The 72,089-nt window shown below is 43.9% G+C and overlaps 1 protein-coding gene across 3 annotated transcripts; it reads right to left on the bottom strand.

Annotated features, from left to right (window-relative positions):
• Positions 1 to 15,175: 15,175 nt before the first annotated feature.
• On the bottom strand, positions 15,176 to 71,225 carry epha7 (eph receptor A7). Of its 3 annotated transcripts, none has more exons than XM_084699345.1 (17): positions 71,066 to 71,225; positions 69,405 to 69,469; positions 68,191 to 68,860; positions 54,605 to 54,760; positions 49,629 to 49,964; positions 28,889 to 29,013; positions 27,632 to 27,800; positions 26,878 to 26,986; positions 25,870 to 25,925; positions 23,869 to 23,994; positions 23,245 to 23,430; positions 22,751 to 22,812; positions 22,356 to 22,565; positions 21,916 to 22,131; positions 20,145 to 20,338; positions 19,271 to 19,426; positions 15,176 to 18,945 (listed from the first exon to the last, which is right to left on the bottom strand). In XM_084699345.1, the coding sequence occupies exons 1-17, from the start codon at positions 71,157 to 71,159 to the stop codon at positions 18,831 to 18,833; spliced, it is 3,045 nt and encodes a 1,014-aa protein (XP_084555471.1). In that variant the 5' UTR covers positions 71,160 to 71,225; the 3' UTR covers positions 15,176 to 18,830. The 3 variants fall into 3 exon arrangements, with proteins under 3 accessions (XP_084555471.1, XP_084555469.1, XP_084555470.1); XM_084699343.1 differs by having other exon boundaries at positions 21,916 to 22,065; XM_084699344.1 differs by lacking the exons at positions 15,176 to 18,945; positions 19,271 to 19,426; positions 20,145 to 20,338; positions 21,916 to 22,131 and having other exon boundaries at positions 22,163 to 22,565.
• Positions 71,226 to 72,089: the final 864 nt, after the last annotated feature.

Raw genomic sequence — 72,089 nt, 5'->3', positions numbered from 1 at the left:
CAAGATTGAACAGCAGAGACTCATAGTCCACAAAGAACAGTCACCGAGGACATGAGTCCATCCTAATTAAGATTAATGCTTCATGCTGTGGAACCATGCTTTGAAAAATATCAGGTCCCCAGGGATACGGACTAAATAACAGGCCTTGCAGCATTCAGGGATGACCCAAAAGTGTTATCGTACAACTGTCAGATGACAGTTTTAAAACAGGATCTTGGGACACCCTGTGCCAGAAATGATTGAGCATAGGAAGTGTTTGACCTGGGCCGCCCCACGCCCCAAGTCCCACCCCCACCACCCACGCCCCAAGTCCCACCCCCACCACCCACGCCCCAAGTCCCATCCCCACCACCCAAGTGGTAGTGGTCCAGAAAGCCTATCACGTCGCCTCCTCTCCAGTTGGCTTGGACCCAGGAGTTGGGCAACATAGGAGGATGTTCAGCAAAACAGTCATATGGCAACCGAGCAGCTGGCACAGACGAAGCATGGAAACAAACAGCAAAGAACAGCACAGCACGGCAGCGTGTCTCTTCATGCGTGTGATTTGGCCTGACTCTTGACCCTCTCACTCTTAAGCTCATTTGCACAGCTGGATCACTCTAGAGGACAGCAACACCAGTAGTGGAGTCAGCCAGGCCTGCGAGCCCATGACCTCCTGTGCTCCCCTCGGCCCCTCTGCCTCCCCTAACTCTTCTTCACGTTCACTCTTCGTCTCCACAGCAGACAGCTGTCCAACCAGTGCCCACGCTGCAGGAGGCGCGGGCTACACAAAGGTGAACATTTTCCGGAAGCTCCTGTGAAACGACGACAGAGCTGCTGGAGTTGTCATGACAATTAGGAGGATTGTGGCCCGTAGATGGACCAAGTTCAAATCCATGATGGTATAACACAGCCTTTTCCCGAAAATGTTTAGCACAAGTGAGGATTTTTTTTAATGATGTATTCTCCAAATAATGTATGGAAACTGTTGAGAGTATTATTTTCTGTTTATTTTGCCCTTGCTTCCAGATGAGCTGCCAAATGTAAGGAAGATTCTCTGCCGCACTTGCAAATAACCCTGGCAGGGGTGGTACCATAGGGGCTGTGGGACTAATAGATGGAGGAATACCCCCTCAGGAGGAGATTGGTACCCCCTCACTGCTCTCCCCATTGGGTACTGAAGGAGACAGCGGCAGAGCACCGCAGATCTGTCAAAAACCCAGTTGTGTATTAATTGTGATTCTGTCACACTAAAGTTAATTACAGCACCCAGTGTGAGGCTGCTTCCTGTTCTTCTCATTGCGTCAACTTTCATTTAATTTCACCAAACATTTAAATAGGCGCCACACTTGTTGTCTTTGCGGGTCTGGATCAATGTCATCCCACCAAACTGGTGCAGCAGGAAATCTTCTCCCCAGTCTTGTTCCAACCCAGTTGTGTATTGCATCACCACAAACTCAATTATTGGCCGTAATTACAAGGATCTTAGGGAGTTTGAGTGAAAGTCAAATTGCAAAAGCAACAAAATATGGATTAAATTGCTGGAGCTGTTGACAAGAGTCATTAAATTGTCATTCTGATTCAAGTGTTCGCAGTATTCCAACGCGGGCAGTTTAGCTTGAGCACTTTGCGTTTTTCTTTCCAGTTGTTTGCTGAAGGTCTTTGCGGTCAGGCTGAACAAATGGATTGGGGCCCTCTTTATCCACAGACCATGAGAAAACAGTCTGGGCAGACACAAGCCTCCTGGGTTTCTTGAACACAACGCAATTAACATATCACTTTGAGCAAGCAGGTGTCATTTACCAATGATACCAATGCAGTTATGATCCCACCAGAGATACCTCGGAGTAATGTGTTGAGACCAGAGGCCTCCCGAGGCCGTGCAATACTCTGTAAGCAAACAAAATGGAGACGCAGTAATAACATGTTCGATATGAAACTGGAGTCATTTCTATATAATGAAGGGAAATTGTGTCATCAGAAACATCTGAAATGGCCTTTCAGAGTAATGAAAAACAACCTTTTCCCCAAAGAAATGTTTGTGTTTTCCGAAAATAGGCATTTTTACAGGCTTTTTATTGAAACAGATTCAGGAGCGGAGAGCTAGAAAAAAAGCCCTCAAAGGTTCAGGGTGGAAACAATGATAATTAGGACAGTATGTTTTAATTGCGACGATATGAAACAAAAAGCCCAGCTTCCCTAGAGGTGCCGTAATCTGTTGGGACTTCTGCAGGAAACAAAAATAGATCATCGTCTGTTTGTAGGATCTGCTGACGGTATGGCCATTTTGAAATGACTCCTATCGTGAGAACCCCCCCCCCCTGATCAAGTTACTGTAAGAAACTCCAGATGCTTTACAGTGAACAGCCTCCCGTCTCTACACTATTCTGCTGCTTATTTGCACATTATACATGACTCTACTCACACGCTTAGCATTGTCAGCTTCATCATCACGTGGAAGTGTCGCAAACAAAACATGAGTCATTCTCTGGCTGGCGTCTTCGTCCAGCGGGATGTTCATCTTCGCGAGGGTCTCCTCCGCTTCTCACCATTTATTTTCCTGCAGAGTCGGTCTCTGTAGTAAGAGCCTTTAATGTGTGAGACACATGCAAGCGTTCCCACGAGAGCAGAATAATCTGATTTATATTCAGCCAGCGGGGTCATTATCGCATGTTAAGCACCCAAGGACTCGACTCTGCATATAGATACAAGCAGCGTGTCCTAGTATGGTATGTGCATAGGCCCTGCAGTGCCACAGTCCTGCTGCAGCCGTCCCTCTCTCCGTAGGACCAGAGGCAGAGCAGGAGGCAGCAGCATGACCCACTTTCAGAGCTGAGACACATCCGCAGAAGAAGAGTTAACTCCCTAACTGGCTCCGGAAGGGGGGGGGGGGGGGGGGCGAGCACCAGTCGACAAGTCTCCTTTTCCGCCACACACACTCTGCCAAAGCCACACACACACACCTACACACACACCTACACACTCCGTTCAACATGGAGGTGTCAGGAAGGATGACAGACTCTGCACCAGCCAGGCAGCGTGGTCCTTTGGGGTTCTGACGGGGCATCAGTGACACCGCTGTCACAGGTTCTCTCATCGGCGTTGAGCTAATCACTCAGTCTGTCCACTGGCCAGCAGCCTCCAGCTCCGCTCATCACATTAGCCATGCAAGGACTCCATCTGCATTCTTCACTCTCTCCTTTTTTGTTGGCTGAAGGGGGAGGGGAGGCATGGGGGGGCTGTTAGGCGTTAAAGAGCTTTGTTCACAAAATAAGAATTGTGATAATTAATGACACAACATGTTTCTCATTTAAAATCTAATCTAAAAGAGGTGGACACAAATGATTTGGCCTAATTGAAAAGCTAAAAGCAATAAAGCGGCACTCCACAACTTTAATGCGATTCTTGAATGGAGGGAAATTAAGAGAAGGGTATGGAGTCTGGAGATCTGCCCGCCAGGCCTCTGTTCATCCTGTTCTCAGCACTCCATCTTTATGGTCATCTGTGCATTGTGACATGGTTTATTCTGTGTTGGTGTGTGCAAACTTAATTGAACTGTGTCAAGTCATTTTCTGCTTTGTGTGCTTCTAAATAACCATCCCATAGATGTAATATTGTGCACCGCTCCTGTTCCCTCTAGGACAGCTAGATCAGAGAAAAATGTTGTTGGTGAGGAGTGAGGTTTGATTGTGGAACTAAGTTTACCCATTGAAAATGTGTAAATGGCCAAAAACATGAAGCTGTGGTTTTTGGTTGACTGCCAGATTAAACAGTTTAACAGTCTCAGTTTCTCAGGGAATTAAACGAGCGAACAGAAAAACAGGAAGAGACAAAACTGAAAATTCTGGCAAGCGGAACCCAAACCAAAATGAATGACTCCAGTTCACCTAAACAACAGGACAGAGTTTTAATCATCTTCAAACCTCTCGACAGAAGAAAACAAAAGGGCACCATTTCAATCTCTCCGAGAAGGCTTGAGACTCTGGAATATTGGCTGGTCTTTCTGCCCCTCACCAGTACACCTCCAGGACTCCATTGAAGCCTGGTAATGTGTCTCTCACAAAGGGGCTGTTCTCAGAGACATCCAGGCTGGGGATAAGAGAAATCTACAGGCTAATTATCTCAGACCTGGGCGGATTTGGAGGGCCTTCCAGGCACCTTCCCACTGGCCCTCTTTGGTTGGCTGGCCTGGGATTAGTGAATGAGGGAAGAGGTGAGGGTGGGGGCGAGTGGTTGGGAGGGCGAGGAGGGCCGGAGGGGTGGGGGGGACACACCCTCCTGTGGCGAGGCACCCTCAAGCAGGCCAGCCACACCAGGCCTCTTTATGTGGGCGTGAATGGAGACGCCGACCACAATGACCGCGGAAAACAGACGAAGCTGTGGGCGGAGGCTGTGGAGGTTCTTGTCGGTGGTCACCTATTATCCCGGCCTTTTGTCCAAAGACTGTGCACCGGGTGGGGAGAACGGGCGGCGTTTCGAAGCGTGAGGCCTGAGAAATGGGGGCCCTGCCATCGGAATCCAGCAGTGTGTTTGATGCTTTCACGGAGGTGACCCCTGTCCACCATGCTGGTATCCCTAAGCCGGTGGATGGAGGCTGGGTTGAGCTTCTCTGGGCAGACCCCCGCCCTCTGGTGCTTTGAGCTGCTCTGAGCTCCACCAGGATAATGAGTAGGGATCTAGGGCTAACAGGTTAATGTGCTTTTATTGCCATGGTAGAGCTAATAGAGTTGTGATGACTCTACACCTGCCACAGCGAGACGGGCGCGCAGAAAAAAGGTACTGTGAAATCTCCCACAGGGCCCAGGGCTGTCTATGGGCAAGAGTGCAGCTGACAGAGACTGCATTTGACAGTGACATATTGCTGTGGGACAACAGTGGAAAAAATGACTTGAATTTTTAAACATTATCTTTTCTTTCACTCCAGCGATATTTTTTACTTGAGTTGTTGCTTCTACTACTATCTGCATGTTACATCATGGATAAATGAGATAGAAATTCATACCATACATTAACCACTGTGCTGTATAAATTATTCTACTCAGTTTTCCTCTCGGTGACAACAGCTCTTGCCTGGATTCGTTGCTCAGTCATCCCAAAGACATCACATTCATTATTGATCGTTATACATGCATCTTTTTAAAGATACTAAAAATCTAAGCAAGATGGTCAAAACAGAGATTTTTTCAGAGTCTTACAAGTACTGTGGTAACAAAATGTGTCTTAATCCATTTTGGTTACACTGGTTCGCTGGCATTCAGTGCTAACTGTGTTAATCCTCCCTGTTCTCTTTGATAACCTACTGTAAAGAACTACCGTTTCCCCCTGAGGTTGGCATGCCAACCTTTCAGGTGCCTGTATCAAATAAAAGTTACTTGTCAGCTTAACGTTAATTTAATTTCAACCCTCGAGATGATTATTTCATGACAAATCACTCAACAATTGTTAAGGCGGGGGTTCATTTGACATGCCACCAAACGCAACGTGAGGTTGTACGAGGAAAGTTTCTTTTGCCAAAATGTAATCAGTTTGGAATGTATTTAATCCCTGATTCACAGGGTGAATAGTAATACGTGCTCATGTCATTACTGGATCTCCAGCAGAGTTCGATAGCACACAGCATTCCTCCGCTCAAGGCATGGATGTGTGCACGGCAAATCTTTTGATTCTCCTTCACGTTACATTGACAAAGTATGAAATGCATGGAATATCTAAACACAATCTTACATGTCCAAACTGTGTCTTTTCAGCCTGAGAGATGATCCGATTTATATCCTCCTAATTCTGTTAAAACAACATGCTGGAACTGCTACATCTGAAATAAGATCTAGAAGGCTTATCTTTTATCAGTTCTATTTGTTCTATCTGTTTATTTCCTTTTCTTTTTTTTTTCCTCTTTAGTTGAGTGTTTTTTCTGTGCCTGTAGTTTGTGGGATAAGATGTATGAATGTTTCATTAGATTGCACCATCATGCTCGTGTGAGCACTTGCGTGTTCAAGAGAACACCGGGAGATGGTGAGGTTTTGTTTGTCTTGGTCATTGTGAACCTCAAATCAATCCTTGATCTTGAATCCTATTCATCGTGTTTCAGTCCTGGACTGCTGCTGAAGCAGAGCCTCAGAGTTGAACAGCACCACTGGACATATTTGTGGTCAGACCAAAAAGCTGCCCATTTATCTGTGTTTGCCCTGGAATCCAGCACAGCACAGCGTTCGCCACTCCTCTGAAAGTGGGATTATGTCTCCTAAGGGGCCATTAAATCTCTAAACCCCAATTACACTGCTACCAGTTGATTTATGGGTTTATTTTTAATGACACATTAAAATGCAATTAGCATCTGTATCCAGAACAAACTGTGTGTATCCAATGAAGGTCTTTCAGAATAAATGACATGGATTCCCTTTCACTATATCCCAAACAGGCTGTCTGGCACTTTGTATTTTACAGTTTGTTTTAGAACAAATGGAAACCCATTTAATGGGAGTCTATTAAACCAACATGTATTAACTTCATGGACAAGAAATGTTAAGTTGGAAATAGGAGGGAATAGACAAATTGAGTTTCCTTGTTCGATTAAACTGAAATCTCTTCCTTTTGTCTTGTTCAGTCTCCCTTACAGCCCTCCTCCTCCCTTTCCTTATCGCCTTCACTCTCTCCCCTTCCCTTTCTCTCTCTCCCCTCCCCCCTCTCTCTCTCCCCTCTCCTCTCTCTCCCACCACTGTCTCTCTCTCTTTCCCCCCTCTCTCTCTCCCCTCTCCTCTCTCTCCCCACCACTCTCTCTCTCTCTCCCCTCCCCCCTCTCTCTCTCCCCTCTCCTCTCTCTCCCCACCACTGTCTCTCTCTCTCTTTCCCCCTCCCACTCTGCCTGTCTCCCCTCTCCTCTCTCTCCCCACCACTGTCTCTCTCTCTCTCTCTCTTTCCCCCTCCCACTCTGCCTCTCTCCCCTCTCCTCTCTCTCCCCACCACTCTCTCTCTCTCTCCCCTCCCCCCTCTCTCTCTCCCCTCTCCTCTCTCTCCCCACCACTCTCTCTCTCTCTCCCCTCCCCCCTCTCTCTCTCCCCTCTCCTCTCTCCCCACCACTGTCTCTCTCTCTCTCTTTCCCCCTCCCACTCTGCCTCTCTCCCCTCATTTCCTTCTCTTTCTTGCTCCCTTTCTCCCATCCTCTCTTTCTCATGCAAGCACACTAAAGCACAGCCACACAAACATATACACACACACACACATAATGCAAGTTACAGTGATTTGCAGTTATGAAATCCTGTTAGCAAATGAAAATGTATTGATTTTTCCAAAAATGTATTAAAATCCGGTCGGACAAGGAAGCAGATCCTTCTCCAGGCAATGACCCCAAGTATTACCACTGGATTTACAGAACTTGCAAACATTTTCAGTCAATACTGCTACCGACCTGCAGCCAGCAAACAAAAAAAACGTGTCTCTTTAGAAAGATAGCCATCTTTACACACGATAAAATACAGAAATAGCACAGAGATCAGCAGATTAGACCCCAGCACGCCGCGGTGCATTCTGATTTAGCTGCTAGCATTGTGCTCCTTCTCATAAAAAATGAATAAGCTTTACCCATGCCAGCCGTGCATTGCAGCAGAAGACGCTCTCGCCAAAGCAGTTACTTCATGTTGATATGTATCTTAGCCTCAGCTATCAGCTAGCATTGACGCAGATTTAGAGTCTTGGTGTTACGTTTCACATCCACAGCATGGTGGTATCTTTGATTTCATCATGCTAACTTTGCTCATTTAGAGACATGTATGTATGAGAGAGACGTGAGCGGCGTCTCTGCTCGAGTATCTCTGCCTGCAACCTCCAGGCTCCCTTCACAGTGTCTGCATGGAAAGCAACCGGCCAAATACCTCCATTGATTTGATCTGCTTGCTGCAGACAACCCTTTCAGATGGTTTGGAAGGTTCCACATGAAGGGAACATACCATTATATACAATCATAAACACACCAAATACTTTACCATTGACTCTGTGGGAATGAGGTAGAGGACACACGTGTCATTCATTAGGGCGACACAGTGTTGGTAGGAAAAGTCAGCAGGCTCTTTTCAGTAAAGTACAAAAAAGTCTGGCAGAGCGCATCGACAGAGCTCGAATCTGTCGCGTTCAAACTTCCTTTTGTCTATGGAACGTTCTGGTCTCAGGGCACATATGTCCGGCAGTAATTTCTATGTCAGTTACAGGGAAACTTGTGTTCAGCAAATCAGTAGCAGCAAAGGGATGACCTGGGTGTGCGGGCTGGCTGTGAGATCAGAGGATCAGGCACATGGCTGAGTTAGTATGAGGTGACAGCTCGAGTGAGTGGAGAGACCCGCTGTAAGACTGCCACGTCGGCCAAAATGACACGAATGCAATTGATCTGGCCTTTTCCGTAGAAGCGACCTCCCTTATAAAATCTGACAAAGGGTCAACAGCTTCTTCCATTCAGAGTCATTGCTACTCTCTAGATCCACAAGTAAAGGAAGAATGTGTCACTTTAAATCTGAGCAGGCCCCCTGACTGAGACGCCCATAAACAAGATGCTTTCTGCTGAAGACCCCCCCCTCCCCCTCCCCCTCCCCCTCCCCCGTGGTACTATAAACCAATCAGCACAGGTGGAACATATGGGTACTAAAAACTAAAGCAATCATTATGCAAATCTAGAAAATAAATTTGAGAGGATTCAAGGTTGGCTGGAACGCATGGTAAGAAAGCTGTTCCAGCTTTTGGAGGTTTGTAGCAACATTGTATATTTTTGTAAGCATTTCAGTTTCTGTAATACAGACTAACCCTAACTAAAAAAGTATTTACCTATGTGTATATACTACGCGTATATACATGTCTATTATAAGGGGTTTGTCAAACCAAATGCGATCAACAGGAAACACCAATCCTAAATGCTGATGTGTAAAGTTGGAAAATGATATTTCTTTCCACTCACAAATCATAGATTGTGTATTTTAACAGGATACATTTTTGGAGGAAGCTTTTGTCAGCAACTCCCTCTATCAATCATGCAAATTACCTTTCACCTTGCTATATTTATGATAATGCAGCCAATGACATTGTGTTAATTGCAGCCATTTCTCACCTGTTCTGATGGGCTGACACATATATCAGATATGACCCAATCCCTCCTTCTTCTGTTTGGAGTCAATCAATCATACCCCTCCCTTTATGCATGTGTGTGTGAGTGTGTGTGTGTGTGTGTGTGAGTGTGTGTGTGTCGTGTGAGTGTGTGTGTGTCGTGTGTGTGTGAGTGTGTGTGTGTCGTGTGTGTGTGTGAGTGAGTGAGTGTGTGTCGTGTGTGTGTGTGTGTCTTGTGTGTGTGTGTCTTGTGTGTGTAAGGGGGATGAGAAATTGTATTGTAATGGAGAAAGTATTTGTGAATTGAGTGGGTAGGCCTTGACTCTTCTATCTGTTCATCTGTCAAATGTGACATCTCATCACAAAATGACAAATAGACATTCAGTTGGTATTACTTTTGATCAACCGTATAATTGTGATTTTTTTTTAGGTCATTGTTGCATACTCTATTTGTGTAATCTGGTAACTTGAACATTTTTCAAGATATTAAAAAATACAACAAAAACTGCAAAAAAAACATATCATGCAACTGCACATGCTCACCTAAGGTATGTCTTTGCATATTTATGTAAAACTTTGTTTTGCCTTCCAATCCATAATATGAACATCAATATGTAAAATCCTTTCTAACGAATACAGTGCTCAGAAACATAATTTTCCAGATGGATGTCTGCATATTTTAAGCAAGTGAGCAAGTATACTTGACTGTCAAACTGGATCTAATTGAAACCTGCTAAAAGAAAAGCTCTAATCCAGTCATTTCATGCTCTGTAATTGCTGCCCTTGTGCTGTATATCCAATGTTAGACAACTGAAATATGGGTTACTGCAAATAACATTAATGATGTATTTGTGCTCTGAATAGAGTCTACATGTCAGCTGACTAACTGCTGTACTACACATCATGTTTGTTAAAACAGAACTTTTGTTTATCTTTTCCACTTATTAGTGAACAATTGTTATTTTCCCACCATACCATATCCACAGTCCACATAGTTCAGTAGAGAGCTTCTTCAGATTGATGGAAAATAGATCCATTTCTTTTTCCGGAGCTTTCCAGACTCCTGATTTTCCCGCAGATGCGTACTGCAGCTGACAGCTGTGGTAGGCACCAAAGTAGAACAAAGAATTACAACTGAGAGCTAGATATCTTAACAATTACTGTTGAATAGAGGCCAAAAGGTTAATTTAGTAATCAGTGAATCTCCATAAATGATGCAGAAGTTACTATAAATTATGTCAACTGTAGGCTCCCCAAAATAGGTTCTCAAAAGGAACATTGTGAAGGCAAGCTTTTGAAAACATAGCAAGGTAAAGATGAAGAGTTAGAGAAGAAATAAAGAAAAACATGGCTCAGACGACAAAGCTCTTCTAATAATACAGAACCTTTGAGCACAAAATAAGTAAAACAATGGAAACCTTCTTAGTTTGGGACACAAATTCTTCTCTCTTTACAAAAATATTGGTACCATTAATTGTGAAATGGAATCAAATCAATGCGGGGAAAGGGGAGTAAATCAATACATTCCATTGGTGGGTTCCATTCGGATAATACAGCACAATTTCTCACGTGTGGTGTCTTTCAGTTCATCATTATACTGTAATCAGATTTTTAAAGTATTGTTTGTGCATTGTCAGTCAGGAGTGAAAGGGACTTTTGAGCCCACTGTATGTCAAACAAAAGCCCTTAGGTATGATCAAGTGAAAACCAGAGCATGATGAATGTGGTTAGGACATGAGACTTCCCATGAACCTTAGCACCACATACCATACTTCACTTCCAAAGGTGACTAGTAGGTAACCTAGTTTACATTGAAAACACCACACCAAGGTTACAAGGGGACTTGTCCTCCATACATCATCCAGTCTGTAGCAGTAAGCAGATATTCAAACGGGAACAGCAACCCTCCCGGGCAGCACAGCTTATGCAGCATAAATTCCTCCAACCTACATATTAGGGTGGAAGTCCGTGGAAATAACTCAGTTCCGTGACCACCGCAAAGTGTCACAATAAACAATGTTTGCAGTATTGATTCATCAACCAGAGACCAGACATTGGAGGGGGCTAATACAATGTGTTGGGAGAACAGCACACACTCTGTGCCCTTTCCATGATCCAAACAAGAGCCGTGTGGCCCTGTCTTTATTTCTGCTGTTTGGAAAGTTCAGCAGTCTTTCCCATTAGACCCATGGGGAGAACACCAGGTCTCGATCAATACCGGCCCCATTAGGGACCCCCCACAGAGGGTGGGCTCTGAGCATCGACTTGCCTATCCAGGCTGGTGGAGAGCAGCTACGGACCCAGCTCCACTCATCCATCAGGCCCCTGTTTCTGCTTCCAGCCACACAGGTCCTCCAGGTACACACAGCACTGATGACGCTCTCACACTTGTTCTAGTGGGTCACTGTTATTACGAGCTCTGATGATTGGCTACTGAGGAGGCATTATCAGCTGTGTTTATCGAAATCAAGCTTCCTGCGAGAGGACAGCCAAGCAGCTGTTGGCCCGGCAAAACCGGACTATTACATATTCAGTGCATCATTGACAGGGTCTCAATGAATTGTGGCTGATTTCATAACAGCTGTGTGAAGTGTTATCCTCACAGCACTCAGAGCGGTCGTGAAAATTACGACCGCGAAACTAGAGAGGGAACGAACGGACGAAATGTGGAACAACACGAACAACATGAATATGCAGGAGGATAAGCCTTTGAGTGGGATTTGGGGATTTTAAGACGTACGTGTGGTTTGACGAGCAGCATCGTATGTTCTACCGCAATTTCACAAAACGGGGTCTATCGCATTTTCCCAACTCCTCTTGCATGCCTGATCCACTGGGATCTCCCATCTATTCATTCCCACACATGAATAATGAGGCACGAGAGATGGGTGGATAATGATGTCACAAAGCTGGCACATATCTCTCCCTCAGCACTATTTACAATGGGGCATTCTGTAATGTCAGAGCCTCTTCGTGTCTCTCTTGCTGGCCAGAGAGAGGGTGGTGTGAGGAGAAGATGCACGCTCGGCCCCTGTGCTGACCTTCCACAAGGCTCTCACCCACACACGTCATTTCACTCCACCCCAGGCTCCATAGAATGGAGCCCGTCTTGACTCATTTCCCTAATTTCCCTGCTCCTTCCTCCTGTTCACAGTGCAAAGCGCACAGTAAAGTAGGATATGCCTTTTTGCCTTGAGGCGGAAAATCTAGGCCTCTCTCAAACTTTTTCTGTAGTTTTATTTATTCCTATACTTTTAGGGTCTTAAAACCCTCCCGAGATTGACTTTGGCTAGAAAATTGATTATCTTTGCTCTTTTAGCTGACTGGCTTTCGAAATGTTTGTGCAGTAGTCATCATGCCATCTCATTACACAGTGGAGAATGGGAGAAAGCGATGGAAACGCATGCATTATGATGCATATGAGTAAACAACATTGGCTCGCCTCAAACATAGATAGGCGGGGCATTTTCAATCTATGTAAATGGCATTTCTTCCACAGGCAATGTTATCGTGAATATATTCCGTCATGCTAGGTGCGGGTGGTTTGTGAGGCTCATCTGTAGAGCAGCCATTGCTCTGCTGGAAATAGAGCCAGAGCACATATGCCACATGAGCTGTCTCTACAACTGGCTGGCTAATAGCATGAACGCCATAACTCATTTCGCTCTACTGTGTCTTTGAAGAAACCATCAGATCTGCCAAATCCATCAGTCGTCTCCACAGAGACATTTGCCAGCCTGTGAAATTGATCATCTGCCCAGGGGATGGCAGTCCATAGAGGGAAAGACAGATTTTACTGGCTCCTAAATACTTAATGCAGCAAGGTGCCATGGGCCTGACCATACAAACGACTGTGTGAATCCATGGCCGCCAAGCAATTCCAAATCAAACAGTCCATGTTTGGACGGTCTGGTTAAAGTATGAAGTATGAAGCAATTCAATGAAGGATATTCTTCTCCTTACTTGAGTGACACGGGGGGGGGGGGGGGGGGGGGGGGATGATGGGAATGGTAAAATAATGACACAATTTTGACTGTATTCTTCAGAGTAAAATTACCATCCCAAACACAAAAGCTTGTTATCCATTAGTCTAGCCTAGAATAGACTGTCCAGTCTCATCTTTGTGTGAAATTGTAGATCAATTTTTTTACCTGCCCTGATATGAAAAGATGACTACTTGAAGCATATTATAATAAACTAAGAAAAGCTTGCCATTAGCTAGTATGAGTGCATGGAAGCTGTACTTTTGAACCTTTCTGCACTCAGCCAATTATTTTCTGGGTTTTCATTTATTTTTTAAATAGATTATGTAACCTCAAAAGAATAACCTTTCTGTTTGTTCTGGGAAGATAAGATGTCTGAGCTAGATCACTTATGTTGATGACAGATTTTGCCTTCCATTCATGATTTGAAAAATATCCAAACAATTACTCATTAATTTCCCTTTTGTAAGAGACAATTTTGTGTTTTTCAAATGTCCTTGTTTTCAATGGCTCGAGCTTTTAGCATTTGCATATAATCTCATTAATTTGTCCTTTTATTTGTCAACCAAATAGAGCCCCAAGAGAATGTGGATGTGCCCCTTGAAAATATGAATATGCTTCCTCTAACGAACAAACCAGAAGAACCACGGAGGCCAGAAGAGATGTTTTGAGATTCGGATCACTTTGTTCTCATTTGACAGCTACAGTGTAAATTCACACATGCCTTGATGTATCTGTCACAACAGGATGAGATGACCGAGACAGGTTTTATTGAAGTGAAGCTGGGCCAGTTTCTAGTGATCATACGCGTATGTAGTTGCGTGAAACTGAATTCCATAGCGTTTCCTGGAGTTGTCCTCCAAGGCACTGGACTAATGAAGCGGTGCTGATCGAGAGGGTCATGACCTCTTACCTTAGACATCCAAAGTGGTATTAATCTGACCAGTATCTTACCTAAACATTCATCTCCATATTTGCACTCACTTTGTAGAAAGAAAACTGTACGAAATTACAAGTTGCTCAGATTGTTAAGGATGTACCAAACATAAACAATTTAATTCCTTTAATCTTCCACTGGCTGTCCTCCAGACTTTCAGTATGACTGGTGGTATGCAGTGAATCATCTACAGTACATAATTCCTACTGAAGTGCAGGGAAAGGCTTTAAAACAGATAACTATCACAGCTGCAATGGCAAAGTTTTAGAAACAATTTCTGAGCATTATTCAGTTTGATTTCAATTCAAATTGTCAATTGAAACAGTCTGTATGTAGCCGGTGTGTGGTGAAACTCACTTCTCAAGTATGTAATAGGCCACCCGCACCAGCTAATGGCTAGCTTTTCATTGGCGTAGTTGGTAGTGGTGGCGCTTGGGGAGTCAGAGGTGGTGAGTTCGACTCCCCGTGGGAGCGGACGGTTGCCTGTATACCTCTGACGGAACTTGTAAGACCACGTCTGTTACATGTAAAAACAGCCATCTGCTATGATAGTTTCTCTATGGACACGAGAAAAACATACAATCTTTCATCACCCATGGACCCGATACAGGGGCCATAACAAAACCAAATCAGTCCTGCAAACCAATCCTACCCTACTGTGTATATCAAAATACCCAAACATTTCCTTCTCTCCATTTTAGATGGCAGGAAGATTAGCAGGCTGACAGTACAGCAGGGATTAGCAGTGACTGAGTAGTCATGGAGGCCACTTCTTCACAGGAAAAACCCATGGAAGGAGGCCAAATTTGTCAACTAAAAACCCCACTATGTTCTATTATTCCATTTATTTTGCCTCTGAGACAGGATTCCACCAGACTTCATAAAATAAATATTGAATAAATTGAGGTGTAATCTTAGTAAATCCATCATGACTCCTTTTGTTTGGATCCCAACTGATGATGCTTCATTTCTGTCCTTTCTGAAAGGTCGGAGTTTGGTAATGTATTTTTAATGACATCATTAATTGGTCTTTACACATATTTATACTTTTCACTATGCCAATTGTTTGCATCTACACTAAGCCATTATCTTCATATAAGAAGTACTGGACATTAGTAGAACATACAGTGTACTGTCTACTAAATGAATGGTAGCTTAAACATTGTTGAAAAAACACATATTGGAGACAAAGAATTTCTATAGAGATTGTATTATATTTCCAAAAATATATGTACAGTCTATTACAAAGGGTACAAAGCAAAAAGGAAATGTCTATTTAACAAGAAATCTTCTAAGTAAATTATTTTTCAGTTCTGCTGTTGGGGAAAGTACTCATGACCAGTGAATATTTTTTTATATTCTCATCACAGAAAAATAAATAATAAATTGACAATTCATATTACTGTACATTAAATCTAAAGACGAAAAAATAACAAAAAATTAAGGAAATCGATTCTAGATGGAAAACCTATTTGCTGTCTTTGGTCCTAAATGAGAAATTATGTACAACTGAAATCTGTGTGACAAGAATCATCTGCAAGTGAGATAGAAAAATATAGTGCATTTTAATGTATTCAGAGCTCACTACAGAGTAATGTGTGTGTAAAAAACAACAATTTAAATAAAATGTACAAGTTTTACAATTAGAACATATACAAAGTTTCCCTCGGATCGCTGATCTTTCTGACACAATCAACAATGCTGAACTCTTTGGAATCATCCACCCCCTTTAAAAAGGGGTGTCCACAATTTTCAGCTGTTTGTCAAAGAAAGGTTTGAAAATAAGAATTTGCTATTAATTCTGAATTCAATCAATCAGCCACACAAGTCTGTTTAAACAATGCTGAAACATAACTTCTCTGAATGTTTCTGTTCAGAAAAACCTAAACAGTAAGTGAGCTGAAGCAAACAGGACAGCGAGAGGACCGCTCCAGCAAAGGTTAAAGATGATTTATTTGACGGATCGATTGTATTCAGGCCTTAATCTCAATTTGGCTCAAATTGCTGTCTCTACAGGACCCCTAGACAAGGAGAGGGGGGGGGCATCCATGCTCTAGACGTGAGGGCCACCAGGGGCCTTCTGTTTGAGATCAGAGCAGGGGAGCATGGAGAGAGGACGGAGTGCTGCCTGTGAACTGGAGGGTTTTGTGCTGACTGAATGCCTTTACGTTAGTATTCAATTCAAAGGCTTGGCCTGGACCCAACTGCTGAGCTTGGCTGTGTGGATAAAGAGCGGGTCTGTGACAAGGCCCGAAGCCGGCATGGTCTGATTCCCGGGTACCTCCACAAGGGACAATCCCTTTGGACTGGGCACAATGGAAATAAATCTAGGAAAGAAAAGGCAAAGTCGCTAATGGTTTTACAAATGCTGAAACTCAGCGACTGAGTGGCGGAGCTCAGTTTAGATTTTTTCTGACGGCCAATCTGTGTTCAGGGACATATGTCAGAGGTGTTCTAAAATGAAAGACAGAAAAAGTTTCATATTCGATAATCTAAATCGTTGTTCAGTCCACAGGAGCATAGACAGCCCCATTTGTAACATAGACTGTCTTCTCATATTCATACCAGATTAAAACTTCTCAATAGCATTGTGAACAGCACAACTTTGTTTTTACAAGTGCAGTTAAAAAACAATTACATTTCAACGACTTTCAATGGGAAAAGAAACAAGTGAACCCTCCATCAGAGAATACGTTGCTGAAGACATATTCGAGTAACATTCATTTGTTTTAAAAATAAAAGATTCTGAATGGCACCTTCAGATTGGCTTATAGCACATCTTAGTAGAGCCCATTCCTTATCTCTGTGCCCTTATTACCATACGATGGGGCAGGGAAGGAGAAAAGAAACTCTTTTATGCATCTTACAGGACATCACACACATGCCTGTGGAGCTTGAGCAAAGGCAAATGACTAGACTAAGTGGGCTTCTGTCCTGGCCAAGGCAGGGTCAGTACTATGTGTGATTTCACAGCAGTCTTTTGAAACAGAACATTTCTGATTCGAGATACATCAATGATGGAACGGGGCCATTTCGCTCAATACGTACAGTGGAAACCCAGTCCAATAGGGTTCAGGCCTGAACATTTGGTGTTATAAAATGTAGAAGATGATGAGCTATATGTTACCTCTACGTCACTTTAAATGGCACCTCCTCGGTTATTGCAGTCACGTGTTTTAAACGTGTGTAGCCTATGATATAGCCATTAAGTCATTAGACTTCCATGGCAGAGTATATCGTTTCACGGAAGGCATGGTTACGCTATAATTTGATGACACGCTTGCCCATGTATACCAATATATGCAACAAGTAATGAGGCAATCTTCAGTAGAGGAGTGCAAGTTTCTTTGCCATGGGGAATATTATTTTCCAAACCCTTTCTGCAACTCAATTGAGTGTCTGCAAAACATAGCACCTTGAAATCTCAGAGGAGGACCTTTGTTTCCTGGGGTAATTATTGCTCTGTTTGTCAATCATCTACACTACAATGACTGTGTCAATTGTGGCACTCAACTCTAAGTGAGCATGCACTTGATTTTGTCTTTTCAAGTTTAGGATGAAAGGATAATACAGATAAAAGAGGGACATCTCCTGTCAATCCTGAATACAAGACCTCTGTCTGAGGACTCGACCGCAGAAAGCATTGCCATTGAAGTGCCTAAAATAGTAGCAATACATTACTCTAACACATTTTAAGGCAGTATTACAACTAGAACACGTTTCATTGATTCACCCAACTCTAGTCACGACTCAATTACGAAACAAATACTGTTTGTTGCAACAAAAAGTATCTAAAGGCACTACAATGGCAAAACTATTTGTGGTGGATCAAGACATCCCTAGTTTTACAATCTTTCAATAGTGCTACCTATCAAATGAGAAGATAACAAAAGTTTAAAAGGAAAAACATTTGAGAAAACCGTAAGTCCAAACAGTGAGTAGTGAACACTAATGTAAATAAAATTGCCCTTTTCTGCTTTTCATACAAGTTTGATCAATCTAAAACAGCCTCCTTGGTACTATTTTTAAATTCCTACAATCAAATTTCAAATGTTATGATTTATAATAACATGAGAAAGCAGGAAAAGCCTACAGCAAACCACTCCTGTAAGCTTAAAATAACTGAATACTTTGTCTGATGCAACTCATCTGAGGCACAGGACGACCCTTTTTCACTTCAAAAACACAGGAAGAAAAACACAACTCACTGCAAACAGTTAAAACAGCCAGGAGTGTCTCAAGACAAACTGGTTGAAGTACCTCTAAATCTTCAGCAAACAAGTTCAGACACCACGCTCCTTGTCTCGCTCCTCTGAAAAAGAGTGTTTACCCTGTTGTAAAGTCCAAATAGGAAAAATAATAGTAAAGAAAATATTGATGGATTACTGTACGTGCCACATCATACCACTTCAGATGACACAAAATAAACAAACTAGAAAATAACAAAATACTGAAACCACCGCAAGGGGAAAATTGTTAGTTTTTTTTTTTTTTTTTTTTTTTAATCCATCGACGGTGTGCAACTAAATCATTCACAAAGATAAAACAACAAGGTAATAAGAATTCAACTCCTTTCCAACGTGTCATTTCCATTTGATATGTGGTCGAGAGTTCCGAAGAGCTTTCACGAATCGTCCAGGTAGTATGGCCCTTTCTCTCTCTCATTAGCACCCACTTTAAACAGGAACTACAATTCTTTGCCAGGGAACAGGGGAATGATTTCAATCCGGACATCCGGAAGATTCAGACACAGGAGTCTTTTTGACCTTCGATGATGACCCTAGTTCCGGCCCTAGCGCTGCTATAGATAGCTCTGTTGCCCAGTCCACCGTGGGCCATGAAGTCTGTCACACCTGGATGCCCGTGCCGTGAAGATGCAACACCTGGGCTCTCATAGTCTGTATGCTGCTCATGATCTTCTTTTGATGACCCACTAAAGTGATCCCCAAACTCATCACATCCCTGCAAGACAAGACAACCACTCATAAATCACAGCTCCGGACCTTGCAGAGGTGAAAACAAACTTGATTTACAGGCTCAGGTATTTCATTAACGAAAAGAAAGAAAATAAAAGTGTGGAAAGTGGAAATCTATAAAAAAAAAAAAAAAACTGTGAGACAGGCTTGTTCATGAATCACAAAGATGAAATTTAAATTCTGTCTTGCAGTAGTGTCAGAGGGAACAAAATTAATTACAACTCTAAAAAGTTCTGTGCTACGGTATGTGGCTTTGAGCCGAGCAGCTCTGAAGACCAGCAGTGACCACTTCCATACAAGAGTCTCCTTACTCAATAGACATCCTGGCCACAGACTCCAGCGAGCCGTAGCCTGCCGCTGTGAAGTTGTCTCTGTATCTGTCCATCTTGATGGCTTCCAACCAGTCCCCTACAGAGCGGAATGAGGTGAAGTCTGGTGTACTCTGGTCCAACAGTGGACTGATCGGTCTGGGGTATGTGCAAGAGGAGAGTTAACATTGCTTAGCGTGAAAGGCAAACACATTCGACAACTAACACAATAAAGATACAAACTCACATTCAGTAGACACCCGAAAGCACTGGAAATTGCATGACGGAACAAACTAGCCAAATTCAAATGTCAATCCGTTTGTGATTTAAATGCAAAAACAGCAGTTTGTCTTTTTATTTTGGCTTGTATTTTTCACAAAGCAACGATCAAAAAGCTCAATATGCGATGAATGAGAATCTGTCTTCAAATCGCACAAATGGTCTCTTGAAATGGAACTGCTGCTTAACCATTTTTGGGTTATATTCTCAATCTCACCAAGAGGAGATTGTGTTCCAACTGTAAATAGATTTCATTTGACAAATGTCACAGTGGGGTCCTGAGTTCCCACAGCACTTGAAAGTCCCAGGAACTCATTATAGGGATTGATTTAAAAGGCCTGATATTGACCATAAAGCCATGAAAGCTGCTTTGGCTTATTGATTCTTTGGGATTTATCTTTCATCTGCGAACTCCCGTGAATAAATCAACCAGTGGATGCTTCGGATTGTCCACTAATGCAGTTAAATAAAATTGAGTAATATATAAAACAAAGCATAATTCAAAGTTTTATCACGGTGAAATCTAATTCAAGAGGGTTAGAACGTATTTGTGTCTCCTTGTGGTTTGTAAGTTTCTAACGAGGCGAGCCTTCCTTACCTCGTACAGGTTCCTACTGGGGTTTTCAAGGTATTGGGGTTACGAATCATCTTATCCAGGATGCCCACTATTTGATCAAATTTAGGTCGATCAGCTCTGTCTTTCTGCCAGCAGTCCAGCATCAGCTGGTGTAGACCAGGAGGACAATCCATAGGGGCAGGAAGGCGATAGCCTTCTTCTATGGCTTTTATAACCTACAGAAGACAGAGAAACAGCCATTACTGACACAAGTCACAGATCATTGACATTTATCCTTTAATAAATATGTCTATAAACAATCTCTAACAGTACGTCGTCATGAAAGTTTGCTACAGAAGATGTGGTGTTTTGCTTTGACAATAACAGCAAGACTAAAAGAAAGTGAGACTGGCCAAGAGTAGATTTTTTGACCTGTCTCAGCAAAAAGAAACCAAAGTTGCCGTGTCACTTCTGCAGTATGTTTACGGGATTTTGGAGACACCTTTAATGTTTTGCAGCAAGTGACATAACAGTGTGAGTTGAGTCTATGTAACATATCAGTTGACGGTCTAGGCTCCCTGTAGATCTATTCTCTCTCATCCTGTCAACTTCTTCGTTCGCAAGACTGGGGTTTTGAAAACATCACAACAAGGTATATTTATTTTCATTGAGTGCAGGATTGAGTACCATGTATTAAACTGATATTAGTGTTGTTTACCCATGAAACCAACCATGTCATGTTTACATGTCTTAACTCAACATTCCGCTGTATTTACATAAATGTATTGAACAACAAAACAAAAACGAATTTGCATATCATGAAATATCAATTTGCATTACTAAATGCAAACTATTAAACACTGGGTTTATTAAAAATCTATCTTGTGGGAACATAAGTGGCTATGGACACATTTGATTTGACTCCTCCTTTCGTTCTGGGGGTTGTTTATTCATCTGGTATTCCTGTCAGGCCCATTCCACCAGGCTGACTTGTGGAGAGACAAGTGTCAAAACACTGAAACTGTTTTGAGGAAATGTAAATATTGTTCTCCTGCATCCCTGGAGGAGCTGTTTGCCAACATCTTGACAGGACACAAAATTCTCAAGACACTGATGTCTGTCAAATAGCAGAGAGCCCAAACAATCTACTGTATGCAACTTAAATCCCCAATCATCTGGATTAGCATTGCTGACGGTTCAATCAGCAGGCTTCTGGTTGGAAGAGAATTGGCAGAGAATTATAATCATGATTAGTTCCTCTGCTGAGAAGAGAGCTGTGGGTTCCTTTGTGGATATTATGCTGTTTTATATAACTCTTAATTTCACTACAGGATAAAACTAACGTTGGTGCATCTGTGGTTAAAGGACTAGCAAACAGTGGCGGATAAAGCTTTTAACTTCCTGCATTTAAATATTTTTGTTTTTGGTCTCCACTCCTTTTGAAACTGTAAGAGTAACAATGTTGTTATTTATTTGTGGGTGATTGATACTTAGAGTGGATGCAAATAGCTTTTAAAGTAATGGATATTGGAATGACAAAACTGTTTACATATTATTAAATTTACACTAACTCCATTTTGTATTCCAAGTATATGGTTTTCTATTATTATATAGGAACTTTATGAATGTCAATCCTTCATAGTATAATAATGATACCACAACCATAGTAACGCAGATGCACATCTTAATGTTAATTATTTGATTTTCAACCAAATCCTTAAGTCTTCTGATAATTCTGAGTTAAATAGTAGCAATAAGGGACTGGACAATCAGGTGACTGTGTAATATTGTAAACAGTGAGGCAGCAACTCACATCTTGATTGGACATGTCCCAGTAAGGCCGTTCTCCATAGGACATGACTTCCCACATGACAATGCCATAACTCCACACATCACTTGCGGAAGTGAATTTGCGATACTGGATGGCTTCCGTTGCAGTCCATCGGACTGGAATTTTTCCGCCCTGTTCAGTAAAACGCAGGTCAGTGGCGGGAGTAAAGATCAAATTCATTATATCCTGCATCTTCCCCTAAAACATCAATTGAAAAGAGTTACCATATTGCACACGAGGTCAGCATAAAGTTACAAAACAGTGGCAGAGGAAACCGCTTGCTTAGCATATTGAATGGGGCCGGGCATGCATGAGCATGCAACCATATTTCCGCTCCACTACGAGTGTGGTTGGAGTTGAGTATTCCCGGGCAGGTCTGGGTGTCTGGGCAGAGGGAGAAGCGGCAGGTTTAATGGACTCACCGTCGTCGTGTAGACAGCCTCGGCATCGTCGTCGATCACTCTTGACAGACCGAAGTCAGACACTTTACATACGAGGTTGCTGTTGACGAGGATGTTTCGAGCAGCCAAATCTCGATGGACGTATCCCATGTCTGAGAGGTACCGCATCCCTGCCGCTATGCCGCGCAGCATGCCAACCAACTGGATGACTGTGAACTGACCGTCGTGTTTCTGTACAACGCACAGAACACAAACCAGGTCAGCAGGTGATGGCTCTGTACAGTCAAATGAACTACAGAGAGCTGATGGCAAACGCAGCAAACTTTCCATTAAATACAGCTTGTGTGATATAAAAGGTTAAAGGAGAAGTAATGTCATGATGTGTGTCTGGAAACACTTGACGAGCAAGTACTTACCCTGAGGAAGCCATCTAACGAGCCATTCTCCATGTATTCAATCACAATCATGACTGGTTTCCCTGAAAAAAGGTTGACAAGTCCTATTCATTCACACAAATATAGCTTTCGAGTGTTGTGTTACGTTTCCTACTAAATATCCAGTAGGTACTTTTTGTCCCTTGGTATTTTCGGCACTTTGTTTCATTGGTTTATAATTGAGTGTTAACATCTGCTCCTTATATTACTGCATCTAAAAAGAAGAAAGCTTGACTAATTAGGCGCGATTGTTTTCAGTGACATCCGTTCCGCTTCGTTAATGTTTACATTCTATAGCATTTTTTCTTTTTTTAGCTTAATGTATTTTACGTAATTGCATGAAAATAAAATATTTTTCCACAACATAACATTTAAATAGAAGGGCAAACAGCTAAAACAAGGGCCAAATAAATATTCACGCAACCTTAGCGTGTGCGCTGCTTCTCCTGGCTGCTCGGAGGAGCTGCAGTCCTTACCTCTGGTGACCACTCCTTCCAGATGGACCACGTTGGGATGGTCAAACTGACCCATGATGCTGGCCTCGCACAGGAAGTCCCTCCGTTGTTTGTCCGTGTAGCCTACTTTCAGGGTTTTAATGGCCACCGACACGTCCCTTTTCCCCGGCAGCTTCAAGCGGCCGCTGCACACCTCTCCAAACTCTCCTGCGGGATATGGGAGCAGCCGTGAGCGAGAGACGAGGGGAAATGATGACACTTCCTCTTTGACAAACTGCTTTGTGTATTTTCAGACAAAACAGCTACGCTGTAGGAGAATACAAATTGGAGTATGACATCTTGCTTTACTCAAGGGAGTGTAACAGAGACCTATAAAAGACATGCTGGAGATGTATGGATACTGTAATTGACCGAATCTTTAAAACCCTCGTGGCAGCAATTTATCAGTCAAGGCCATTTGTGCTTGGCCGTCTTCAAAAATGTAGCCCACCCATTAATGGCAATGAACTTTTCCCCCTTTCGCACTATCAATATACAGAGTGGAAAATCGTGTCCCCATTCAAGGTGTAAATATTCAGCTGTCATTGTGATATATGAGAGCGGGGTGGGACTAAGCTGAGAGCTGTGAGACATGGTTAAGCTCACCTGCTCCAATAACTCGCTCAATCTTAATGCAGGACGCATCCAGCTCCTTGGCAAATTGATGGACAGCCCTGTTCGGGTCCTCGTAGGTTTCAGGGTCAATGTATGTTTTGGTGCCTGGAAATTTAACTGTAGAAGGGTAAGAGGATTACTGTTACGATTTAATATGCATACAGTGCACAAAGTCCCTGACAGTCTCTCCATTACCAAAAGCGATGATTCAGAAAGAATTACTAAACAGCCTGCGGAAAGAAGGCACAGGTGGCCAAAAGGTCTTCCTAGAAAAAAAAAACCCTAAACCACCATTTGTTTTTTTTCCTGTCTTCTGCTTGAATAAAAATGAAAATTGTATTGCTATTACCATTATTTCTCTTACTGACATTATATATATATATATATATATATTTTTTTTTTAAACAAAAGATTTGAAATGACCGAAAAGGGATTTTATGGTTGTCAGCCATCCTGAGTGATTTTTAGCGACATAATTCTGTAAACCCCAGCCACTAAATTGAAAACTGTGTTAAAAATACGTAACATTAGTGATAAGGAATTGCAAAGCAGTTATTCACCTTTACCATTTCATACAATATCACAGCTTGATGAATATGAAGAGGTCTACTATAACATATTCAGTCACAGAATGATAAAGGAATACCTCATAAATATGCGGGCATATACTCTGTAAATAGGGGGTGTAAAAAAACATTTAGCTGACGACAGATTGAAAAGGCCACCGTCTGAAAAACGAGTGAGAGGTTCTAACCAAAACCAAAACACCACAGGACTAATAAATAGAATTCTGTGTGTAGATCAGTGCATTCTGTTAACCTCATTAGTGCATATCAAATTCCACAAATGACAACATTACCTGTCATCTTTAATACCACAAGCTATTTAATAAGATGCAGGAGTATAAGACCATAACGTACTGGATACAACCTCAAATGAAACCAACTGACACTCTACAATGCCATTATTAAATTACACATCAGCTCCAGGCATGATAATGCCTGACAAAAAAAACTAATATCCTCTTTCTCTATCCTCAAAAAGGCATGTTGGCCTATCCAGAAACAGAAGCACAAATGCTTTGTGCTTCAGCACAAGGCGAAGGCCGTTGATATTTCCCTCCCCTCCTCCTATAATTGCTTCGTCCATCCAAGCTGTCACTGGATCTGATAGGAGACGTCTTATCGTGACTTCCTGTGCTACACGGTGGACAAAGTGGGTCTACATCATGAAGGTACACGCTATCTGGCTGCTGTCACCTGGCCCAGGCTCGTCAGTTAATACCGCAGAGCCGGTCCCTCCATTAGGGCCCACACCAGCCGCCTTGTTTTGGGCATGACGAGTCGAGCACTCCAGCGCTCGATCAGTCAGATACTTAGCAGAGGCAAACCTGAGCTCTCCAACCCTGCCCCCCCCCCCCTCTACCACTGCATCATGTGACACCCTGACCCTTTGTTTCCATATCAGCAGTTTGCCTACAGCAAAGATCATTACGGCTTCACTTGGGAGCCTGTTTGCAGCTGTATCTCCAGGGGCATCATTAGGGGCAGTGTATGACTGAGAGAGAATAGTCTCTTCTTGGTAAAGGAGCCTGCAAGGGGACCATGGGGTGGAGTGAACTGTGTACATCTCTACTTACAGCATCACCAGGAGCCTCTCCCTCCCAAAAAAAGTGCCCGTTTTTACATTTTTAATGAAGACTTTCACTTTCAGCTGAGCCCTACAAACTTTCACCGCCAGATCTCCAATTCATGTGTTTTGTAGTTTGAGGATTTCATGTCCTCAGCTACACAGACGTGTGTATCAAATCCCAAACAGATGTTGCTTGATTGCCCCCACGTTCAAATCAACTAAAAGTGGGATGAAAACGCAAGGCTCGCAGTAGAGTTCTCTTGTCTGGACACGCATCCTGTGGTGCATGCGGTAATTGAGACGTGTTTAAGTGTGTGTGTGTGTGTGTGTGTGTGTGAGCTGATGAAAGCAAGCACTCACATTGGAAGTACAGCTCCTCATCCCCCTCTTGATCTGCTTTGCTGTAGCCACAGTGCCTTGACAAGCAGAGGAAGAAGAGCAGAGTCAACCGATTGTGTCGAAGAGATAGACTGTATTATACAGGGATCCTAGTATAGCTAACGCTGTGCATGACAAGTCTGTACAGATAACCTGCTGAGAGGAGGGAGCGGGGTGGGACCAAGCCCTGCCCTGGCACCAGACACCCTGCTTACTGCTCTTTAACTCAAGTACTCTCCTCTGATATCACTAGCTAACCTCTCAAGTAAGAAAAGGGTTGAACAATGTGGCTATCCCAAACATCTTTTAATATTAAACTAGTCATATTAACTGGTAATATGGTGATATTAACATGTCGTTAATATTAAGTTACCCAGATGGAAGCACAGTAAATTACAGAGATATTTGTCAAAAGAAAACGAGGTAGCGAGAGCAGGAGAAGGACATGCAGGGAGTCAAATGGATATGTGACATCATACGTGCATGTGCACTCTGCATTTCTTTACACGACTAGAACCCACTGTAGGGCATGCAATGATGAACATGCTATCCATGCTGATGAGGGCTCTGTCCATCAGTGAATGCTTTCAATGGTTCCTGCCATACAGTAGGGCTCAGGGAGGAGATGGCAAAAAAGTCAAAGCTATACTTCACCCAGCCATGAGTATCACACACACACCCAACCCCCGCCCCCCCCCCACACACACACATACACACACACACACACAGCATTCCAAACCTTTTATTTTGGAGTACTTTTGCCCCGTAATGGTTCCGTTGCGAAAAAAATAAATACAATCACGCCCCGAAAAAAAGCTATAGTTATAGTTTCTAGAAAATGATGCATCACAATCCATTAGCACAGCATGCCACAGATGATAGGTGCGTGTGCGGACTCCACTGCTATGGAAGCCCATGAGTGACAGAAAGGCTAATTGACAAGCAGAGACTCACAGGAGCGGAGAGTCAATGGGGCCCGCGAGAGCGTACCTTCTCCCAATGATGAAGCCAAACACCATGAACACCAGGATGATGGTCCCTGCCACAGCCACCACCGCAATGATGATGACGGGGTTCTGCTCGCTGGAGACCGTCGCGGCTGAAAAAGGACACACACACACACACGCACACGGAGAAACAAAGGCACACAGTGTGAACTAGAGCACATCTACCCTGCAAATCTATAGGAAAACGACAGAGCCAATGAGGAAAGGGGGGCCTAATCACCCCCCCTCCCTCACGTCTTCCGAGAGATGAGGAGGGCTGGAGCTATTTCGGGGCCATCTGCATTCACACTGCTCTACTGTTTCAGAAAGTGGGCTTAATAGTCCCAGATGGAGGCTTGGGTGCCCTTCATATGAAACAATGACACATTCAGGTTGGACTGTTTCCCGTTCAGAAAGCTTACAGTGGTAGGCTGTTTGAATTGACAAACCGACAATAGCTCAAAGAAAACGGCTCCAGTAGCACTTTGTACTGTCAGCCCGTGACGGACTGGAGAATTCTTGCATTTTTTAAATGTGTCTGCGCTGTATAAATATACAGGAGAGGAGGGCAATGATTTCTGAGTCTTGACACTTCAGGAGAGAACAGTACAACTTGACTTTAAAAAGTATCGATGAATACAGCTGTGTGTAAGTACCTAGCTGTGTGTGACTATTTCTGTCATGTCGAGTGTGTGTGTGTTGGTGTGTGTGTGTGTGTGTGTAGGTGTGTGTTTGTGTGTGTGTGTGTGTGTGTGTACCTGTGGCCTCCTCCTTGGTGGTAATCTCAAGCCGGGGCCCATATGTTCCGTATCCTGCTGCGGTGAAGGCCCTGATCTGGAACACGTAGGACGTGCTGGGCTTCAGGTTGTTCACCGTGGCCGACGTCAACTTGGACTTCACCGTTGAGTAGATCCGGTCCTTCTGTTCCTGTGGAGGTGGACACGAGATTGTTTGATCTAAAACACCTCAGCTTTGAGTTATAGTCCTTGACAAGATACCACTTTTTTTCCCCTTTTCATTCAGGCTCCAATAACAATGTGACCTTGATTTATTATTAAACAAAGAAAATATGAGTCTGTTTAACTCCTGGGTAAGGAGGAGGGCACTGTCTATACAGACTCCCTTTTACCGGACGGAATGCTGGAGAATAAACACGGCTACCCTGTGCTCAGAAACCCCTTCAGATGTAGACTGCATGTACTATGTATTTTGTTGTTGATCTGTAAATGATTTGCCCAGCGAAAATGCCCAAATGGAATGCCAAAACCTGTTAGGAGTGAAGTCATGCTTGTTTCCAATTTTACAGCTGGCCAGACTACAGCCTGAGTACGTGACAGAGCAGACTGATTCCTGGGTGGCTGAAGGGTCCTGACCAGCAGGCCTCACACCAGGGCGCTTCTACCCTGCCTTTGATTTCTTGTGTTCAATCTATCAGCCGTACTCCCTCATCAGTTCTGAGTTAGAACACACGGGAGGGGGGGGGTGTAGTATATTATATATGAGGGGTGCAGGAGATGCAATAACAGATTGTTCACTCTGGCAGGGCAGCTACGGTGCTAGGCTGCAGTGTGTGTGTGTGTGTGTGTGTGTGTGTGTGTGTGTGTGAGTGTGTGGGTGGCTGTGACAGACCACGGAATGATTAAAATCTTATGAGCATCTCATTCATTATTGCAATTAATTTGCGGAATCTCGCCGATTCCACTCACGAAGGCTTACTGATATGATGTAGAAGGAAGTGTAGGCAAAGTGAATGCAGAGAGGTCCAGGACACAGGGAGAGACAGGGACAAGGAGAGAGAAAGCGAGAGAGAGAAAGAGCAGGAGGAACAGAAGATAAAGAGAAAGTCAAAAGTTGTCTGTTCTAAGATATTCAGGGATGAAAGGAACAACACACAATTCCCTCTCTCGCTCTTCTCTCGCTCTTCACTCGCTCTTCTCTCGCTCTTCACTCGCTCTCTCTCCTGCTGCCTCTCTTTGACGTTGATGTATTCTGCCTTGCGTGTATCACACACTCACTTTCTCATAGTACTTGATCTCGTATTCGGTGATGACGCCGTTGGGCTGTTCCGGCTCCTGCCAGGACAGCTGGATGCTCCGCTGCTGCACGCGCTCCTTGATGACTTGGCTGACTTGAGACGGAGCTGTGTGAACAAGACACGTCAATAAGATTTGGGGGAGAACCCTCACACACACACACATATACACACACACATATACACACACACATGTACACACACACATATACACACACACACATATACACACACACACATACACACACACACACACACATATACACACACACACACATATATACACACACACATATACACACACACACATATACACACACACACACATATATACACACACACATATACACACACACATATACACACACACATCCCCATCCAATCAGCTCCTCTCTAATCCCTGCTCTTCCAGGGCAGACAGACAACACTCCGACACTGATGAATATTCACACGGCCTCTCCTAAATGTTTACTTCATAATGGAAATTTCAATTACAGTGCAAACAGCAGAAGATAGCATTATCCCAGCCTGTGTAAAACTGCAACATGTGGGTTATGAATGACAATTAAGTTAAATGAATTCTAGAAACACCGGTGGAACAGACAGGCACTTATCATGACAGAGGCAGTCAGAAGCTTTTAGAGACATGGACCTATAACCTTGCGGTAGCACTAAGCACAGTGGACACCTGTTGACCTTCGCATAAATGAAAACTTGTATTTCTTTTTTTCTAACATCACCTTAATGTCTAGCAGTAGGCATAAAGTGCTGTTGAAGACTAATGTAATGCACTTTCTGACTAAATGCTTATCTTCAGAACTTACAAGAGAAAAGGTCCCTAAACTAAACGCAAAAGGTGAGGGTGAAAGCATGTATTTTTTATTAATTTATTTATCAATGAGCAAAGATAATCTGAAGACATCAAACTTGATTCATTGGGCAGATGAGTCAGTCATGCATTGCTGACGCTAGATGATTGGTTCGTGCTACGCTGAGACATCCAGTCTCAACCACAGATCCAGCCCACAAGTCATGCCGAAAGATCTGTTGGCCTCGCAATGAAAGACGTTCAGAGAACCACAAATTATGACCTTCTCTTCGACATAACTACAAAAAGAAAATAACAAAAAAAGGACAACGCTCCTAATATCAGCAAGGGAAACAGTACACTATTATTAAGAAGATTTCGAGAAAGAGGGGGGAAATTCCCTAAAGGGGTGAAAATAAAATCCTTTAATTTCCGTGGTGAGGTTGGACCTCAAATGGGATGAAGAGCTAAAGTCTGTGTGTCATGCTCAGTGACCTAGGGTTAGCCGGATGCCATACCACGGGATGACCCCAGATTTGTTTTGAAATGACCTGGTACTAATCAGGCCCCCAGGATTAGAACCTCATTAGGCATCATGTGCATTCCTGACAGTGATGCACACGACAGCGGACTCCGAAGCTCCTGTCAGCAGACCACATTTTGACAGGTCCGACATAATCCACCCAAAACAAACCAACAATGTATCCCTTTCAGAGTGGAGAGTCAGTTAAACTGACGATTAGGTTTTCTACCCCCCAGTCACAACAAGCAGTTACAGCAGCTTAACAGAGTCAAACTTTGAAGCTTATTTTCCGCCGCTCATCCAGAGACTGGCCCTCAGAGGACCAACTGGCCCTCGGAGGACCAACTGGCCCTCCGTTTCCTGACCCAGAGCCTCTGGTTCACCACCACCTTGAGACGTCTCCAGCCACTGCTCCACTGCTCCACTGCTCCACTGCTCCACTGCACCACTGCACCACTGCACCTGTCTGATCTGGCATTTGTTTCTGCCTCCCTCACAATCCTTCGTATACAAGTGTCAATTATCCTCCAAGGGTTTCCGCCATGGATGTGGTTAGATGCAATTTGAAGTGGCATTTGTACAGCTGAAAACCCTTGTACCACAGTAATTGGATCTTTTTACCCTTTACTGTTGGTCACTTGGCAACATTAACTGTTTGTTTAGGGGGTGAGCAACTCCTTTTGAGATCTCTGTCTTGGTGTGAGCTCGGATACAGTTGCTACAGGACTAAGAGCACAGGACTGCTACAGGACTAAGAGCACAGGCCTGCTACAGGACTAAGAGCACAGGACTGCTACAGGACTAAGAGCACAGGACTGCTACAGGACTAAGAGCACAGGACTGCTACAGGACTAAGAGCACAGGACTGCTACAGGACTAAGAGCACAGGACTGCTACAGGACTAAGAGCACAGGACTGCTACAGGACTAAGAGCACAGGACTGCTACAGGACTAAGAGCACAGGACTGCTACAGGACTAAGAGCACAGGACTGCTACAGGACTAAGAGCACAGGCCTGCTACAGGACTAAGAGCACAGGACTGCTACAGGACTAAGAGCACAGGACTGCTACAGGACTAAGAGCACAGGACTGCTACAGGACTAAGAGCACAGGACTGCTACAGGACTAAGAGCACAGGACTGCTACAGGACTAAGAGCACAGGACTGCTACAGGACTAAGAGCACAGGACTGCTACAGGACTAAGAGCACAGGACTGCTACAGGACTAAGAGCACAGGACTGCTACAGGACTAAGAGCACAGGACTGCTACAGGACTAAGAGCACAGGACTGCTACAGGACTAAGAGCACAGGAGTGCTACAGGACTGGAGCGAGCGATCAAAGCGAGGTGTTTCCATGCCGAGACACTCGTACACATCACCGGAGAAGGACGCAGACTGTGTAATAATATCTGCAGGCCCGCCCTCCCCCTACCCTCCCATACCCCGGGCCTCTGCTGCCAATTGTGACTCAGCCAACCACCACCCCACCTCGCCCCCCCCACCCCCCCCCCCCTCCTGAAACCACACCCCTCAATCTCTTAATCGCTCCCTCACATCGCCACGGGTGACACGAGAGCCGGGGTCGGCAGTGTTTTCACTGACATCATTAGTTCAGTGAACAGCATTAGCAGACGTGGCTTGCACACTAAATAAAAAAGGTAGGCTGTCTGGCGGTAATCCTAAAAAAGGAAGGAAGGAAGGAAGGGTAGGCCGAACTTGGACTGAGACTTCTGCAGGGTGAGGGAACAAGGAACCTCGCGTTCTGTGTTCATTCGGAGGAAAGTATGCTTCTCCTTCTGGTAGCTTCCGAACATCCCCTGTGGATTCCTCAGCCAGCACCCTGTGACAGCCTTTAATGACATACTTAACATTACGGAGACCAGAGCCAGTCAGCCAATCACAGACTTTTAACATACCTGAGGGGTTTAGTGTACCAGAAAATTGTATAATTGTTATGCCTGTCTTAAAGGGTCTGTTTGGGAGGCCGTCTGTGAAGTCATTCTGCAATATTAGAGAAAGTATTAGTGACCCCAACACCTTCTCCTGTAAAGCCAACTCATCCGGAAGCCACTCTGCCACGCCATGCATTTGAATACTTTATGAATACATTAGATGCAGGGATTTTAATATCTTCTTCTTTTCCACAGCTGGCTGCTTCGGCTCGATAGAGGCTGAGGCGCTGAAATGCGGGTTTATTGCATAAGCTTCTCTCTCTACTCCTCTGCCTGGTTTGTGGACCATACCACTGCTATAAACTCATCTTTTAATTACCACAGTACTTAAGTCATGGTTGAGTATCTCACACCCACTCTATTGATTGTTTTGGAGTGCACTAGATTATTTACATCTTGAAAGGTAGAGAGCCCTAGCTTGCACGAGTGTTAAATGCAATAAGAGATGAAAATCATTGTGTGGTTCGACAACACGCTACTGCTGACAATGACTACACCAGCGACGCCTGCACCTACACAGAGGGATATAAAACAACTAAAGGAATGGGTTCGGTGTGACTCAAGAAGTACCTCAGACATGCTGTATATTCCACACAGCAACAATAAAAACAAAACAAAAAAAACAACTTTATAGTACTCTCTAAAATTTGATCCTGTTGTAACCACAAGTTTGATATTTATGGCCCACTTTGTTAATGCACTTAATTTTAATAGACTTGGGCCTTTTTCAGACACCTTTTCCAGAAGTCAATGAATACATAAAGATTGGCGACAGTATGGTTCGTGGGTTGACACTAACAATGTATGACATCATCAAGATTACTTCCATTTGACATTGTGACTCACAAGAACAAAGTCCCTGTATTAGAGAGGAGAGAGAGGGAGGGAGAGAGAGAGAGAGAGAGAGAGAGAGAGAGAGAGCGAGAGAGAGAGAGAGAGAGAGGGGGAGGGAGGGAGAGAGAGACAGAGAGGGAGGGAGGGAGGGAGGGAGGGAGGGAGGGAGGGAGGGAGGGAGGGAGGGAGGGAGGGAGGGAGGGAGAGAGGGAGGGAGGGAGGGAGGGAGGGAGGGAGGGAGGGAGGGAGGGAGGGAGGGAGGGAGGGAGGGAGGGAGGGAGGGAGGGAGGGAGGGAGGGAGGGAGGGAGGGAGGGAGGGAGGGAGGGAGGGAGGGAGGGAGAGAGGGGGGAGGGGGAGGGAGGGAGAGGGAGGACAGAAAAGAGCACAAAAGAGAAACAGATAGTCTGAAAGAAAGAGAGCGAGGGAGCGAGAGAGAAAGAGAGAAAGAGACTTCCCTTCACTGTCACCTACATGTTCCCAAAGCTAACCTAACTGGCAGTTGAGTTGCCTGGACTGGTAGCAGCCTAGCCCTAGCAGTGAAGGTTATTCAATCACTCAGTAGACTGCACACTCTGAGCGGACATGAGAAAGAAGAGGACGATAGGCTGTGTGGAGGCTCAGTGAGTCAGAAAATAAAAACGGCAGACAATGATAGGCCTCTGCTTTGATGAATGCGAAGGGAACTGTCGGAATTGCCATGACAAGGTTCTGGCTTGTGGGCCTCGATACCGCTGTCCTCCCTGAGCGCCAGTAACGGAGCACACACACACACACTCACACACACAGTCCCCAGCCGATGCTGCTCACAGCTTTGTCACCACTGCTTAGAGTCTGGACGGAAGATGGTGAAATGGACCAGCGCAGACGTAAATTGTTCAGGCCATTAAGTAACGCTTTCATTTTTTTTTTTTTAGGGATCAAGGCTTCAGCTTTCATATGGATGACGTTTCTGTGAAGAGTCCTTTGTAAAAAGGAGACATTCCCAAGCCTTCACCTACAGCTAAACTCACGGCTCACTTACTCAGTCTGAAACTGATCACTTGGCAATTTTCATTCTCTTTCTACCCAGTCATTAAGCAGGTCGGGAGGATTTTAACCGCGCGTCGTGGCTGAAGCGATCACGTCTAATTCAGTCACTCTGGATCCCTCACCTCACTCTAACTCACCGCTAGTGCTTACTGAAATGAAGGCGTGTAAAAATACCCTTGAACAAGGTGTGCTTCAAAATAGAGTTAGTGAGGGACTGGTGGAGGACGGAACGTTACCTGCATAACAATGCCAGGCTGGGGGCACCTTTGGTGTGCAGGCAGCGAGGTCAAAGGGGACTCCATTTGAAAGCAATTAGCCAGGGCTGATTTTGGGGAGGTGGAGGAGGGAGGGGGGGGGGGGGGGCACGAGGATGAGCCTTTCATGTTCCATCCAGAGCCTGACAGCTCCAGTGCTGATTAATACATATCTTACCCCTCAACGCTGACAGCCCAAACCGTGCCATCAAAATGACAATTTCACATCATTATTTCCCCCGCAAAGACCTTTTAAAAACCACCCCCTCACATATTCATTTGTATTCCGTGAATCAACAGGGAGATATCAAACTCAATTTACTTTGCTTTAGAACTTTTCTGAAGTGTAACGGTCTGCGGTGGAAGTTGGCGGCTGATATATCATGCAGTGGGGGTGTGGTCGTGAAAACATCTGTACAAATTCTCTCTTCAGAGTTTAAACTGACAGTAAACCATTCCTTGGCGTGGACACGATCAGTTCCATGTCCAGGGAAGATTCTATTATTTTAGGTCGCCTGTCATCCGCACATAACATCATAAGTATAGCCTTGTTCCAAGCTGTGCAACCCAGAGCTGGAAGCCCAGAGGACGGGTCAGTGGGGGGAGATTGCATCGGACACCTTTAATATTCATGCTACACTGACGTGCACACAGTGTGCAGTGTGCATGATTGCCCTGGCATCACAGCCTGACAGGGAGTTCATTCGGCCCAGTGATGGGAGGCCCATGCTGTGAACTGTGTCATGATCTCGAAACGACATCAGCTTTCGTAACAGATGCAGAAATCACTGGTCAGCTTTGTTACATAATTGTTTAGCCAGCAGGACCCCACTTATAGGAGGAAGTACTCAACTGGTTTGTCTCAGTGACCAAATTAGGGAGCAGGGTTGGCAGGCTATCATCAGCCCTCAGAACACACCCTTCTTCCCCGGAGAGGACAGGAACCAGGGGTCTGCTAGGTATTCATACCCCCTGTGTGGGGCATGAATAGAATCATCTCACACCTCCCCTACCATCCCTCTGAGCCACATTATCACACATCGCCACTCACACACCAAATAATAGGGAACTAATGTCATCATCTTCTGCATAAAGACATTAAGAAGGGGGCTGATAAATGTCTTCTTGCGGTTCAACAATTGTGCTCTGCCTTAATATGTCGGCGCATAACTGAGATTAAGGTAATATGTTTTCAAAGGCCACGTGAGTATTTCTTCATTAAGACATTGGATCATTTAATCAGACAGGCTAATGGAATATAAGGGCAGTGTAGCCAGTAAAGGAAGGAGATAGAGCAGGTTCGGGGACGTATATGTATAAAATAAACAAAACCCAGCAAGACCCTGAACTCAACATCTGATGTTGAAGGTTTTCATTTCACACGCAAGCCTAGAAACACGATTACCCCAAAAAACATCCTGGCATTCCAGTGAGATCCATTGTTGCTCCCATCGTGGAATACAGAGCCCTACTGAATGCAATATGTCTCTCTGGCTGCCAAATTAAGAGGTTTTGTTGACTTATGTTGGCAATCAAAAAGATACCGACAACAAACAGCAGGCCGACATGTGAGAACGAAGAATGTAAAAACCGGAGGTTTCCGGAAATAACTGACAAGGTCACAAACCGAGGAGAGGCTTTGTAAATAAATTTCCATTTTGTTCAAAGGCGGCTACTTTCCATCTGAGCTCACTTCATCAGAGGAGATCCTTAAGAACTCCTTGGCTGGAACATGTACAGTCCGATATCCTCATCAACTAATTGCAGAATTTCCTGAGATCCACAGAACTCACGTCCGAGACGGCCTGATGAAGCCACAAGAATAATTCCATCCTTGTCTAAATCCTTCTCTTCTGGTTAGACGTATTATAATGATGATATCCAACTGCTGCTCAGCACACTGAATGTCACCAGGAACATGCTTTGGCACAACAGATGCAGCACAGATGACAAATGAAAGCCCTGGGAGCTGCAGTCATGTAGACGCTTGGCTTTGCCTCATCCCTGCTCCATTGACCTTTGTGGTAGGAGCAGCTGCGAGGCTTGTCTTTTCGTACATGTGAGCAGGCTAAGCAGAGCCGTGCGTCTGCATACACAGGGCCTTTATCATTTATCTTAATAAAACAAAAGGCTTGGGAGCGAAAAGGCGCAGAGTCGATTACGGCACAAACCGAAAGTAGCTTTGCGACTGTCGGTCTTTACAGGAGCTGCTAACCAGCCAGCCAAAAGTCCCGCCACCTCCCCCCCTTCCATTAAATGTCAAAGCACAGCCTCCGGGCCCTGCGCTCGCATCGAAAGCCTTGATTGGACATCTGAGCCATGCAGGGATTGAAATGTGAGATAATTCACGAAATGCAGTGTGCTGTGGACTGATGTGGCTGCTCGGGTCAGGATCCCAAGGCAATGCTATTATTTCGAGGTTTTTGGCATCATGGCCACTTATCTGTGCCTTCCCACAGTGGCAGCTCTTCCTGCCCGCGCTCTCATCTCCTTATCAGCAGTGAATAAATCTTAGGTTTGGCAGCAGGCACGAGGAATATTAAAATTTCAAATTAAACCCCCACCCGCCTACCCCCATTTTCCTGAATAAGGGGCACGCGATGATCACCAGGGGTTGGCATCATAAACATCCATTTATTATAGAAATACCTCTGTCATCACGAAGATGATCATATTAATCAGAGCTCATATGCTCTTTAATCACAATCTTGGACAGCATCCATTCCAGTGAAATCCCATCCAGAGTCCCTCTAGCCGTCTGTAAGCAGCACCAGGCGGACTGGTGCAGACGCACTCTGCTGATTGCCAGTAGATCTAGGCCAAGCTGGCAGCTCTGCTAGGCTCAGGCCCATACCTGTGGAGTACAGTCCGAATCCAGACCATCACTCCACAGCAAGAAGAATAAACTCTCAACACAGTATTGTGGATGTCTGTGGGGGGGAGGGGGGAGGGGGGGAGGGAGGGGGGGGGGAAGGGGGGAGGGGGGGGGGGAGGGGGGGGGGGGGGGGGGCTGGGACAGCGTGTGGAAAACAAATGCATCACCATTACCTCAGTGTCTGAGTACCTGAGTCTGTCAACACATCCAATATACCATCATGTGAGGCCAGAGCAGCACGTTCCACACCAGCTTGTTTGAACATCAGACCTGTGTTTTGTTATTTCATTTGGCAGGCAGACTGGAAATCATCCGGTGTGAGTGGACCACATCAGTGTGGACGTGGTCCCTTCTCGACAGATTGGCTTCACAGCAAAAGTGAAGGATGAGTGGGCCTGGTTCTGTTCCACAAACACTTGAAAACCGGTGGTGGCACAGACCAAATGAAAAGAAAAAGATAGATGGCCAGATCGAATACGCACAAGGAAAATGTAACAGAACTGTTAGTGTATAACACTGTCCTGGGGGTGCCTGCCTGGGCTGGTTGTGCGGCAGCTCTCGTGGTAGAGGTGATCTTGGTTTCAAGATCCCAGGTCAAAGTCACAGTCTGGGTTATAAGATGTGCTTCAGCTCGTTTGTGTGTGTCTGTAAACCCCAAACACATCCAATAAAAGCTAGAGAAACCACTCCACCTAGCAACACCCTACTCCGCCTCCGTTTTTTGCAACGCGGTCAATGGCACCTCCATCCCCGCCACGCAAAACAGCGTCTCGCGCCCAGGAGATAATGACCTTACATGGGAAGCTGGAACCTGTCAGAGTGGGCGGAGGGCCAACCATAACTCACGCTGCATTGACAGCCGAACGTGCCTGCCCATGCGAAAACAACATCAGGCTGGCTGGTTGAGGCCTGTCCTGGATGCAGAGAGTGCATTAGCGGAGTTACTGTGGCTGGCGATGAGGGACATAGCTGGCACGCCCACCAGGCTAGTCAGCAGCAGCCAGTAATCACGGGGAAGGCCCGTATTGCAGCAGCAGTGCCGGCCGTGATGACTAACCCTGCCCTCAGACACTCTGCTTGGGCCAGCAGTGCTGCGCCAGGGCAGACGGCTGGAGAAAGAGATTTGTGCAAAGTCTTCTTAGTCACTCTGTCTGGAGTCTTTTTGCGTCTGTCATCGCCGGTGAGCTACTCGCTCACTCATCTGTCTGATGTGGGGTTGCTTGATGTCTTCTTTGCGTTCAGTCAACAACAAAATGACAGGGCATGACGGAAACGAGACAGTGATTGGGCGTGCCTCCTGACTGGCTCACAGTGATTGGGCGTGTCTCTTTGCTGGCTCACAGTGATTGGGCGTGTCTCTTTGCTGGCTTAACATGGCACGAAACACATTCCGAAGACGTTTAGCTTGTAGTGAATATGCCATTATAGACTCACGTACTGTTGATGGTTCATCTACAATAGAAGAACGCATTGATCCTTTAAATGACGGACCACCCAGCCAAATCTAGTACTTCTGTGTTTTATTAGCCTACGGAAACAGTAACTGATTGTGATTAATGACTAGTGTGCATGCAAAGAGAAACTCAATGACTCTTTAGGGGTTCTGATATCACTGGATAAAAGATTATATCACACACTTTACAGACTATTTCAGAGTTGGTTTGCCACAACTCCTTGCTTGTACCAATCTGTTCTGATCAAAACTGTAACAATGATTTATTATAACGTGTCAGATAGAGGCTGTTTGCGGTGCTAAAACTCACTGGAGTCTTACACAGTATCCACACATGGTTGGACATTAAGCAAAACAGCATGAGAATAGCTGGAATATTCCCAGAGTCAAACAAATGCAGCTTTCTCTCTCCCCCCCCCCCCCCCCGCCCCCAGCCCCCCCACCCCCCTAGCCTCCCCAGAAGGAAGAAGTTGCTGATTTCAAATGGCTGCAGCCCTTCATGTGCTGAGTGATGTGCTACCTGCTGAAACAAAGAGCTCTCTCAGGTGTCCAGCCCAACCCAGTGCAGCGGAGTCTGCCCTGCCCTACCAAGACAAAGCCAGAGGGTCCTTTGTATGTGGCCCTCCCTCTCCAACAGGCCTGTGAAGGACCATAATCGCTGGGCATAAATCGGCTTCTCTCCCAGGCAAAGTGCCCACCACCACTGAAATATCTGCTGGGCAGAAAGGCAGGCTCTGTTTATACCTAGAAAGCAGTCCTTTCTCCTCGTCAACGGTGTTGTTTGAATGACAGCGTGGCCGTAACAGGGTGAGACTCACAGAAATGAGAGTGGGTTCTCTCATTGGTCCTTCCTCTCAGCTGGTGTAGCTGGCTAAGCTGTACTGCCCACAGCTTTGTGACCTCTGACCCAGGAGGCAGAACAGCTGTGGTGCTTAAGATTAGCTGTTTGTTGTTGAAATGTGTTTAGCACCACACCAAGAGCTTCTGGTTAAATTTACTCTGAGACTGCTTTGGATTTTTGAACGGTCAGTTTTGTGAGGGGAATACAAACAAACTATCTGTTTAAAGCTTACAGAGGGAATTAAATTATTGTTGCGAATTAAACATTCCTGGTATTAAGATCCAATCTTCATTTCATAGTGGGGAACATGAATACATTTGTGGTAGAACCTCACATTTTACCCTTACTGACTGAACACAGTGTACCTATCATTATAAATTATACCTGTAATATTATTTCATGGTAATTATACCTTGAAATTAAATTCAGCTGCCTACAGTTTTGACGATTTATCAGGTAATAAAAAAGTTAACAACTTTCTAAAGGACCTTGGCAATGAAAAATATTACTTGTAATAATTAGGATGTTAAAGTATACTGACATTATATCACTCGGGGGAACCATGATATTTGGAGAATCACCTTCTTTCTTCGGGAGTTTACTTCTTTAATATTGAAACAGTATGCAATAATACTAACCCAGTAGTGTTCTTGATGAATCTTATCAATACAATATAGAGACTTAAAACTTGTATAAACTTAAGTATAGATATAGGAGGGATTGACTAATATAACGTGAGGGACAGACAACCATTAAGGTAATTTATAAAAAATTATTTCAATTATAATTTAAAGTCAAAGCTTGTGTGACGACCTGCCCAGCAATAATCAATTTTTGGAAGTATTACTGTATCAAATCTATGATAAGAATGATAAAGAAACATTCCTTGTCATTAGAGAATCACAGACGGTACTTTGTTTAATTGCTCCATGAAGAGAATAATGAGTTTTCTTTTGGGTTCACAGCAAGACGTCCCATGTCCTTGTGGTGAGGTTACTGCAAGTTTTTGAAAATGACAAACTAAGGAAACGGTTCAATAAAACTGAACGATGAATCATCTCTCTGTGTGTGGAACGAACAGAGCCTGTGGAAAGTATTGAAATGTGAGGGTGGAATAAGAAAGGCAGTCAGGCTCTTTGAAGTCCACAGGCTGATTAAAGTTTGGAGTTCAGTCAGGCACAACTCCTTCAAAAAAAAAAAAAACTTCTGAATTGTATTTTTATTTTCTCAAATGAAAAGCAGGTATAGTGAAAATAAGGTTCTGGAAAACCTTCCTGTTAAATGAGGAGAAAAGGACGTTGCCTAACCTTTTACAATTGAAAATGTGCCCGGGTCAAATAAATTCTCTGCCTCCACACCAAACTAATCAGTAGTCAATGTCCTGAATGACTTTTCTGTTGTCTCTTAAAATGTCTGGCCTAACACAACTGCCATTAATCAAACTACACAATTAAAAAGCTGTCCCAGCATGTTCTTTGTTTATCAATCTGAATGGTCTGTCCGGTCATTTAATTCCGTATCTAACTACCTTGTTGGGCCATGCAGATCCAGTATGGATGCAGAGCCCTAGAGAGAAGCCACAATGAAAGACTGGGGGAGAGATATTCTACACCAACAGGACCACCAGCAATGAAGGAAGCACACACACACACACACACACACACACACACACAAACCTTTAAATAGACGACACATTCTCTTGACAATCACCAAAAAGGATAACAGATCCAACAAAAATTGGGCTAAGAAGGCAGCTTACGATTTGTGCATACAGAGGACTTACTGGGAGCAAGCAGCTCAATTGAGAGATCAAGTAAAACATGTTGATAAAGATAGGCCAGGTGTCACTTTTTTAAGCTTTTGTGTATTGGCCATAGGCTTAGCCATTACAGTAATTGGTGATTTTTCCATGTTAGACAGTCAGGGAGAAGCTTAACACTAAGTGGGAGGCCTGGACAATCGTTTGCTTTCAGGGTGTAGAACCCGTCCCAAAACACATCCCAATTACTCAGTTTACAATGACAGACAGCGGCTTTTACCTCTCTTTGTGTCGCACGATGTGTTTTCTTAGCTAAACCAAATCCACTTTGTCGCCAGTTAATTGGAAGATGTTGTCTTATTATCATGTAAATAACAGGAATGTTCACACAATTTAAAACAAGCTACCTTCAGTTAGCTTGAGGTAACAAACTAACTAGAACCTCAATGACAGTCTGGAAAACCTGTGTCCTCTTGTCTGAATCAAGCCCCGTTACTACATAATGCTGAAAGTCTAGCAAGCGGAACACTAGGAAGGCCAAATCTGAATAAATGTATAATAGCTTGCATTGCAAGCTTATATATCCAATGACTCCTGAATACTTGATTGAATACCTCCCAGCCTTCCTGATAATCCAGAGCCGTATCCCATAACTGAGAACTTGTCAAGTTTAGTGGTCTTTCAGCAAAGTGTAACTGTCATTTTGGCAGTATCCTACCGTAACTCACTCGTGCGACAGAGAGGATTGGGAAGAATCAATGAATTTAATTATTTTAGTCTCTGAGGATATTTGCTCTTCCAAGTTTCACTTAAATAGAATGTGTACGAATTCTCTAAGGGCACATTTCCAACAACACCACCAATACTCTAGAAAAAAATATAATTTAAAACCAAACTAAAAGTTGTAGTCGGCCCTACATAAGACACTACAAAATAACTCATTGTAGCAGAAAATAATGAACGGTGTACAACAAAAAACATAATTCATCGCTAACAGAGTCTAGTAGGCTACAACCAAATAATTAAAAGTTTCAAATTACTGCAACTACTGAAGCACAAGGTTACCCAGGCAATTAATGCTGCATGTGCCTAAAATCTACTTATTTTAGTGTCCAAGGATACTGTAAAAAGCCAAACAAGGACCACAGCAGTGACCCCCCAACCCCCTTTTTCTGAAGGGTCGCCTTGGCAGTGAGACAAGGAAGTGAGAGGTGTTTGAAGAACCATGGCCACATCTCCGTCACGCCATCCCCTGCCCAGCCCAGATGTGACGCCCATCTGCTACAGAACCTATCCCAGTGTTCTGCCCCTCTCTTCGGGGCGCAATAACATTTCACTGTTGTTTTATACCAAATCATTAAAAGCAGCCCAGCAGATGGCTGTCATATATCCCCACTGCTTTGATAAAAAGGGTGGTGGTACAGATTGGCGTATGGTAGAGAGGTGAGGAGCACAGCTGAGGACATTAGCAGGTGTGCTAGATGAAACCGAGCCATGGTCAGACCGCAAGGCTTTGAGGCGACAGCTATGATGGTCAAAAGGTCATCCATAATTACTAGCAGCCTTGTCAGGAGGGGGCTACTGCAGTTTGGGGCATTTTGGATTTTTCTTCTCCAAACTGACGTGGTCTGACTCAAGCTCATTATGATTTCCAAGTGTGATGATCTGAATAGAGGGGAGGGGGTGAAGATGGGGGTTGAAGACATAATTAGTTCCCCTCACTGCAGGAGACAGTATGCTGATGAGACAATGGAATAATGGAAAAAAAACGACCTGTCAATCTCCCCCCTATTCTTTTATCTCACAAAACACGAGTGAGCAATCCTTACAGACCTGAAAAAAAGTCTGGTACAAAAATAAAACAACAAAAAAGTTCTTCCAATTGTTTCCCCATAAGACAATTTGCAATTCTCCATAGGCATGAATTGAAAGAGAGTGTGGAAAAAAAAATCTGAAAAATAACAAGTTGTTTTCTTGCAATCATATTTCGGGTCATGTTCAACACATAATTGTCTAAATAAAATGGTATAGTAGTTGTGGTGACAAACCGAACTATGCTGCGAAAATCAAATGATTTGGGCTGCCAGTACTGTTTTTCAATGTGACAGATGGAATTTTACCTATCACACCATGGAAAAACAACGTGGTCTCTAGGCTGTCCTTCCACAGCCTGAACTAGGCAGGGAAAATACCCTCGGTTACAGAGACAAGCGATCAAGGTCTCAGAATCAGGTTTGCTTGAAGCTTTGGGAATGTTGTATTTTGGTGTCCAGCAGGAGACTTTGCCACTGTGGGGCACCTATGACATGCATCACTATTTAGGTTTTATTGCAAAAGTCCTTTAACTCCTTCGACAGGAAATGAAACACTTGAATGCTCACGCTACAACCTGCCAGGGCCCCTCCCAGCTGCGCTATGTAACATAGAGAAGCATATGTGCCATATAAACACAGCGTTTGGGAGGCACAGGTGCACGCTTCTGTGGGGTGCGGGAGGGTTTGCGAGAGAGAGACAGAGTGCGAGTGTTTTGGTGAATACTGGGCCCTTAAAAACCTTAAGGAAAGGAGCGTTTCTGTGAGCGTTAGAAAGTAGGCACCACAGCGTAACGTTGCATTCGAACATTCCAATTGGATATCTTCCGATAGCTAGCTAGCTGTCGTTTCGGAAAAATAACTTGAGCTGTGGGGACCATTGGAAATATTTGGTATAACAACGTATTTAAAGTCAGTAAAAAAAAAAAATCTCTGCATACCAGTTAGCTCTACTCACCGGTTGAGAAGCAGAATGGCTCTTCTGAAGGAAGACTGCCAGAAGGAATTCTTATATGTACCTATGTTGAAAATGGCTAAGCAGCCAATGGCTATCGCGGAGGCATACTACTATTCACTAATAAATATGTATCTCATATGGTAATCACTTTGTATTCGTATAGATAAGGGTTTCATACTTATGCAAAATCAATTTCAGAAATAAAGAGGTACACAGTAAGTGCCGCCTCATTAAATGCAAGGCACTGCATTGGCAGACCCATACCTCGCAAACAATGCAAGCATTGTCTGTGAACCTGAAACCATTATGTGCCAAGAGGCCTTTTTTTTATCAAAGCTAAATATATTTTCATTACTGTGTCTTTCTTCTCAGGCCATGCTATTATTTATCCTATTCTGCTGGACTGACGACTTCAATTAGTGCCTGCCATTCAAAGAAACTCATTAACAGGGGTCCTGCAAACTGGAAATGAAAATATATTAGACTTCCATTTTGGTCGTCAATGACATTTCTCAAGAAGACATCTGCTCTTCATCAGGACATTCATTTCGTTGAGCTCATAATCTTTCTGACAAGACACTTTCCTGTAGAACAGTATGCAGGAGTGGTAGTGAATTGAGCCTTTACAATATTCTATTTTTTCTCTCTCTAGCATAATTAGGAAAACGTTTCACAGTAGATTGAGTTGCTATGTTGCAAAGGTAAACAACAGATTGATTGGGTGAAAAAAAACTTTACCTCAAACTCAGTTTGCTGCTTCACAGGAGTCTAAATAATTAAAACGATCTCCATCTCTACTTCTGGGAGACACAGAGAAGAAGATGAAACTGAATAAGAATCAGCATACCCTTTTAACTTCAACAGATTCCCAGCTGAGCAAAAACATCGTGATCTTTAAAAAGTTGCAACTTTTCCCGTTGTTTTCACCACACGTATCAAATGACATCATTTTCTACAAATGTTAACACATAACTTCACACATTTCAAAAACACACTCGTATTTAGAGATTGACAGACAGGAGGGTCACTGATTTGTCAAACATCTAAATTAGCATGTTGTGGGTTTCACTACTTTCCAAGACAAGTCTAGAAATGTGTGTGTGTGTGTGTGTGTGCATAATCGTGTGTGTGTGAGAGAGTACACTTCCCCAAGACCGAGAATCAGACTGTCATTCTGACAGAGAGCGTGAAGCGCTTAAACTCCAGTGTTCCTAGAGAAAGACCCTTTGCCACTGTCTGTCCAACGGCTGTGCTGGGGAACAGCTCAAGGGGAAAGCAGGAACAGGGGCTTGTGTGAGAGAGGGCTCATTCAAGCACAGCAGATTCAGGGGGATTTAAAGGGCTCGTCTGCCAGCAATAAAAGACTGAAACAGGATACTTGGGGAGATTAATTACCTAGATAGGCCACGATAATGCCATTTAAATGGGAAAGTAATTAAAGTGCACCTTCCATGAAAATTATTCATTGCTGACGGATTGGGTGACAGACAAATCAGGAGACATTTACAGAGAGCTACAGGTTAAGTGTTGAGAGCTTGTGCTCTGAGACCACCACCGTTTTATTGCAGCTGTTGAATCTCACTGCTTTGCCCAGCTCTCATCAAATTACTGTGTGGAGTCTGAGAAAAAAACAAGAGAGAAAAGGCTGGACTCTCAGGTAACGTAAAACCACTGACAAATGCTACAAAGGAGGATCTGCTTAAGTAGAAAATGACACCGCCTGGCAGTGGTCAGTGGGGACTCCTTGGAATCAATCAATCCATTCTGTCTAAGGCCACCATGACAGATTGGGGTGTAAAGGGAATCCATCAATGGCATTATTGTTCCCAAAAGTGTTAATCTCACAGATGTATTTAACAGCCACTATTTTGTGATAATCAAGTGTCAATAAAGTGACCATTTAGATTACCTCTGGGTCAGAGGCTATCAGCTAGCCGGAACACGTGGAGTCAGATGGCCGAGCGGTTAGGGAATCAGGCTATTCATCAGAAGGTTGCCGGTTCAATTCCCAGGCGAGAAAAAATGGTGTTGTGTCCTTGGGCAAGGCACTTCACCCTGCAAGGCACTTCACCCTACTTGCCTCGGGGGAATGTCCCTGTACTTACTGTAAGTCGCTCTGGATAACAGCGTCTGCTAAATGACTAAATGTAAAGTAAATGTAACATTCAGAGATCTCTTTCTTCAACATTTACTGTACATAAATGCTTATTTAAGGGACGACCGAATAGCCATCAAAACAGATCCTCATCTTCTGTGTCGAAGATGACTGACAGCACAGCGTCAGGAAGGCATGCCTTCAGCAGCCAGCCAACACTGTTGAAAGGGGGATATTTGCTTCTCACGCAAAGCTAGGGCAGCGAAGCTTTTCAGATCAAAGTAAAATGCTTAGCTTACATTCATGCGTGCAAGAATGCATTTTTTCACAGAGGAAAATGGTTGCAAAGGGAATCGCCTGTTGTTCCCTTTGAATGTTTAAATAGGTTTCTACAAGAAGGGGCTCCTATCTCCTTTTAAGTACAATGACTTACACAACAATAGACCCAATGGAACACCAACAAGAGGAGCAAGATGGAGACCTCGTTTTATCTCCACTCATTGATCTGTAACTTCTGATGATAAAGTCCTTCTGAGAGACAAAACTGTGCTCTATACTTCGACAGGTTATTAACAGGTTATCAACAGGTTATCATGTCTTCCTCAGCTACTCCCAGCAGTCTTGAACTCCAAAATGGCCAAAATGCAGAACTCCATTTCTAAATGCAATTCATCAATGTTATCTATAATAGTACCTTGAACTACTATATGAATGAGTGAATATCTATATTCTAATCGAACTAACGCCTGAGGTATCAGAGGGTCTTTGAGCACAGATCAACGATTATGGAGGTAACCATTATGATGCAACCTGTTCTGTGCTCCTGGCTAACACGAACTGTCTGCATTAAAATCAATTTTCACAGTTTACCCTTCTCTCTCTCTCTCTCTCTCGCTCTCTCTCTCTCTCTCTCTCTCTCTCTCTCTCTCTCTCTCTCTCTCTCTCTCTCTCTAAAATGTAAATGGCTCTGCTTCTCCCACTGAAACAACATTCCACTATTCAGTTGCTCAACGTTCTGCGACACACACATGCTCCTATGGCTATCCCCTTAACCAATTTCAATCTTATTTCTGTTCCATTCTTCACAGTGGATTTTCTGGCCCAGAGATTTGAAAACTCTCTTGAATAAATATTAATTTTCGTTCCACGGAGCGTTCCCACTCAGTAGCACAGCGAAGAACAAAAGGCCTTGTTTACAAGCGTGCTGCATCAGAGCTAAAGCACAGCACCTTGGAGGGTGGCATTGTAGACTTGTCAACTGACAATAGAGCAGTGATTGAAACGCCCTCCCGTCTAACTTCCCAAGAAAGTCTAGCTGAACAAGAAACTCAAATCATCAAGATGACAAATTTCCCCTCACCTGCAGTGGTGAGGGGGAGGGAACAAAAAAATCAAGCAAAAAGGAACACAGTGGATTCCAACAGTTGCTATTTAAACTAATTTAAGACATAGCTGAGAAGTAATTAGGTTTCAAGGAACAATAAGCACTTAGAACCAGGTACAGACTTAGCCTTCCTCGAGACATTTCTTTTGGTATAATTGGGGGAGGGGAGGGGGGATGAATTCTTCATCAGATGGGTCACCATCTGCATCCTGCATGTTCGTCTCCCCACAGCCCCGGTTCCTAGGCACAGACTGATTATCATGCAGGAGCAGAGAGGTGCTGGGCTGGGTAGAGTCTCTCCTCTCTTTAAGGCTGTTCTGAGCTACGGTTCCTTCCTCCATCCCAGGAAAGGTTAATCAATTCTGGATGATGAGCCGTAAAGGGTTTAATAATGCAGTCATTCTTTAACGAGCGGACCTGCATACTTGCACAGGAAAGACCCATTGTTTTAGGCCACGCCAACGTTCCAATTACAAAGCACTCAAGCATTCCCTAACGGCCGGAGGAGAAAGGGACACACAGAAACCCGTGACCAATGAGAAGGGCCTTACATATCGAGGTTCTTGTCTGCCGTGCTGTGTGTGCAAAAACCTAGAACCTAGGGTTCTTTCCTGAAATGAGGTCCTCACCAACTATGTGCTATCATTTGTACCAAAGAGTAATCTCAATTATAGTGAAATTCATCAATAGTTGCTTTTTCTAGGAACGTGACAGTATGGAAGTTCAGATATCTGCAAAAAAAAAAGGAATGTAAAAAAATAAAATAAGACTGTTTAATGTTAACTTGGAGTAGCAAAGCTTTCAGCGAGACTGAAACGTTGTCTTTCCATTATCCCGGGGAACGCCTTCCTCTATTTCACAATGGCTGGCGGCTAAATATTCTGCAGGGTTAACATAGCAATTGTCTATTGTCAACATGCCCCGTGTAATTATAAGTCGCTCCGAGAGAGCATGTGTTAATTGTTTTTTTTTCCTCTCGACGTCCTTGTGTCCTTGATGAGGCCACCCTCGGCACATTCCAGCGTATGTCTCTGTCACGAAGCGTGTCATCCAACATACATCATCTCTAACAGGGTTAGCCCAGGTGTCCTCAGCTGGCTAGAAGCCTCTCTGTCCGACCTCTTGGCTCCTTTGGCAAGGTTGTCTTGATATTACTTTCTCTAAATTACTTGTTTGCTTATTGTTCTGTCTGAAGGCATGTTCTACGCTGTTCAGCAGGTTGTTAGAGGAAGCCCCAGGCAGTGTAGAACAGGAAAGGAGTCCAATCAGAACCTATAGACTCGACGTGGCTACTGGTGAACCAAAATAGCTTCCAATTATAGCATTTCCTAAACGTTCGTTCTAGATTTATTAACTAGTATAGCGACTTTCTGCTACTTTGGCCATCTCCATTTTCGTTGTTGAGCAACAGTAAAATAGCAGCAGCTATACGGACTGTTAGCTAACTCTGTTTTTATAGGTGCCCAAGTATTAAAGATTAATCTTCTTTTTTTGAGTACTTAGAAAGGACAAATCAAAAAATAGTTTTAAGGAGGGTGTCACAACAAAATATAACATCTGATGGATGACAGGCTCCCATGAGAGTGAATGACATGCACTGCTTCTCAAAGCATTATCATCATCACCAGCCAGGCAGGCTTGACTAATAATGTTTGCAGCCTTAGCTCTCAACACACACATTAAATTGATGTGTAATGTGCGAACTATAAATGTTATGGATAACATCAACCTACAATCATTAAGGCCAAGTGGCATCATTAGAGTAGTTAAAATGTGAGGCGTCCCGATATTAAACTGCACTGCATATACTCCATGAGCCACATATTATACAAAGTGCAGAAGATTATCAAACACATTATTAACATCAAACACTAAACTGTATCCTGAATTTTTTTCTCTCTCAATACTGTATATTAGGAAACATTAAAAGACCAAAGACATTTTGATGAAAATGTACACTCATAAAAGCAATTCCAACCCACACCAGCATACAGCAGTGGAATATGAAAGTTGAACAAATTTAACAAAAGTAATAAAAAAAGAGTTTATGAGCAGTAGATGAAGGGAGGGAGAGGGGGAGGGGGGGGGGGGCTCTGGCTGTATTTCCGCTGATGGCCATTTTCTAGCCAGGCGTCCAGCTTACCTGCTTGACTGGTGGCGATGCTGACCGCGGCGAAGAGACGCTGCGTACGGCTGAGGTCCGAGACGCCGTTGACCGCCTCCACCTCGAAGGTGTAGTTGGCATGTGCCAGGAGGTCCATCACTGTCACATAGGTGTCTACTAATCCTGCCTGCTGGGGCGAGAACCCCACATGGCCTCCACACGCCACGCACTCCTCCGGCTCCCAGCTGCACTGCCGGCACATAATCCTGTAGGTGACGTCGTTTCGACCCCCGGTGTCGGCTGGCGGACTCCACTCCAGGCTGACGGTGGTCTGGTTGATGTTGTAGACCAGGTTCTGTGGAGCCGAGGGAGGTCCTGTCAGGGTGGACAAGGAGGGAGCCAGAGTTAAATAACAGAGTGCCAGGGAAAGTGACAAGCCACCTTGTGTGCACTGACTGGATCTGCGGTTTCGCCGTTCTTTGGAAATGCCATGGGACGTGCCAACCCTCCGAGCCAAACACCGACACTCAATTATAATAGAAGTCAGATACTGAAAAAGTAGTTCAGGTGTGCCGTGATGGAGGCAAACCCGGGCGATGCCAAGGTCGTTATGGGCGAGTCTGCGCTGCGCAGCAATTTATGGGATCTATTAATACTGCTTCAGACATTTAAATACTTTGGACCCGTATATGGAAGACATGTTGGTTTTGTAGCAATTCATGCTGTTGTAAGTCTCCTCATTCTGAAACGGATAGAGAAAGGGTGATTTGAGACTGTCTGACAGATATAAGGTACTTGCTCTCTTACTGTCTTTTGAAAAAAATATGACTGGGCTTTTTTTCAATGAACCAAGGAGGCTGTACACATCAAGTTGATGTTTTTGAAGAAAAAAAGGTTGACTAAAGTGTCTCCCCACAGAATTTACTGGCGTGATTAAAATCAAAGTTATTGTTTTGCAATAGCTGTCATGTGCAATACCACAGAAGCTAAAACCACCACAAACCCGATGAAGTCCCAAACCTCCACAGGCAACACAAACAGCTCACTGTGAATAGCTGCTGAGTGGAACTCATCGCGTAAAGTAATGATTCATCGCATAAAATAATGATTCATAAAATTGCTACATCTATCATTCAATCGCTAGGCTCAGTTTTTCACGACCCAGATGTGTATATACTGAATGTGACACCGATTACTTGTTTTATTTCCTCCAAATGCGGAATAGATGATGGTCTCTTTATGTTGGTTTAGGGGCGCAGTTAAAACATATTTCATTCTTTCACAGAATAAACTGAGCCGTTTCATTTCCATTTCAATGTCTAGTAAACCCTGGAAAGGGACTCATAGGCTTCATTTAATTTGACACATTTGCTTACAAATAGGTCATAAATATGCATAGACCAAAAACTACAATCACAGCATTCTGACTCATTAATACAGCACTTAGTTGCTTCCCCCATTGCTCCCGTTAGGAAGAGCGGGTCAGGGGAAGGCATCCATATTCATGGTTGTCGAGGGAGATGCCGCAGAGACGTTGAGCTCTGTGAAGATGAAAGAACCACCTGTGGTAGGTGAAGAGGAGGGATGCGACTCAGCCATGTCACTGACACTCTACCCTCTCTCTTAATCCTCTCCAGGGACAAAGAAACACACACACACTCCTCTTCAAGGGGTGCTTTGCCTGCTTCGCCATGGCCACGGTTACCAATGATAATATCTCATATTGCTCTGCCACTCTCATTTGGGTCTCAGGTGTCAGAGATCAAGGTAGTGATTTCTTGGATATGAGCAGCAGGAGGTAATGACATTAGAATGAAACCTGGATAGATGTGGCCTGTGTCAATGTCCTGTTTTTTCCTCTATTTTGGAGATTAGCTACAGTATACTGTGGCTTTCCTCTCCTAGTCCTCCCGCAATACACTTTATTTGCTGTTCCACTGCCTGTCTTTTTGCACGAGGAAGAGTCTCTAACTCTGTGCTGGTGGATCCGCAGTTCTAAACCCCCTCACACACACACACACACACACACCTGCAGCTCACAGACGCGACACAACCTCAGCCACATCGTCTGTCTGCTGAACCTCGTAGCTCCAGGGCTTGTTGCTCTCTCTCTTTCTGTCTCTCACTCTCCCTCTCTCGTTCTGTCTTATCTCTTCGTGTTTTCCCCTCTCACCCCTCTTCCCAGTGAAGTTTCATTTCACGGATTAGCCTTCCATAGCCCTCACAGTCTGAAACGTCTCAATCACATACTTGCTTCTCTCCAACACTGCATCGGGCTGTGTGGGTGTGGGTGTGGGTATGTGTGTCCTTTCACATCCTTTGCATGCTGTAATACAGCTCACTTTCCAGACACTGAGTGAACCTGTGATTTCCGTGCTGTATGACTGTCCCTGACAGCACATTCACACTCCTCTTTGCCACCACATCACCCATACAGGCCAAAAGATCGCTTCTGAATCAAACAGATTTACCAATTACTTCATATTAAAAGGGCCACGTCTAACTCTTTAGTTTGAGGGCCAGACTTCTATTTAGGTCATTCTGCTGAGCCTGTCTCTAAGACCTGAGTAAATCCGCTCTTAGGAGAGAAGAATCCAGCCCTTATCTGCTCTGAGAGGTGCTCTAGGCTGTTCCAGCCTTACATGGCCTATTAGAAGTCTGCTCACTAATTGGAGGACTGGGAGGAAAGGGCTGGCTGGGGTGACTGGTATTCAAATCACCCATGAGGTAATCCCTAATCTACAAACGTGTGGTATGACCCTTAACCCCACCCTTCCATTCTGGATGCCGCAAAAACCTGTAGGAGTCAAGCCATGCGGAAGGAGATGGGGGGAGTGAAGGGGTGGCAGGGTTGGGGCAGCCAGGGGAGGGGGGAGTGGAGGGTCAACAGGGTTGGGGCAGCCAGGGGAGGGGGTTGTGATAGGAGAAGGGCCTCCTGCGTTCCTCTGCACCCCGGACGTCCCCTAGCAACTACGGGCAGCATGGACACTTCGAGGGATGTCAACTTGTTGAGGTGGCAGATTTGAGCAGACCGGGGGAGGGGGGCGGGGGGCTAGGAGAGGGGGGGCAGGAGAGGGGGGGCTAGGAGTGGGGGTGCTCACAACTGCCCTTTTCAGACCCTGCTAGCGCCAGCACTGCTCACAGCTGTCGCATGATTGATGCCCACTCCCGGACCTGTCAGCGTCTCTCGTCTTCTCTCCGCTTCTGGAAAAGTGCTCCCAGCCCTCCCCACATACCTCATTATCTCACGGGTTTGCATAAGAAAGGAGAGAGCAAATATTGTATACAACATGAAAAACCTATCTTCCTCCTCGACATGCCATATGTGCAACAATGCATCTGCTAACATCTCCCTTGGTTTTCAATCAGCACTCGTACGCTACGTACCTCCGTTATAATGTCCACATTACATCTTTATCTCTTTTCTCTCCCCAATCGGAGGCTGAGAGGAGTAATCCCTGCTGCAGCAGAGATCTGTCTCACTGTTTGTCTAAGGACTAAAATATGGGAGCTTTACAAACCCCATTAAAAAATGTGCCAATCAAACTATTTGCTCAAACAGCATAAATTCACTTTCAATTGCTATACAGTTCCAGTCCAATTCAGCCCCCCCACTAAGAAAAATCGAATGACCATTTGTCACAACAACTTAGTCCAATATGTAGGCAATGTTGTAGATTGTTGATGACAGTCTGATATCAGTAATCGTGAGCAGGAAACAAATGCAACCAAATACCAGTGGAACTGCAACCACACTGATTATGTAACATAACTCGTAGCCACGAGGGGCCCTGGGGGGGGCTATGTCTGATTGCTTCAAATGTGGAATTGTTGATTGATTTAGTCATTCTTTTAGCGACCCCTTCATTTTAAGATGGGACCCCCAAATATTCAAGTTCTGGCTACGCTACTGAGAGAAAGTAACAAAAAGTAAATGTTTGGTTCTCCTTCTACAGGAGAACTCCTGTGTTTTGCCCTTGGTCAATGTTACAAGCAATTGTAGAGCAATAAAGAGAGTGTTTTCATCTCCAGACAGTAAAACTACCTCCAGGCTGAAAAGGACAGACTTATGGATTCGTCTTTCATGAAATGATCTGAGTGGTTTTACAGTGATCGTGGGAATGTTAGTTTCCCTCCGGTTGCTGACTTTGGGTGGCGAGTGTGCGGAGAGACAATGTGTTCTGTCCTTGTTTGACTTGTAATGAAGATTAGACAGAGACATTTAGGCACAAGTTCAACCACGAGACCGCAAGACGTCTTAAGCGAACGATAAGGTAATTTACTCCTGATAAATCAGCCTGTCAGACAGTAACCGTTTCTCCAGATCCTTTATTAGCAGAGTCCTTGCTTGCACCAGCCTCCAAAGCTGTTACTTTAGCTTAAGTCTAATTTCTTTGTCCTAGTGTCCTCTCTCTCTACCTCCCCCCCTCTCACTGTCTTTATACCCCACTCTCTCTTTCTCGCTCTCTCTTTGTCTCTCTTTCCTTCTCTCTCAGTCTTTGTGGAGCTTGGTTGCTGCCATAGCTAAAGTGGGGGCAGTGCTAAAAACAGCCGGTGGCGATCCCGAATGAACCTGTTTGGAAACAGATTTAAGAGCAAATGAGCCCCGCCTTCTAAAACGGATTCCCCGGCCAGTGTAAACAAGTCATCAATGCATGTCACATAATTGCAACATTGGCCAGGACACATGAAGACGGAGGGTGCTGCCTGGTTTGTCGCTGACTGTAATTGCAATCTTTGAGACAGGAAATGGCAAATTGCTCCTCTGATCATTAGCTACCAGCGTAGCTGTAGAGAAACGTACACACGCAGACAGACACACAGGCACACACAAACATAATTATAAAGACTTATTGTGAAGCTGGGCAGCAGCATGGCTCTGGAGCGGAAGAGGAACAGATCTCCAGGACGAACACTCTTTTGTGTGTGTGTGTATGAGTGAGTGAGAGTGTGTGTGTGTGTGTGTGTGTGTGTGGCGGGGTGGGGTACAGGCTACAGAAGGCCACCGTACTTACGGGTACATGCTACAGACGGAGGGTCAATGGGAGCCCGGTAGTATCCGTCTTCACAGTCGCAGCGCCCGGATCCCTCCCGGTCGTTGAAGCTGTGTGCTGGGCAGCGGGAGCACTGCAGGTCCTGGGACGACGACTTGTAGAACCCACGGCCACAGGCTAGGGTCAGAGAGAGAGGGAGAGATAGATAGATAGAGAGAGAGAGAGAGAGAGAGAGAGAGAGAGAGAAGGAGAGGGGGAGAGAGAGAGAGAGAGAGAGAGGGGGGAGAGAGAAGGAGAGGGGGAGAGAGAGAGAGAGAGAGAGAGAGAGAGAGAGAGAGAGAGAGAACGAGAGAGAGAGAAGGAGAGGGGGAGAGAGAAAGAAGAGAGAGAACAAGAGGTTATGGTTCACACTTGAATTCTCATTATAAAAGAGGGCATGATAAAACAAACCATTACACTTGTGTTCCTGTGTGAGGACGATGTGGAACAGCCCATCCCTTAGGCTTCATCACCAGGCTTTACTGAGACGCTTAAAACAAATCACTAATGTCGTGCCAAAGCATTCACAGAGGTAAAAAACCTGCGGCTTATTAACTAGGGATTAGAAGCTGGGCTGTATTGAAAACTGTTGAGTCCCACGATTGGTAGATGAGTGATTTTATTTTTAAATAAAAAGTGTCTTCAGGGAAATGTCCTAAAAAAGGCGCACTGTGCTAAGTGTTAAGATAACAAAAATAATACAGACAAGGTTTGAGAAATCGAAATGAAAATGTTCACCTTCTATTTGAAGAAAAACTAAATGTCATATGTTATATAAATGCATATCTTTGCACATATTCAAGGGGAAAAGAGGGTAAACTTATTTTTTTTTAATGCATCAATAACAATTTGGTGTATTAAATGTGTTCATATCAGGAACTACAATAATGTAGGATTTCTTTCTCAAACAAAACTCCATGTTAGAAAGTTAAGAAAATGCACAAGCTTCCATCCAGCAATAATCAAGACAATGTTAATCTGAGACAAATTCCACTGTAACAAATAGGCCAATTCATAGGAGGGGCTTTGTGAATCACATGCGTTATCCAAATTCACTTTTCAGCATTAATGAATAGGGAAATGTCTATTTTGGGTAAGGCTTTTTTTTCATCGCAACACTTCAAGTCAGATAATCCACAGGGCCCTGGTGTTTGTGGAAATCCAAGCTTAGCTGATAGAAAAACTGCAATCTAGGCCACATGATTCCTTATCCAATCTGCATGGAATCTATACTTCTGTGAAAAGCTCTGCATAAAAGCTATCAAATTATATATATTTTTAAATGCATTTTCACGAGCCATTGCGGAAATGGGCAAGGACCCTCTACCTGATCTGAGTAACACAATATTTTTAAGGGGTAAAAAATATTTGGCTATACTTCTGTGACAGGTCTTGAAAGGGAGAAAAAAGGTTTCCTCATTTTAACACCTTCCTCGGTGAGAGGAGGAGGTTGTGGGGAGAGGGTATCCCCATTTCAGCAACATGAAAGCCTTGTCACTCTCTATTTATCTCACTGCTCCAGTCTGGGGAAACAAGACCTTTTTTTACTGGGAATGAAAATACACGATTTTATCTCTAATATTTCTTTACCTTTAGAGCCAGTAATTGAAAACAGGATTTTACACCAGTGAGAGGTACTCTGTTATGGCTAGGGGTCGTGTTATGTTGCCTTGCAAAACAAAACAACATGCTCCTGGCAAACTCACTAATCACATCTAGGCCATTCTAATTGCTTTGATCCCCTGGTAACATTAGACTTTTGGTCGACTGTACGCACACTGTACCCCAAGTACATCTCCATCTCTGATATCATGATGTAAATGATTCCAGAGATGGCAAAAGTACACACATCCTTCAGTCAAGTATAAGTACAAATACTCATGTAAAAAAAGTACTGAATACACTTTTTTACTCAAGACAAAGTAAATAAGTGTGGGCTTTGATATATACTTAAGTAAAAGGTGACCATTATTACTACCTGTTGGACCTCACATCATGCCTTTTGAAACTTTTTGTTCACACACACACCCACACACACACCCACACCCACACCCACACCCACACACACACACACACACACACACACACACACACACACCCACACACCCACACACACACCCACACACAGTGAAAGGAGAAGAAAGGAGAACCAAGGAGCCTAAAACAGAGCAGATTAAAGCAGAGCAGAGCACAATAGAGTACAGTAAAGTTTAGTAGTCTTCATCAAGTACGTACTCATCAATTATGCAGTTTTTTACAAACTTTTTTTAAACTTGTAGAAATATTTATTTCAACCTGTAGAAACCTTTTTTTTTAAACTTTTTTGGAAAATATTTTTCTGACCTTTCTATACTTATTTTGTCCAATAACAATAGTGAAGTAAAGTACTGATACCAGAAAAATCGACTAAAGTACAGTAACAACGTATTTGTGAATAATTCACACCAGAGGTCTGCATTGCTGATCTAGAGAGACCCTCTGCTGCAAGTTAAAGATAGGCCAGGCAGGCACGCCGTCTGATAGGTTTGTTCGTCCCTCCATGCATGGCTGTTTGAACATTCTGATAAGCCAGCATGTCTGTTTGCCTATGGGTTTGGAGAAGCGCATCCGCTGGGTGGCCAGCATGTGGAAGGGAGAAGCCCAGCTGGGCCCAGGGTTCGCTCACACTGCGCCAGCCTCTCTGCCAGCTCATAGGCTCACCAGAACCACAGCGCTAGCAGCCCCGGCTTAGCCCCAGCACAGGCACTGAAAACGGGAGGGCTTTCAAATGGCCAAAGCTACTCTTAGTGATAGCGTCAATGCAAACATCGTTTGTCTCCACCACAGTTTAGTTGTTTTTTTTGTTTGTTCGTTTTTTTGTGTGACTGCTCTGTGTTTATCAATGTGTCTGACCAACTTTGGCATCCGGAATCGTTTACAGAACCAACAAGGCGGCAAATTAGGCCCCAGAATCGAACAGCTGTATGAAATGGCTAGCTAACCATTTCTGAATTTCCACCCTCCTCCCCCGTCTCCGCCACTCGCTCTGCACTGACTGACGTGCACAAACACAGACATCCAAGAACTGCATTCCTGCCCGAACAGCACAGACGCTGTCGGTCATTTTCCCGTTGCACAACAAACTGAAATACACTGCTACTCTGACACATTATGATGCAAAGCTGCGTGATAGTGAACGATATTTTCTTTTTCTTTCTTTTCTCCCTGAAGCAACACCTTGCTCATGAGAAAAATTCCGATGTACAATTATACTGGGTTGAATCCCAGCTTGATGTCAGAGCCAACAAGCCGTGCCTCTTACCGACTACTTGACTCAGTGTTCCACTGACACCATGACACTGCATGCATCTTTCTGTCCACAGGCTGACCGCAATGTCGAGTGACTAACTTCAAATTAAACTCTAAAGAGGGAGTACCAGTAAATGCCTGTTTTTGTGATAGCAACAACCAGATAAAGGAAACTTAATGGGCTGTGGTTGTTGAAACAGGCGTGTTAAAACAGAAAGGCAGACAACAGCAGCCTCATTTAACCAACTGCGAAACGAGCGCGTCCTTAGGGAGCAGGGCTGAAGCTAGGCGGAGAAGACTGAGGAAACACAAGGCTGGCATTCCACAGGGCTCCTTAGAAGGCAACGGAGCCAGCATCTGTAATTTCCCTTCCAGTGGTCAAGCGCTCTCATTTAGCCATGGGGGAAAAAAAACAGGCGGCTGTCAGCGTTTATATATTGTGTCGATGCAAGAGAAGGAAAGCCCTGAGGACCTGAGAGGACCAGTAGAGGACTTTTAGCCAGACGTCCCTGACAAACAAATGGTTCAATCCACGTTGGGATCCACACTGGATGAAACAATGAGGCATGCGTTATCTTGAGTAGACATGCATGAAAAAAAAAAGAAAATCAATTCTCCCCAATTTTTTCCCCAAAGATATTGGTTTATTTATTTTTCCTCATAGCCCAGCTTCTTAACATTCTCGAATTGCATCCAACTGCTTTTGCTGTTTGGCAATTGAATGAAAATCTAGATGCGGGACAGCGAGAGGGGAGGAAAAAAGGTAAAGGATGGATGAGGTTCTCAACCCGGGGTGACATTTTGTGACAGCCTGACATATCACTTCCTGTGGCCATTCCATGATAATTATTTCCAGTGTCCTGGTGTGACGCCGTAGCACTTTCCCCTCAGTTAATCTTCCTTCTTGATTGACAGATCACATTTCATAGAGAGCCTTGGAGCTAGCGTTACCCTTAGCTGCTGGCCCAGCTAAGTGTTGTTAGCGAGCTAGCACGACAACACTGCCCCGTACGTAGCCTCTGAAACAGAAAAAAGTCTTCTCCTTGTTAACCCTCACATCTAATCAGGCTGGTTACCCTTATCAACTATTGATGACAGAGTGCGCTGCAGGCTTGGAGCAGGCATGGGGTAGTAATATTGAGTTTCTCCAGCATCTGTCTCTGCGTACCACGGTCTGGGTTCAAAGAGATGGAGGGGTCAGGGGCTTGGACCGTAGTGGGAGAGAGGAGGCCAGCACTGTGTTTAAGTTCTCTAACCCCAGAATGAGATGGACTACTGCAGGCCAGGCTGTCTTTATGGGCCCGCCGTGATGCGCCCCCCTGATGCGTGTGTGTGTCCCCCCCCCCCCCATCCAGCCTGATTATGTGTTAAATCCGCTTGTGTGTGGGGATGGATGTGGAAAGAATGTGGCTGGTCTGAGACCCAGGGAGCACGCGGGGAGATAGCACCCCATTAGAGTGATAAAGGAGGCAGAGTAGGAGGCCAGGCGACAGACCCAACACACAAGCCTCGCCACTGATGAATGCCAGGTGGAGCAGGTCAAACGCGATAAAGGAAACTGTTTATTTTCTTATTTCAAAACGCCACTGCTTTCCTTAAACAGTCGCCGTCGCCCTGGCTGCCACTGCACCAACGATAGGGAAATGTTTCTGTAAATATCAAGTATAAACACAGACCTGCAAAGATTGGAAGCTTGCAGTGGGTGGTTTGCATTAGAACATTTCCTGTCAGTGTTTTTTCCCTCTTTCCTTGCTTCCTTGTTCTGACCTCAAATGCTTCGTTGTCTGGTTATAAACCATAAATAAATCCACCTCTCATTCACCCTGAAACTTGCTGTTTAATCAATTCCATTACACTGCTATTCAATGTTAATTTCTTCATAAACATACTATGCAAGTTATTTAGAAACGCCCTCTCCCTCTCAGTATTCATAGAGCCGTGAAATCCTATTTAAAATGTCTGCATTTGGTCCATATTTGTATTTTCTACTCTGGGCATTCAATAATAACTATGACAATATGTTACGACTGGAGAAAGACGTCAATGGTTCTCATGAAGCGCATTAGTTAGTATTGCCTAAAGGGTGCATGTGTTTTTATGATTAGATGTGACTTGTGTTCTTGCTAAACAGTGGACCTAGAATATATGGACATCTATCAAGCTGTGTTTTGTGGCATTTTCTGTACACTGAACAATGACAGCATCTCTTATACACCCTAAAGCCCTGTGGTCTTTCCTTTACCCACTTTGCTCCAATGGATAGACACAGAGAGCAACAGGTGTTTCTGTCCCCCTCGCCGGAAAAAAAGTGAGGTCGCTCACTACATTTTTTCAAATCTCCTTTTCTACACGTAAAGACAGAGGGACTGAGCTCGACAGCTGGGTTTTTGCCCTCAGACATGTTAATCTTCCACCTTACAGAGAACAGGCGCCTTCACAGCTCCTGAAACAGTGGCAGAATACACAAAGGAGAGAACTGAGGCCCTGCTGGAAGCCTCTTCGCAGGGGAAGGAGATAGAGTTTCAACATCCAACCCTTCCAAACAAGCGGATTTTAAACACCTACACCTCCTGTGGGCTTCGGATGGAAGGGATCCTGCAGAGAGGCCTACGGCAGGAGGGAGGGGGGGGGGGAGAGGTTAAAGTGTCTTAGCAACGACAGATTAAATGGTTAAAAACCCAGAGCTATCATATTGTCTGAAATTCTCCCGCAGCCCACAACACATAACGGAAGGGCTCTGTCTGGCTAGGGCTCCACTCCCAACATACAGACAACTGTTTCATTCATCTGGGGTACCTGTGCTTAGGGGGAGATAAGTAGCTTTCCATGAGAAACAAAGAGGAGATTAGCATTCCCTTACACAGTGTTGGAGGGCAGAAAGCTTTGCCCTCTAAGCAACAAAAACCCCAAGGAAGTGTCTGGGCGGATGTGCAGAGTAAAGATCAAAGCCAGTGCTTGATTAACTTACGTGAAAGTTTATTAAGTTATGCTTTAACTAACCTGAAATCGTATCTGGGACTTGGCATTGCATGAAACTAGGTCTGTTTGGGCTTTGATAGCAAATTAATTTACAGATCATTAAGACGTAAAGTAAAATATGTATTTCTCCAGTTTCATAATAAAGTCAAACTGATTCAACTAACGTTCAGCAAAAGCGCAGGGCACAATATTATCCCTGCAATTATGGCTGAAAACATAATTCTTTGACGATCCCATTTTTGTTGGCTCAAGTTAGTCATCCCTACTGCCAAGGAAATATCTTTACCCTCCCTCCTTGTTATTCAAACGTCAAATCTGATGCCAAGAGATCAGTGTTGGTCTGGAAAAGAACAGATTCAACACATACTACAGCAGGGGTCCCCAAACTACGGCCCGCGGGCCCAATATGGCCCGCCCACACATTTGGACCGGCCCTCTGAACAATGCCAGAGACATACTTAGAAAATGTGATTTTCAATAGGCCTATATGTTTTAATCGTATCATATCTGTATTTGATAATGAAGGTTGGCTTTCAAACAAAAATGTCCTTTAGTTATCACCTATTAAAATTTCCCTTAGTTATGAACTATAATTATTAACGTAAACAAAGTATTTGTTAGATTCATCCACCAACAGAATGGTACATTCAACATAACGTTCCATCGTGATCGAGCAGTGAGCCAGCAAGATAATTCAAAGAGACAACAAAATGGCCAGACCGGCCCCACCCCACGTTAAAGAAAGGAAAAATGATCCGGCCCTCGCAGAAAAAAAATTGGGGACCCCTGTACTACAGTGTTTTTTTGAGGGGAGATACTTGGAATACTTGGGATATGTAAATTAATCTGCTAATCAACATATCCAGGAGTTTCTGAAACCCACTCAAGCGTTTACAGATAATGAGGAGGAAGAGAAGCTAACATCAGTCATAACTTGTTCCAAAACTTTACTCAGGACATCTGTTACTGCAGCACTACACCCTGTGCTGCGTCTGCCGCTGACAGAACAGCAAATAAAGGAACAATAACCCCAGCACCTGTTTCCTCCCTCCGCTATCTAACTGATTTACTGCAGGGATTTACAGATGGAAAATGAAGGGCATTTTCTGATTAAATCCCAGATATTACAGCTTTTATTACTCCCCTTCTGTTACAGCAGAAACAACCTCATGTCCACACGGAACTGTGAAGTCGCTTTCCTCAGAGGTCTTCTTCCAATTCTTCTAGTGGTGTGGAGCTTTTCAAATGAATCTTCGGTGACATGGAAAATGGCCTTGCCTAATCGCCTTTTGTTTAGTTCATTTAACTCAGATGGCGGAGGGGGAGAGAGCGCAAAGGGGCCTGCTCCGAGGCGAGCGTAAATGGAGGATGTGGTCAACTCTGTGAGGACTGAAAGACATCTGAGTGGAGGAGATGAGGCTGTGCTGTTCAGCAGATAAAAGCAGAAGGTCCAAAGGTCTTTCCAACCCCAACAGCCCCCTGCAGCCACAGCGAATCAGCACTGAAAATGTCCTCAGTCAGCAACTGCACATAATCTCCAGATTTTGCCAATGCCTAACCCCCATCACCCACCCCCTTCAATCCCCGTGCCCCCACTACAATGACAGATAGACTGAACACAGAGACAATGTCAAACCAGCCGCTGGCTCGTCCGCTGGTTCAACCCCCATGGCCTCCAGCGACATAAAAAGGCGTGCGCTTGCCTTCAGATTCCCGAGTCTGTTCACACAGATCTAGGCAGGGCCCCCCACACTGGGGCTGGAAAGCAATCGATCCACGACCTAAATCTCCCTGCTACTGTTAGTTATTCCTTTCACACTGATGAAAAATGCTGATGGCACAAGTAATAACACAGATTATTTGTATAACTCGATCTTGCCATCTGAATAGGTGTTAGGCTCTGCTTTGTTATTAAGAACAGATTAAAAAAAAACTGATTAAAATGCTGCTGTATACTGAATATATTCTGAACATAAGCCTTATGTTGGGTGACCGAGCTCAGAAACCTATGCATTACTTGCTGCTTTTATAACATCCATCTGTGCAGTGCTTTGGTGTGCCGAGCATGTAAGAAGAGTTTCTTCTGCTTCTCATTAGTAGACTTGGAGCTATAATAAAAAGGTACTTATCCTTTATGTTGGATCCAATGTGTTTTGCCCTTTTAAATATACACCACCACTTCCGAATGAGAAATAAAAAAATAAAAATAAAAAGGTTTCCTTGGATACAAAGTCTCCTTGAACCCACTGGTGCCAGACGGACATTCTGTGGGATCCTGGTGTCGTGTCAACATGTCAGATTCAAAACAAATGCCTCGCTCACCAAAGGTTTCAACGTGAACCCTAATTCCTTTGCCTTTTGGTATGGTAAATATAAGTTTCAAAGTCATATTATATAAAAAATAAAATAAAGAACTGTGCATTTGCATTGATTCATATGCTTAAACCCAAATACAACATATGCACGACAAAAAAGAAAAGAACAGATAAACCTGTTATGATTAATGTTTGCTCTCACGATCTCCTTTTCATTTCAATAGTTATTATCTTGTGATGAAGTGGATTAAATGAGGGTCTAAAACACACCAACGCTACAGCATGCCTAAAGAAGACAGCACATAACCAGTGGCTGGTCATTGGTAATAGGTTTTCCTTTCACCTCGCTTGATAAGCTGCTGGAACTAACTCATGTATATATGAATATAAAGCAGTAATGGCTGTGAAGACGCCAAACTTGTCCAGAAGACACTGTTAGAGGGAACTATTTAGCCACTTGCTGAATCAAATGGAGCAAAACTGCCAATATTATCTGTGTATTAGGTGTTGTTTTACGAAGCTACTTCAAAAGGGAGAGGAACTGAGACACATTAATCATCAGTAACTGTTTCAGAATTGGTCTGTCAGGCTGAATTAGAGGCCTCGGTTACATTTCATGAATGGACAGAATGCAAGAAAACATTCTTTATTTTCACACAAACAAAGGCATTCTGTCGGCCTATGGCAAAGACGTTGTTGACCCAAAAATAAGAGACCTTTTCTGTCAGCTGGCATTATTTCCAAGGTGACCAAAGGTCTCCTATTGGCCATGCATGAGGTCAGTGAATATTAACTTCATTTACACATGGCTGCAAACAAGGCCATGCTCACAATTGAGGCTGGTCTCTTGTGTTCACAAACAGGAGCGGCTCCAATGACAGGACACTGACAGGACACTGCCAGGACGGAAGATTGATGATCCCAGCAGTTGACCCTGATCTCCAGGAGTGACCCCTCCAACCCCCTTCTCTCCCCACAACAATGCCCCCCTCCCTACAAAGGCAACGTCCCTCATCTCCACTTCCACTAACAGGTCTAGACGTCTCCATCGATCCCAGTTCCATACCTCGAGCAGTCACAGACTCACTCTCTATAGCTATCTAAACTGTGGCACAGACGTCTGTTTTGTAATTGCCGGGCCGTTGACTGGCTGGGACGGATGTGATCAGACAGGCGGACACCGCGTCACCAGGCAATGTCTCGGGCGTTTAGTGTAGCCGTCCCTGTGGTGAGCGTGTGGGTGAAAGTGATATGTGACCAGGCCTGAGGTCTTAGCACCTTGAGAGGCAGCAGGGAGAGCCCTGTTGTCAGAGCGGCAGATCCTCTGGGAGCTTTACACACCGGTGGCTCTGTGCTTCAATCTTCCTTAAAGAGGAAAATCAATAACTTATTACATAACCTCACACTCCCCCCCCCCCCTCCCCCACCCACCCCGTCACACCCAGAGCAAGCGAGAGAGGGAGCTTGATATGTGCTTAGGAGTGCTCTGCAGCATGAACACTCACAATTTCTTCCCGGCGACTTTGTTCTTGGTGTGGAAACACAAACAGCTATATTCCATTCCATTCTAACACCGTAACAACACATGTGTATTTCTGTCACTGGCTGAAGCTGAAATCGAAGTTGAGCTGACAGCATGATAGTGCTAACTCACAAAGGCAAAGTTTAAGTGTCAAGTAAACATGACAGGTCCCCAAACCACCACTATTCTACACTCTTGATCAATATGTTGTACAAGGCCACAAGCTCTCTGGTTATATATATATATATATATATATATATATATATATATATATATATATATATAACCAATCAATTATCAAACTTGTGAAAGCTGTCAACCCATGTTGGTTTAGATACCGTAGTCACAATGCCACATCTGTGTCTGTTTCTGTGCTACCTGCCAGGTCAAAGAAAATGGAAGGAAAAGCCCTGGGCTGTAGAAGAATGCTGCTATTCAGGAAACCAGTCCAAGCAGTGACAAGACTACCTACCATCCATCACAAAATCATTTCGATCTTGAGTGATTTAAGTCCAGGCGAGTCCTCCTGGGGATCCCATTTGCATAATTAAGCCAAAGAGCAGTTGTAAAGGACATCCATTCGGTGAATTAAAAATCCACACCTTATCAATCAGATGAGCGTCAGGATGCATGAGGACCCCCCCGACTCCTGGCTTCATTTGAGATGCTAAGTGAGGCCTTGCCTGGGCCTGCAGCAGGGCTGGCTGCTTGCTGCCTCCACTCACCTCAGCTGTGGTCAACCCCAACAGCTCAAGCCACCCCACAGGGAAGTCACCATCAATCAGCCTCAGACTAACTTCTGTCTAAGTCCCTGACACTCAAGATGGATGATGGCAGTGCCTACAGCATGCTGTAACAATTCATTAATTATCTTGTTAGCATGTACAGATAGCAGTAGGATAATGCATGTTTTATCTGTTTGCGGCGAAATACAGGCCTCCCACACTTGAGGGAAGTTAAAGAGGTCAGCAGTTAATCTTCTCTTGTGTGGTGGTTACTTAAAACTGCAATTATGTGATGGGCTCAGATTGGACAACATGCATTCCTTGGATTGAGCTGGACAAAGACACCAATGTCAGTCCACAAGGACCCTCTTTCTCTAATCGCCTCAGTGGCTCTATTTCAATAAGTGGCCACTGCTGAACAAGACCAGCAAATGAATGGACACTATTTTAACACCCAACAGTTCTATGCAAATAAACCCTGTGCAAGCTGCAAAACACTTCAAATGGCCTTTTTCAACACCCATTACATTGGTTCTCCTAACAAGTCGGAGGGGGGGGGGGTGGAAGACTGGCATTTAGTTCTGCAGGTTCTCTAAACAAAGAGTAAGAGAGAGACAGAGACGGGGCGAGAGAGAAGTGAGAGACAAGCAGTCCCTCTCCATTCGATGGTGATGAATGAGAGGATCACAACACGTTTTGGGAGAGGCCTTCGCACACACAGAGGGGGCTTCTCAAATGACATGACTGACAGCCCAACTCACTTGTTCCTCCTGCTCAATATTTCAGTGGCGGCCATTTTACAATTGCGGCATGGGATACTGCAGATATTGAAAATGGGACAGTTGAGGGAATGTGTTTCTTTTATCTTTACAGAGCGATGTAGCATCGCAGGGGAAGGGCCACTAGAGAGCTCTGATGGAGGACTTTGTGAAAACTAAAACAGCTGTACTTTTACAAGGCCGGAGCTAGCTAGTCCAAGGTCAAAAGGGCAGGGTGATCTGTCTTTTATAGGACATTGTTCTAGGTCTCCTTGTATTGGTGTTCAACTGATAGGAGCTGCTGGACTTTCTCTTTGATTTGCTCTGGGGAAACTACTGAATGGTCAATTTAATGTCACTGGGATCTCTAGGAGAAAGTGCTGAGGCGGCAGTACAATTCTCATCTTATTTAGATGAACTACCCCTTAATACAATGGTTGCTCGCGTCCCCACGGAAATAAAACTCATATAAGTGTTGAAACGGTAATCCACATACACAGGCTGCTCTGCCTTTCCCCAACAACACATCTTTAAAAGGAATTATAAACACACAGTTGATGCATCACATCTAAACTACCCTTCCAGTGGATGATTTATTTCTAAGAAAAACCACAGCTCGGGTGGGTAAAAAAAAAAAAAAACTTTGTGAAACACCTTTTAAACACAGGACAATGTTACTCATTTTACTTTGAAAAAGCTCTAGCCTAATAATACACTGCGAGATCAGCGATATAAATCAAGAAATGTCCCCAATTGCTTTCCACCCCAGGACAGAACTGCTTACAATGTACACTGTATGTTTAGTGCAGACTTTTTTAATTAGTATTAACGTTTTGCCACATTTGGGTCAAAACTTAGTCAGTTTGAATTCTTCTTATACAAATAAAGCTATACTTTTTCCAAATCGAGATCTCAGCTCTGGTAGAGGACTGTGTTACATAAAAGCTATCCTTGGACTGACACATATTCGTCCTTAGACACATTCCCTTCAATTACTGCTGGTGGCTACCCCTTGTAAGCTGCTTAAATGGAGGTTGCCCATTTTGAAAGAAAAAAAACTTGGCTGACAAGACAGCCTACTTAAACTCTGCGACCTAAGTGGTTCTTTTAATCCACGGTGATTTTTATCTCGCAAGTCAGTTGGCCATAGAAAATAATCCTTTGGTGCAATTTGTGTGACAAAGTATTTTAATGCTAATTGCCGATGCAACGTTCATAGGACACAACCACAACAAAACGCATATCCACAGAGACCGTAATTGCGTTTCCTGTTAGGGTTTTTCATAAATATCCTGTGGTCTAAATGACACAGTATGGCGGCTATTTGTTTTCCCTCTCTGTCAGGGTGGTTTCGAAGGGGCAGAGGGATACTGAAAGATTGCTTGGACTTCCTCCAGACCTGTGTATTCAGCAAGTGATTGACTTGGCCTGCTGCCAGTAAGACACGGAAAGGCCTCAGCAGAAGAGGACCCAGCTAAACTGAAGTGCAAGTTATCATTTAATCCTTGTGTCAACAGAACTACAGCTATAAATTAAGAGCCTGGTAATCAAACAATTAGCATTAATTCCAATTATTACACTGAGGATTTCCTAGCCCAATATGTTATCCATCATTAGAGCTGTCAAATCAGCTAGTTTAATTCTATTTGCCACCATAACTGGCCAACGTGGACAATAGTCATTTGCCTGCTTTGCTGTTTAATTAAAACTTCAAAAGTTCAATAGATTATTTCTTGTTTTGAGGTTACCTGATCTTCTGTAGATCTATAAAGCACAACAGCATACTTTAGTGAAAGGTTATTAATGATAACTAAGAACAAAGATTTCCAGTTGCATACGAGCATGTACCCCCCAATGAGCTACAAGTAATTAAAACTGCTCAACATTGTATTTGCTTATATATTAGAAGTTGGAATACAGCATGCAATTACTGAACTACACACAACAAATTAAAAAAGAAATAAACACAATAGTTACTTACGTTCACATGCATCGCCCTTCTGATGAAATCCTGCTTTGCATATACATTTCCCAATGGGCACCAGCCATTCTCCCTCAGCACTGCAGTGCATCTTGGGAGAATTGTCGGCCTCCTCCTCGGCATCACTTACACATGTGCCCTCGACCTCGACCAGGGAAGAGAACTCGGACCCAGTCACTGTGTCTGGGAACGTGGCCAGATTCTCGATGATGGACCAGCACTTCTTGTAATAAACTTTGACAGAGACCAGAGCGATGCACGCTCCGACATCCTGGAAGGCCAGGTAGAACCCTCGTCTGGACAGGGGACCAATTATGCGCACTTCAGTATTCAGCTTCATCTTCCTTTCCCCCAGGTCCCCTTGAGTGAAGCTTTCATCTGCAGCAATTGTGTCAATTTTCACGTATTGGCTCTCTCGTATATTCCTGCCAACTTCCGAATCGGTTTCCTGGTAGTACAAGTTGAACGTTTCCTTGCAAGTCCCAACCACACCAGGTAGGCTGTTACAATCCCTCAAGGTGAACTTCAGTTCCACAAAAATCCTTTGGGCATCGCCCTTTTCAATCCAGTTAGTCCGAAGCCAGTTATTCTGATTGGGCTCCATGACCTGACACACTTGATATGTGCGTATTGGAGTGTAGTTCTCATCCAACCCGCTGATTTCCTCCCACTGAAAGAAAAAACAACAGTTTTTATAAATACATATGCAATGCACGGCCATCCATAGAACATTTGGGGGGGGGGGGGGGGGGAGATGAGCATTTGCACGTGAAAACAGTTTAATCATTTAGTCATAAAAGGTCAAAGACACAATTTAAATATCCTCTTATACGCTTAATTTCTTGGGTGGTAAGATTATCAAAATGATATGATAGAAAGCTGACTGGGTTATATGTCAAAATAATCTAAATACATTGAATAGATTTGTATGCTACCTACCTTTTATGCCATATATTAAGTCATTTACATAAATAAACATTTCGCACAAATGACCCTGCCTGAACTATGCCATTCCAATTTTGTGAAAAACTTGCCTCCGGGATAGGCCTTACCATTGAGAGCATGAGCTAATCATGAATCATATGGACCATGTCGAAATGTTCAGTTCAAATAATCACGTTTGGAATAGTCAGCGTGTCGATGAGAGGCATCACTGGGAAAACTACCGGTATTGATGATTGGGGTTTGTAAGTTCAAAGCCCTGCAGCACTTACCCCACTCGGAGGATACGAAATCCACTCCAGCTCTGTCTGCTGCGCCTTGGAATCCAACAGAATCACTATAAGAACAACAGAAGCAGGTGATTAAATACAAGAAATATTATAAAGCTCCAAGTAGACTATTATTGAAGCACACACATCTACATCCTCAGGGATTCCGCACTTGACCCATTTCTTGCAACAATTGTAAACATTTCGAAATTGTATCTTTCACATTTGCACTGCTTGAAGTAAAAAACGCTTGAAAACATTTTTTTTTTTACAAATAAAAACGATCATAAAAGAATTAAGGCCAACTTTTTGTATGGGTACACCTGTGTAAAACAGGAACCAAGAAGTACACTATTTCAAATCCAATTTGTATTTTTTGATAGAATGGACTACGCGGTCGAGGATGTTAGTACGTGTCAAGAGAGAACACCTGCCTCCGCGGAAATCTAGGACATTAAGAAGAAACATTTACTGAAACTGTCTTTTCAATAAAAGCAAGAGGTATGAATACAATTGAACGTAAAGAGTTACAAAAGTGTCATCCATATTTGTTACAGAGGACACCAATTTCCTTTCTGCCACGAGAAACACAAAGTAGGCTAGCTTCCATGTAGGCTACTCGGGAGTAACCCCGGGGCGGCTCAGACAGGGCGCACTGCCTACGTTCTCTCACATAGCATATCCACGAAGAGTGTATTTTTGATAACAATCGGACATGTGGATTGTGTAAGATATATTCTTTAACCACTCACAAAACCACTCACTTTCAAATAGTAGACTGACAAATAGAAAAGTCGAAGTTTATTACTAGGCTATCCATGTGTATCCATAGGTTTTAAATTTCCAAATTCATCTTAATATTTAGTTCAGTTCCGTTTCTGTTCTTTTTTTTTTTTTTTTACCATTTTACATTTTGTTTATTAAGATATTACAGCAATTTCGGCAAGACAGCGGTAACCGTAGCCAAGTTATCATCCTCTTCAATGTTAAAAGTAGCCTACAGTTTAAATAGTGCGTTCTGGAATTGCAGCAAACCTGACTATGATCTACTTAAAAAGTGAAGAAACGCCTGGTTGTTCTTATAGTAGGACACTGTGCTCGACTAGCTATATTGATTTTACCACTAAAGTTTATTTCAAGTCATAGCCTACACCCAGTTGGGACACGTTCTACACTCAGGCTTGTACATTGAAGTCTAAATATGAAGTAGTGGACTAACTGTGTCCCAACGGGCACCATTTCCTGTATAAAAGCCAATATTATATAGTTGTAGTATGAACGTGGGCTTGGTCATAACACGTTTACTATTTAATCGAAGGTATATGTTTGCATTCAGAAACCCTTCATTTGATGGTTTGTTGCCATGCGTAAAACACTGCTACAACGGACCGCTTGTCAACGATCTGAAAGCATTGCGCACGGGGAAAACCTTAATTTACTGATCAAATGCCTCGTAGAAACGGTCACCGAGCTTGTCATTGGCTCCATGTGATGTATTATTTTTTGTACAATGCCAATTCATATTTTTTATACGTAGGCAACGATACTGTATCATCCGTTTGCTACTTATCGGCATTGGATATCACTTCGCAAAGCGACTGGTTCAGTTCTGGAGACATGCGGGGTGACAAGATGTTAGAAGAGAAAGAAACTTTATTGCTTACCTTCTTTCGCATTCTGTGCTTTTCCAGTGTCCATGTAACAAAATAAATGAAGGCAAAATGTAATCCACAAACACGCAATCGACGTGGAAGCCATGGTATAATTAGAAGTAACCTAGAGAGTATTCGCTTTTCCACCGTGGCGTGTGCTTCCCATTTGCGACGCTCTAACCAGCTCTATGTACAATGAACCACCGTCCCTTACTCAAATAGCATCGGCAGCTGGTGGGCGGAGATTTTCAGACAAATGATGTCACTCAGCTTGACTGGCAGAAGAAATAGCCAATAACAACACAGACATAATTTTTGGGGGTAACCTCATAAACCAATGAACGTGCCGCACAGGACAAGTCCTTCAGACACGAAACAAACCTTTTCATGTTGAAATTAACAATATATTTATATTAATGCACTTTTCTTCTAATTAAATCCCTTACATCAATGAAATCTGTTCTTTTTTTAAAGCAAACCCTTGTTTTGGGAACAGACTCAATTGTGTACACATTTACAAATACATATTTAGGCTCTAATTAAAAACAACGCAGCAATTGTCAAGAAAAAAAGCGTTTTCAATGTACAGAATACAAATGTATCCTGATGTTGACTCTAATTTGATCACGTGATAGGCTGACTGTTTCATGTTTTGTCAAGTCCCATGACCACCATGAAGTGGCAGACCACAAAAGTACTTGCCCTGTATCAATTGCATTGAATATGCATGAGACTGAAGATCTATATTCCTCAAAAATGAATGTAAAACGGCAAAACTCTGGACACAACATAACTGCAATAGCAATGGTGTAAGTTGGGCCGTGTGGTTTGTGTTTTGTCTGTTAGCGTTTTGTCTGTCCACAGACCCAAGTATTGTGTTTTGATGACAGTGAGTGTTTGTCTTAAGAAGGTGACCTTCAGAAAGGGGAGCCCCACTGAGACAGGGTATAGGAAGAGATGAGTTGACTCGATTAAGTTGTTTTGCTGCATGAGAGACTTTTACCATAAATATTGAACTGCTGGGGTTTTAAGTAAT

This window comes from Hypomesus nipponensis, chromosome 6 (assembly GCF_054491055.1).
Source record: "Hypomesus nipponensis isolate SF chromosome 6, ASM5449105v1, whole genome shotgun sequence".
NCBI lineage: Eukaryota > Metazoa > Chordata > Actinopteri > Osmeriformes > Osmeridae > Hypomesus > Hypomesus nipponensis.
Note: the sequence above shows the minus strand (reverse complement) of the source record. Positions and strands in the feature narration are given on the sequence as shown.

Excerpts from the sequence above, each read along its gene's own strand:
- epha7 (XM_084699345.1), bottom strand. The coding sequence starts at position 71,159 with ATGGCTTCCACGTCGATTGCGTGTTTGTGGATTACATTTTGCCTTCAT. Across the intron at positions 54,761-68,190 it reads GAAGGGCGATGCATGTGAAC|CCTGTGGCCGTGGGTTCTAC; the intron begins GTAAGTAACTAT and ends CTCTGACCCTAG. Across the intron at positions 22,566-22,750 it reads CGTTAGATGGCTTCCTCAGG|AAACACGACGGTCAGTTCAC; the intron begins GTAAGTACTTGC and ends TGCGTTGTACAG.